This window comes from Hemitrygon akajei, chromosome 29, assembly GCF_048418815.1.
Source record: "Hemitrygon akajei chromosome 29, sHemAka1.3, whole genome shotgun sequence".
Classification (NCBI taxonomy): Eukaryota; Metazoa; Chordata; class Chondrichthyes; order Myliobatiformes; family Dasyatidae; genus Hemitrygon; species Hemitrygon akajei.
The window spans coordinates 7,270,264-7,342,352 of record NC_133152.1 but is presented as its reverse complement, the minus strand read 5'-3'; positions in this window follow the sequence as shown (position 1 = coordinate 7,342,352).

The following is a 72,089-nucleotide window of genomic DNA, read 5'->3' as shown; positions in this document are numbered from 1 at the left end:
TATTGCTTACCCGGTGTATATGATGAATAAACTCTTCTCGGGCTTCCAGCCAGATACAGGTATCGAGTATAATTGATGTTTTGATGACAAACTCTGTCATCTTCTTCAGGGATGATGCTTGGGCATTTCTAGTCTGGTGGTATTTATACTCCTGTATTCCATCCCTCCTGATTGGTTAGTCCTCCTCCAATCAGGTTTCCGCTCTCCCACCTGTTTATAATTGAATTCAAGTTCTTACTTTGAGTGAGACCTTCATTTTTAAAAAAAATTCTTTTCCGCTAGTTTTATTTCAATGGCTTTTTTTACCAGCTGGTCCCAAAAGCCATTGGCGCAGCGCAGTAGTTCTATGCCATTGAAGTCAATCCAATGGCCATTATGAATGCAGGGTTCTGCTACCGCTGGTTTTCCGGGTAACCCAAATGGTCAGCAGCCCACCTCCTGTGCTCCTTGATGTGAGTTTCCACCGTGCGTTCCATCTGGCTGACATACGCTGCTCCACATTTACAGAGGATCCTGTAACCGGCAGCCATCCTGAGTCTCAGGTTATCTCGGACCCGCGTAGGCTGTGACTTGAGCTTCCTTATGGGTTTGTGGATGGTATTGATCAGCATTCCTGGTGATCATTCCAGAAACCGTGGAAGTATAGGGAAGACAGGCGGTAGCAATGGTTTCTCCTCATTGTTAGGTTTCTTGGTTTCTTTGTCTGTCCTTTTAAGGACCCGATTGATTTCCTTCCCCTTGTAGTCATTCTGCTGGAATGTTGTGCACAATTGTCTTACGTCCTTGTGGGGACTCTCTGGGTCCGAAATAGTTTTTGGACATTACCCAGAGAAACCGGTGGTAGCAGAATTCTGTACTCACAATGGCCACAGGATTGATTTTGACAGCACAAAACTACTGCACCATGCAAATAGCTTTTGGGTTTTCCTGGTAAAGGAAGCCATTGAAATAAAGCTAGAGAAAAAGAACTTTAACAAAGACGAAGTTCTCACTCTAAGTTAGAATTTGATTGTATGCAAGGTGGAAGAGTGGAAACCTAATTGGATGGGGACCAACCAATCAGGAGGGACAGAATACAGGTGCATAAATACCACCAGACTAGACTTGCCCAGGCATTAGCCTTGAAGAAGACGGCAGAGTTTGTCATTGAAACATCGGTAAAATTGATACCTGTACCTGGCTGGAAGAAAGCCTGAGAGGAGTTTAAAATTAATGTTATTATATATTATTCCATGTGATTTTAATCCAAACTTAAACAAATGCCCACAACTGACTGATAGACTAGTTTTAATAAATTAGTCCACCTAATTAGTAATAAATCAGTAACCGAAACAAAGGTGTTACTTACTGTCAATGATTATTAGGAAAAAAGAGACTTTCTTCAAGCTTAGTAGTTTTTCGCTCTCCTTTTCAGGTGGAGGTAGACCCTGGCATGTAATCAGTTCCAAAACGTTAAAGACAGAAAGATCACAGTTCGAAGCTAAACATCTAAGAATACATTATATTGAGAAGAAAGACAAGTTGGGGTGGCTTTGTTGATTAAACATGAATTCAAATCTTTAGAAAGAAGTGACATAGAAACAAAAGAATGTAGAACTTTTGTGAGTAAAGTTAAGAAACTGCAGGGATAAAAAGACTCTGCTGGGAGTTACATACAGGCCTCTGAACAGTAGCCTGGATGTGGGAGTCAAACTACAATGGGAGATAGAAAAGGCATGTAAAGAGGGCAGTTACAATAGTCATGGGAAATTTTAATTTGCAGGTAGATTGGGAATTCGAATTAGCACTGGTATTAGAGAAGGTATTTGGGGAATGCCTATGACATGGCTTTTTAGAGAACTTGTGTTTGAGCTCATTAGGGAAAAGGCAATTCTTGATTTGGTGTTGAGCAATGAAGCAGATTTGGTTCAGGAGCTTAAACATAGAACATAGAATAGTACAGCACATTACAGGCCCTTCGGCCCACAATGTTGTGCTGACCCTCAAACCCTGCCTCACTTATAACCCCCCACCTTAAATTCCTCCATATACTTGTCTAGTAGTCTCTTAAACTTCACTAGTGTATCTGCCTCCACCACTGATTCAGGCAGTGCATTCCACGCACCAACCACTCTCTGAGTGAAAAACCTTCCTCTAATATTCCCCTTGAACTTCCCTCCCCTTAACTTAAAGCCATGTCCTCTTGTACTGAGCAGTGGTGCCCTGGGGAAGAGGCACTGGCTGTCCACTCTGTCTATTCCTCTTAATATCTTGTACACCTCTATCATGTCTCCTCTCATCCTCCTTCTCTCCAAAGAGTAAAGCCCTAGCTCCCTTAATCTCTGATCATAATCCATACTCTCTAAACCAGGCAGCATCCTGGTAGATCTCCTCTGTACCCTTTCCAATGCTTCCACATCCTTCCTATAGTGAGGTGACTAGAACTGGACACAGTACTCTAAGTGTGGCCTAACTAGAGTTTTATAGAGCTGCATCATTAAATCGCGTCTCTTAAACTCTATCCCTCGACTTATGAAAGCTAACACCCCATAAGCTTTCTTAACTACCGTAGATTCCGGATTTTAAGCCGCTACTTTTTTCCCACATTTTGAACAGCTTTGAACTTTGCGGCCTTTAATACGGAGCGGCTAATGCATTATTTTTTTTCATGCCGCCGTAAACACTTTGCCTCGTAACAGTAGACCAATAAAATTGATGAGTAGTTCACAGAGGTCCAATGAAATTGTACGATAAATCAAGCGCACTTTCACAATTAAATTATTGTAAATCAGTCATTTGTACTCACCCTTATCAACATGGAAAACACTCGAAGAAAAGCATTGTGCTGCCTTTATGGCAGTTATTTAGTTTATAATATTTTCGCTTAGTAATTCATTTTCTAGTTAAAGTTAGAAGAGTTTTAACTATATTTGTTTTCTGTACTACATCGCGGGATGCTATGACGTCACACCCGGTTTCGCCGCATCTTGTGGGAAAAATGCCGTTTGCGATAAACGGAAAGGAGGGGGTCGAGCGGCGGAGCGAAAACGCTGCTTTTAAGTTAAAGGCGATCAATAACTTTTCCTGGTAGGCTGCAGTATATATATTTTTTACCAGTCGTTAGGAGATATTGGAATGTTGTTCAGTAAAGAAGTATACGCAACGTGTATTTAAAAGTAGCCGCGTTACGGGCACGGTTCGAAAAAAAGCATTTGCAATATGTATTTGTTTTTGTTACCATATGGATTTAATTAAAAGTTAAAAAATCCTCACGTGTAATATCTTTCTGTGTAAATATCTCATATTACAACGTGGACACCTGCGGCCGAAAATCCGGTGCGGCCTAAAATCCGGTGCGGCCTAAAATCCGATGCGGCCTTTACAAGTAAAAAATTGATTTTATTTCTAAAATTAGAGCCAGCGGCTTTTAATCAGGTGCGCTCTGTAGTCCGGAATCTACGGTACCCTATCTACCTGTGAGGCAAACTTTCAGGGATCTGTGGACATGTACCCCCAGATCCCTTTGCTCCTCCACACTACCAAGTATCCTGCCATTTACTTCGTACTCTGCCTTGGAGTTTGTCCTTCCAAAGTGTACCACCTCACACTTCTCCGGGTTGAACTCCATCTGCCACTGCTCAGCCCACTTCTGCATCCTATCAATGTCTCTCTGCAATCTTTGACAATCCTCTACACTATCTACAACACCACAAACCTTTGTGTCATCTGCACACTTGCCAACCTACCCTTCTACCCCCACATCCAGGTCGTTAATAAAAATCACGAAAAGTAGAGGTCCCAGAACAGATCCTTGTGGGACACCACTAGTCACAACCCTCTAATCTGAATGTACTCCCTCCACCACGACCCTCTGCCTTCTACAGGCAAGCCAATTCTGAATCCACCTGGCCAAACTTCCCTGGATCCCATGCCTTCTGACTTTCTGAATAAGCCTACCGTGTGGAACCTTGTCAAATGCCTTACTAAAATCCGTGTAGATCACATCCACTGCACTACCCTCATCTATATGCCTGGTCACCTCCTCAAAGAACTCTTTCAGGCTTGTTAGGCATGATCTGCCCTTCACAAAGCCATGCTGACTGTCCTTGATCAGACCATGATTCTCTAAATGCCCATAGATCAAATCTCTAAGAATCTTTTCCAACAGCTTTCCCACCACAGACGTAAGGCTCACTGGTCTGTAATTACCTGGACTATCCCTACTACCTTTTTTGAACAAGGGGACAACATTTGCCTCCCTCCAATCCTCCGGTACCATTCCCGTGGACAATGAGGACATAAAGATCCTAGCCAGAGGTTCAGCAATCTCTTCCCTTGCCTCGTGGAGCAACCTGGGGAATATTCCATCAGGCCCTAGGGACTTATCCGTCCTAATGTATTTTAACAACTCCAACACCTCCTCTCCCTTAATATCAACATGCTCCAGAACAGCAACTTCACTCATATAAATAGACCGATCTGATCCTTGCTTCCTAAACCTCATGTATGCTGCCTTGTTCCACCTGACTAGATTTTCCACTTCACTTGTCACCCATGGTTCCCTCACCCTACCGTTCTTTATCTTCCTCACCGGGACAAATTTATCCCTAACATCCTGCAAGATATCCCTAAACATCGATCATATGTCCATAGTACATTTCCCTGCTAAAACTTCATCCCAATTCACACCCGCAAGTTCTAGCCTTATAGCCTCATAATTTACCCTTCCTCAATTAAAAATTTTCCTGTCCTCTCTGATTCTATCTTTTTTCATGATAATGCTAAAGGTCAGGGAGCGGTGATCACTGTCCCCCAGATGCACACCCACTGACAGATCTGTGACCTGACCCGGTTCGTTACCTAATACTAGATCTAGTATGGCATTCCCCCTAGTCGGCCTGTCAACATACTGTGACAGGAATCCATCCTGGACACATTTAACAAACTCTGCCCCATCTAAACCCTTGGAACTAATCAAGTGCCAATCAATATTAGGGAAGTTAAAGTCACCCATGATAACAACCCTGTTATTTTTGCACCTTTCCAAAATCTGCCTCCCTGTCTGCTCCTCGGTATCTCTGCTCCTACCAGGGGGCCTACAGAATATCCCCAGTAGAGTAACTGCTCCCTTCCTGTTCCTGACTTCCACCCATACTGACTCAAAAGAGGATCCTGCTACATTACCCACCCTTTCTGCAGCTGTAATAGTATCCCTGACCAGTAATGCCACCCCTCCTCCCCCCCCCACCCCCCCCCCCCCCGATCCCTCTTAAAGCACTGAAATACAGGAATATTGAGAATCCATTCCTGCCCTGGTGCCAGCCAAGTCTCCGTAATGGCCACTACATCATAATTCCATGTATGTATCCAAGCTCTCAGTTCATCACCTTTGTTCCTGATGCTTCTCGCATTGAAGTACACACACTTTAGCCCTTCTACCTTACTACCTTTATACCCTTTATTCTGCTGCTCTTTCCTCAAAGCCTCTCTATATGTTAGATCTGGCTTTACTCCATGCACTTCTTTCACTGCTCTATTGCTCCGGGTCCCATCCCCCTTGCAAATTAGTTTAAACCCTCCCGAACCATGCTAGCAAACCTACCAGCAAGGATATTGCTCCCCCTCAAGTTTAGGTGCAACCCATCCAATCTGTACAGGTCCCACCTTCCCCAGAAGAGATCCCAATGATCCAAAAATCTAAAACCCTGCCCCCTGCACCAACTCCTCAGCCACGCATTCAACTGCCATTTCCTCCAATTCTTACCATCACTATCACGTAGTACTGGCAGCAATCCTGAGAATGCCACCCTTGAGGTCCTGTTCTTCAGCCTTCTGCCTGGTTCCCTAAACTCACACTTTAGGACCTCATTTCTCTTCCTGCCTATGTCATTGGTCCCAACATGTATCCCGACTTCCGGTTGTTTTCCCTCTCATACCAGGATGTTATGCACCCGGTCAGAGACATCCTGGACTCTGGCACCCGGGAGGCAACAAACTTTTAACAAACTTTTTCTTTTAAGGTAAAGAAACTCCTAGGAGACAGAGATCATTAGATGATAGAATTCACTGTATTGTTTGAGATAGTGAAGCTAAAACCAGATGTATCGGTATGACAGTTGAGTAAAGATAACTCCAGAATGCAGCTGGCCAAAGTTGATAGGAACCAGCAGAGATGACAGTGGAGCAGAGTGGCTGGTGGCTGCACTTTCTGAGGGTAATTCAGAAGACATGTGATCAATCCATCCCAAAGAAGAAGAATCATTCTAAAGGGAGAATTAGGCAACTGTGGTTGACAAGCGCAATCAAAGAGAGCATAAAAACAAAAGAAAGGGCAAGCAATATAACAAAAACTAGTGTGAAGATAGAGGATTGTGAAGCTTTTAAAAACCAACAGAAGGGAACTAAAAGATGAAAAGATAAGGAAAGAAAAGATGAAACACTATTTGGTAAGATAGCCAATAATATAAAAGAGGATACCAAAATCTTTTTCAGATATGTAAAGAATATGAGTGGGTATTGAACCATTGGCAAATGATGCTGGATAAATAGTAATGAATAAACTGAATAAGTATTTGGCATCAATCATTACTGTGGAAATTGCCAACATCATGTCAGAAATTTGAAAGAGTCATGGGGCAGAAGTGAGTGTATTTGCTAATAATTAATTACGAGAAGGTCTTAGACAGGTTGGGGGAATGGCAAGGAAGAACAATTGGCAATTGGCCCAAAAGAATGGGCAATTGCACCTTCACTTGGGAAGCTGAAAGGTCTGACGATAGATGCGTTATCTGGACCGGATGGAATACATCCCATGATTCTGAAAGAAGTAGCTGAAGAGATTGTGGAGGCTAGATTCCAGATTAGTTTCAGAGTACTAAATAATTGCAAATGTCACTCCACTCTTTAAGAAGGGAGGGAGGAAAAACAGGATTTATGGGCCAGTTAACCTGACTTTAGTGGCTGGTAAGTTGTTTAGGATCCATTATTAAGGATAAGTTTTTGGGGTTCTTGAAGGCACATGATAAAATACGAACAAGTCAGCATAGTTTCCTTCAGAGGAAATATTACCTGACAAAACTGTTGGAACTCTTTGAGGAAATAACAGTCGGGATAGATAAAGAGGGGCCAGTGGATGTGTGTACTTGGATTTTCAGAAGGCCTTTGACAAACTGCTGCACATAAGGTTGCTAAACAAGATTGGAACCATAAGTCATAATACAAAGGAGCAGAATTAGGCCATTCGGGCCATCGAGTCTGCTTTGCCATTCCATCATGGCTAATTTACTATCTCTCTCCTGTTCTCCTGTCTTGCCCCCATTACCTGTGATACCCTGAATAATTAGGAACAAATTAACCTCTGTATTAAATATACTCAATAACATGGCCTCCACAGTCGACAATGGCAATGAATTCCACAGATTCACTACCCTCTGGCTAAAGAAATTTCTCCTCATCTGTTTTTTAATGGACGTCTGTCTATTCTGACCTGTGTCCTCTAATCAGAAACTAATGCACTATAGGAAACATCCTTTCCACACTCATTCTATCCAGGCATTTCAGTATTTAATATGTTTCAATGAGATTGTCCCTCATTCTTCAAAACTCCAGTGATTACAGACCCAGAGCCATCAAATGCTCCTTATGCATTAACCCTTTCTTTTGCACCTCTGAGTTTTTAATCTTTTTCCCATTTAGAAAACAGTCTTCACTTTATTCTTTCTATCAAAGTGTAAGATCATATGCTTCCCAACACTATATTCCATCTCCCACTTCTTTGCCCAAATCTCAATCTGTCCTTTTGCAGACACTCTGCTTATTCACACTACTTGCCTCTCCACCTGTCATCATATAGTCTTCAACCTTGTCCACACTCCATTCAAATTATTGACATGTAACATGAAATGAAGCAGTACCAACACCAACTCCTGCAGAACACCACCTGTCACTGGCAGAAAAAGCCCATTTTATTCCAAATCTTTGCCTCCTGTTAGTCAGCCAATCTTTCATCCACGCTGGTATCTTTCCTGTAATACCAAAGTTCAAAATTCAAAGTAAATATATTATCAAAGTACATATACATTACCATATGCAACACTGAGATCCAGGTTCTTGTGGGTGTACTCAATAGATCCAATAACCATAATGGAATCATTGAACGACCACACCATCTCCGAGGATAACCATCAGTTTTTATCCTGTTAAGCAATCTCATGTGCGGGACCTTGTCAAAAGGTTCTGAAAATCAAAGTAAGCAACATCCACTGATCCTCCTTTGTCTAATCTGCCTGTTATTTCCTCAAAGAATTCCAACAGATTTGTCAGGCAGGCTCTCTACTTAAGGGGACCATGCCTACTTTATGTGCCTCTGAATACTCCAAAACCACATCCTGAATGATGGACTCCAACTGAATTCAGGCTAACTGGCTTTTTTTTCTGCCTTCCTCCCTTCTTAAAGAGTGGAATGACATTTGCAGTTTTCCAGTCCTCCGGAACCATTTCAGAATCTTATGATTCTTGAAAGCTCATCACTCATGTCTCCACAATCTCTTCAACTACTTCTTTCAGAGCCCTGAGGTTAGTCCATCTGGTTCATGTGACTTATCTACTTTCAGACGTTTCACCTTCCCAAGCACTTTCTCCTTAGTAATAGCAACTGCACCCTGACACTCTTGAACTTCTGGCACACTGCTAGTGCCTTCCACAGTGAAGACTGATGCAAAATATTGAGTAAGTTTGCTTTATCCCCCACTACTACCTCTGCAGCATCATTTTCCAGTGGTCCAATATCCATGCTCATCTTTCTTTTACTCTTTATATAGTACACCTGAAGGAACTTTTAGTATCCTCATTTATAATATTGGCTAATTTACCTTCATTTTTCATCTTTTCTCTCCTTATGTCTTTTTAGTTGCCATCTGCAGGTTTTTAAAAGCTTCCCAATCCTCTAACTTCCCACTAATTGTTGCTATATTATATGCCCACTCTTTTCCTTTCCTGCTGTCTGTGACTTTATTTGTCAGCCGTGGTTGCCTCATCTACCCTTTAGAATACTTCTTCCTCTTTAGGATATATCTATCCTATGTACCTTCTGAACTGCCAAAGAAACTCCAGCCTTTGCTATTCTGATGACATAGCTGTGAATGTCCCCTTCCAATAAACATTGGCCATCTTCTCTCCCTTGCCCCCGTAATTCCCTTTTCTCCACTGTACTACTGATATATCTGATGTTATCTTTTCCATTTCGGACATTTCCATTTCCTATTATGATCACTGATCCCTAAGGGTTCCTTTACCTTAAGCTCCCTAATCAAATCTGGCTCATTACACAAAACCCATTTTAGAAATGGTTTTCTCCTTCTAGGTTCAACCACAAGATACTCCAGAGAGCTATCTCATTCAACAAAGCATGCTACAAATTCCCTCTCTTGGGATCCAGCACCAACTTGCTTTCCCCAATCTACTTTCATATTGAAATCCCCATGATAATCATAACATTGGCCTTTTCCATCTCTCATTGTAATTTTTATCTCATATCCTGGTTATTGTTTGGAGGCTTGTATTTAACTCCCATCAGGAACTTTTTACACTTGCAGTTTCTTACATCTACCTACAAGGATTTTGCATCTTCTGATCTAATGACACATCTTTCTCAAGATTTGATTTGATTTTTTACCAAAAGAGTCACTCCAACCCCTTTGCCTACCTGCCTGACCTTTCAATACAATGTGTATCCTTTGATAACACGAGTGAATCTGCAGATGCTGGAAATAAATAAAAACACAAAATGCTGGCAGAACTCAGCAGGCCAGACAGCATCTATGGGAGGAGGTAGTGACGATGTTTCGGGCCGAAACCCTTCATCAGGAGTGAAGTAACATGGGATGGTCTTTATCCCTCCCCCCTTGACCATCCCATGTTACTTCACTCCTGACGAAGTGTTTCGGCCCGAAACATCGTCACTACCTCCTCCCATAGATGCTGTCTGGCCTGCTGAGTTCTGCCAGCATTTTGTGTTTTTGTGTATCCTTTGATGATATTCTTTCAACCGTGACTCATTGATGCCCCCAGTGTTGTACCCGCAGCCAAAAATTGCAGTGCCAACGACATACATAGAAATCTCTAACTGCACTACAAAATTATTTACTTTATTCCATATACTGCATGCATTTAAATATAACACTTCCAGTCTTGTATTCATCATCTTTTACAAATTTTCCCCCATGTTACACTTCAAATCATCCCACTGGCTGCAGTTTTGCCCTCGAAATTGCCTGTGCTTCCTGACAATCTCACTACACACTGCATCCACTTGTAAATCAGTAGCAACACAAAACTCCTGCAGAGGTCATCCACTCTGTCTTGTCCTTTCAACATTTGATAGGTTTCAATGATATTCTCTCTCACTCTTCTAAACTCCAGCGAGTGCAGGCCCTGAGCATCAAATGCTTCTCACATGTTAACCCTTTCAGTCCCCGAATCATTCCCTTGAACCTCCTCTGAAACCTGACATCTTAGATAAGGGATCCAAAGCTGCTTACAATTCTCCAAACACTTTATAAAGCTTCAGCATTACACCCTTACTCAGCATTGTATTCTTTATGGAAGGGGACAAGTACAAGCTAGCAGCTGATAGTAGGTGGGTGGATGAAAGAAAGTGATGTGACACTCTAGGAGCTGATTTCTGAGAGAAGCAGCCCAAAACTGCACACAATGCTCCATGTGGTCTGACCAACGCCTTATAAAGCATCAGCATCACACCATTGCTCTTTTCTCTAGTCCTCTCAAAATGAATGCTTACATTGCATTTGCCTTCCTTACCACTGACCAAGCCTGCAAGTTAACCTTTAGGGAATTCTGCACAAGGACTCCCAAGCCCTTGTGTACCTCTGAACTTTGAATTCTTCCTGTTTAGAAAATAATCTATGCCTTTTTCCTTCTACCAAAGGGCGGCATGACCATACACTTTCCTACACTATGTTCCATCTGCCACTTCTTTGTCCATTCTCTCAATCTGTCCAAGTCTTTCTGCACATACCTGCCTCTCCATCTATCTTAATATCATCTGCAATCTTGGCCATAAGGCCATCAATTCCATCATCAAAATAACTGACATATAGCATGAAAAGGAATGGTCCCAATACTGACCCATGCAGACCACCATTTGTCACTAGCAGCCGACCAAAATAGGCCCTCTTTACTCCAACTCTTTGCATCTTGCCAGTCAAGCAATCTTCTATCCATGCTAGTACATTTACTGTAAGACCATGGGCTCTTACCTTGTTAAGTAGCCTCACATATGGCATCTTGTCAAAGGCCTTCTGAAAATACATGTAAGCAACATCCACTGCCTCTCCTTTGTCTATCCTGCTTATTATTTCCTAGAAAAACTCCAACAGTTTTGTCAGGCAAGATTTCCCCTGTAGGAAACCATGCTGTCTTTAGTCTATTTATCATGTGCCTCTAAGTACCCTAAAACGTCAGCCTTAATAATGGACTCCAACATCTTCCTAACCACTGAAGTCAGGCTAACTGGCCTTTCATTTCCTTCCTTCTGCCTCTCTCCCTTATTAAAGAATGGAGTGACATTTGCAATTGTGATTCTAGAAAGATCATTACTAATGCCTCCACAATCTCTTCAGCTAACCTTTTTAGAACCCTGGGGTGTTGACCATCTGGTCTATGTGACATCTACATCCCTTCAGACGTTTCGGCTTCCTAAGCACATTAATAATAGCAGCTACACTCATTTCTGCCCCCTGACACTCTCGAATTTCTGGCATGTTGCTAGAGCCTTCCACTGTGACAACAGATGTGAAACACTTGTTAAGTTTTTCCTCTACTACTCTCTCTACAGTAATGTTCCAATATCCACTTACAATTCTCTTTTACTCTTTATATATTTGAATAAACATTTGGTATTCTCCATGGTATTTTTAAGAAGCTTACCTTCATATTTCATCCTTTCTCTCATCACTTTTTTAGTTGCCTTCTGTTGTTTTTTAAAGGCATCACAATCGTCTAACTTCCCACTAATGTATGCTATATTATATACCTTCTCTTTTGCTTTAATGCTGTCTTTGGCTTCTCTTGTCTCCCATGGTTGCCTCATCCTCCCATTACAATACTACTTCATCTTTGTGATATGTCTATCCTGTGCCTTCTGCATTGCTTCCAGAAGCTCCAGTCACTGCTGTTCTGCTGCCATCCCTGCTAGTGTCCCCTTGCAATCAGCTTTAGCCAGCTCTTTTCTCATGCCTCCATAATTCCCTTTACTGTACTGTAACACTGATACATCAGACTTTATCTTGCCCCTCTCACGCTCTGTCACGTTATGATCACTGTCTCCCAAGGCTTTCTTTACCTTATGCTCCCAAATTGCATCTGGTTCATTATACAACACCACATCCAGAATTGCCTTTCTCCTAGTAACCTCTACTGCATGCTGCTCTAAAAAGCCATCTCATAGGTATTCTACAAATTCCTTCTCTTAGTATCCAGCATTAACCTAAATTTTCCAATCTACCTGCGTATTGAAATCCATTGTGACTAGTTAAACTTATATCTCATATCCTGGCAACTGTTTGGATGCTTCTATATAATCCCATCAGGGTGTTCTTACTCTTGAAGTTTCTTAACTCTACCCGCAAGGATTTTACATCTTGCAATCCTTGGATGCGATGATTCTGGCTATGATCTGCTTTCAGCCACATCTTAGTGATGCCCACAACATCATACTTGCCAATCTTGCTACACGACCATCCTCCCTATTCTGTATGGTGTGTGCATTCAAGTATGGCACCTTCAGTCCTGACACCTGGGAGGCAAAATACCATCTGAGTGTTTGCTATCTACAGAACTTCATGTCTGAGTCCTCTAACTAACACTACTGCACTCTCCTCATCCCCCTGTCCTTCCCTTCTAATCCACTCAGTGCCAGAGATCCAGTCACAGCAACTTCCCCCTGGTAGGTCCCCCTCCTGAGCACCATCCAAAGCAGCATACTTATTACTGAGGGGAATGGCCACAGGAGTTCTCTGTAATAGCTGCCTATTCCTTTTTCATCTCCTAGCAGTCACCCAGGTACCGGCCTTCTTCAACGTACGGATGACAACCTCCCTGAGCTCCTATCCATCACCTTCTCTGGACCGATACTCTGTGCACTAGCTATGTGCTAATAGACAAAGAAACCAAAAAGAAAACTTGCTAGTAACCTACTTAGAACCTTCGCCTGTGTTTGCCCAAACCAGGGTTGCGCCAAAGCTTCCCACTCCAACACTGGACCACTCCGACAATGCTTACACCTCCCTCATTTTACTTGCTCAAATAAAGTGTTACGTACCCCGTAACTGGGTTTACAGACCAGCAGAAATAGAAGAATCCGTTGGAGTCTGGTGGTACCGAAAACTAAAGGTGTTTATTAGTAAACTATGCAATACAGTATCAAAAATGCAAATATACATATAAAACAGGTTAGCAATAATAAACATAGAAGTGTAGGAATAATAATCAACAATAATAAACAAGCTCTATCAACGTCTAGGGGTAAATGAATTGTCGTAAGAGAATATAGAGTTCAGTTCAGTTCATGTGTGCTGAGGTAGTTGTGGTTGCTGTATTGTAGGACGTTGGAGAGAGAGAGAGAGAGAGTGAGCAAGAGATTGAGCAGCTGCAGCCAGCAAACCTTCTGTTGCTTTCTGATCCCGTCGTACCGTTGTTGTCATTCGGTTATGACCCCTCCGTCCTCGGCTAGACCGTTCTTCTGTGGTGGACTCGTCACTCTGGCATGAGTGGACACACACACAAGTCCCCACCGGCCCTACCATCCCACTGTGAGCTTTATTGACTGATCTCCTGATTCGGTCCTCGAAGCCCCCACCTTCCTGTGGGTGCACAACACTCGGTCAGTGTCCACTGGTGTGTCTGAAGGGTGTCTCCCCACACCTGTCTTTTATCCCTATTGATGGGGTATCAGCCATCCATCAACTCAAAATGAAAATGTCCATCAAATCAGGCCACTCCTGCTGTCTCCTTAGGAATATTAACGAGCAAAGTAACATCCTTGCAGTGAAAGGTAAACAATCCAGGAAAAAGCCATAATACATAAATCTAATGTCTCCCTCTCCCTCTTATCTGTAGCAGATGTTCCTGCCTCTGTGCTTCATCTCTTTCTCTCAGTAGCAGCATAGTTCATATTTCTCAAGGGGGGGGGGGGGGGAATGGTTAACTCTTCACCCGATTTCCATCAGGTCTGTTCAGCACTCATAACAAAAGCTGACACCCGATATGACTTGTTCTTTTTACATGGCTCCCACCCTGCAGCGACATCTCCCTCTCTCACTCACCACTTTAATAGCTGATGGTCACTAGTGGGGTTCTGCAGGGGTCAGTGTTGGGAACACTTCTTTTCAAGTTATATGTCAATGATTTCGATGACGTAGCTTTATGGCCAGGTTTGCGGATGGTATGAAGATAGGCTGAGGGGCAGGTAATGCTGAGGAAGCAGGGCGTCTGCAGAAGGACTTTGACAGATCATGGGAATGGGCAAGGAAGTGGCAGATGGAATATGGAGTAGCGAAGTGTATTGTCATGCACTTTGGTAGAAGGTGTAAAGGTGTAGACAAGTTCTAAATGGGGAGAAAGTTCAAAAATCAGATGTACAAAAGAACATGGATTAACAACTGACAGTCCCGGGGGCGTGCTGTGGCAGCACTCAAGTGTCGTCACACGTTCCAGTGCCAACACAGCATGCCCACAATATTGAGCAGAACAACATAGAGTACAACAAAACTGCACAGCAGTAGCAAAAGTACAACAGCAAAACAAGCACTGTTCCTCTCTCCCACCCATCCACCCATAGTCCTCCAACACCAGGACCAGCCTCCTCTGACCTCGAGCCTCCAGCATACTTGGACTCACAATCAGAAATATTTGGTCTTCGATTTTCCCAGCATATTGACAGGCAACTTTGGATCCTAATTTTCCACCGTGTCCTGAATCCCATGGGCCTTAACCTTTGAACCAGTTTCTCATGTCAAAAACTTTACTAAGGTCCATGCAAATCACACCTACAGTCCTACGTTCTTTGTTACCATTTCAAAGAATGTCATCAAATACAGGATTTGCAATTAACAAAACTACGTTGGCCATCTTTACTTAATCTGCGTCCTTCCAAGTGATTATTTATCCTCTGCTGCAGATTTTTTCTGGTATTTTCCCTACAGCTAGTCTTCACTGAACTCTAGTTACCAGGCCTTTCCCTGATGTGTGTCTTAAGGTATGGAGACCTGCATTAAACCTTTACCTACCTCTTCACTTCATGCTCCACCTAACAGGTGCATTGTGGTCTTCTCCTGAAGCTATTGGCTCCACACACAGATTGCTCCTATTGTCTTTAATACATTTTCCTGGTTATTCTTTTATCCTTAATATAGTTCTAGAATACCTTCATGTCTACTGTAATCCTGTCTGTTAGTGACTGCTCTTTACCTTCATTTTATTAAACTCCTTCCTACATGTTTTATTGTATTGCCTCACCATCATTAGTTCTTTATACCTGTCATATACTTCCTTTATTACTCATTTCCAAACCTCAATATTGCTCGACATCCAGGGTTTCCTAATACTTCCATTTTTCACTTTTACAAGAATATGCTGTCCATGAATTCTTGCTATTTCTCTTTTGCATGCTTCCTCCTGTACGGATGTAGTCTTAAACCTGCAAACCAATGCCTCAAGTCTTCTTTTGCCAGGTGCTCCCTTATGTTAATGAAATTGGCCTTGACCCAATTTCAGGTGTTAATTACTAGTCCACTCCTTTTTAAATCTACTCTAATAAGTACAGAGTTATGATCATTATCTCCAAAATGTCCCCTGAATCACACTCCCTCCATTTGACCAGCTACATTCCCAAGATAAGGTCCGGTAATGCTCCTTCCCGCATTGTTTTCCTCACATACTGTGTCAAGAATTCCTCGGAATGCATGCCATAAATACTGACCCCTTTGTGACTTTAACACTAGGACAGTCTCAGTTAGTATTTGGGACATGGAATCCCTGATCTCACTCCATTTTTATTGCATTACTTTGCTAGCTGACTGTATCTGTTACTTTGGTCACCTGTTGACCATTGGGAGCTCAGTAATTCACACATAGAAAATTGATTTCACCCATTTTTGTTTCTAATCTGTACCCCTAGGTCTCCATTTGAGGAACCTACTCTGATATCCTACCTCAATATTGAATGCAATAATTCCTCCACTTTAACTCACCCCTTTATCTCGCTTGAAAATTTCATATCCTGGGATGTTGAGCTGCCAAGTACTGCCCAACTTCAAACAAGCATATCGTAGACCACTCTGCTGATTAAACCTTTAAGTTAATCAACTTTACTACCTATACTCCCTTGCACTGAAATGGATGATGTTTAATGTTCTCTTTCTCACTCATTTCACTTCTACTCCTATCTTTTTCTCCTTAAGGTGCTGAAGGCATTGCTGTAATCATGAAGAAGGTACAACAGCAGCTCTACTTCATGAAGAGTTTGAGGAGATTTGGTAATTAACCAAAGACTAGCAAATTTCTACAGATGGTACAGCGGAGACTATTCTGACTGGTTGCATCACCATCTGTTATGGAGGCTCCAAAAAGAGGCTGCAGAGGGTCGTAGACTCAGCCAATTCCATCACGGATACAACACTCCCTACCGTCAGGGACATCTTCAAGAAATGATGCCTGAAGAAGGCAGTGTCCATAATCAAGAAGGACCTTCACCATGCAGGACGAGCTCTCTTCTCATTACTACCATCGGGGAGGAGGCACAGGGGCCTTAAGATCCATATTCAACAGTTTACAACAATGTCTTTTCCTTTGCATTTTCTGAATGGTCCATGAACCTACAAAAACGATCTCACTAATCCTTTCAGTCTATATTTACTTTTTGTAACCTACAGTAATTTTACTGTCTTGTGATGAACTGTGGCCACAATGCAACAAATTTCACAATATAATAAACCTGTGATAATAAACCTGTCAGTGATAATAAACCTCATTAGATTCTCCCTCTGAGCATCAATTCTTGCCAATTCCCCTGGCAACTCGGTTTAAATCTTTCCCAACAGCAGGAGCAAATGTCCCAGCTGGATGTTAGCCTCACACTGGTAAAGCAGCAGTTTGCATAGGTTCCACCTTCTCCAGGAAACTAAAGCCTAACTTTTCAGCCATACATTTACCTGACTTCTTCTGAGATGCTGCCTGACCTACCATGTTCACGAGCTTAAGGCACTGGAAGTACTCTGGACATTACAACATTTGAAGTCCTGCTCTGTAGACCGCCACCCAGCTTCTTAACCCATGCTGGAGGACCCCACCTCCTATCCAACTGTGTCATTGGTAACTGCACGTACCACAATTTCTGACTGTTCATTAATCCCTTTCAGAATGTCCTGGATCTGCCAAGACATCGTTGACCCTGGCACCAAGGAGGTAACCTACAGAAACTCCAACCTGACTATTTTACAACAGAATCTCCTATCACTATCACTCTCCCAGTCCTTTTACCCCCCCACCCCCCCCACCCCACTCAGCCTCTGTGCAGTAATTCACACAGAATCATGTATAATGCTGTTGCTGCTGTTCTGGGGGCTATCCCTCCAATCCCCCATCAGTATCCAAAACAGGATATGTATAAAAGAGAGAGTGACCATCTGTGTCATCTGCTCTTCGTTCCGTCACTCCTCTGATGCTGGAATATTTATCCAAGACCTTGTTACCTCAAGACTTGTACTTTCTGGTTTGCCGTCCCATATTCCAACTTTCATCAAATAGAGTAACACACACAAAATTCTGGAGGAACTCAGCAGGTCAGGCAGCATCTATGAAAATGGATGAAGGCCAAGATCATTCATCAGAACCTGGTCTGATAAAGGGTCTTGGCCTGAAACATTGACTCTATTTTTCTTCGTAGATCAAACATGAGGAAATCTGCAGATGCTGGAAATTCAAACAACACACACAAAGTGTTGGTGGAACACAGCAGGCCAGGCAGCATCTATAGGGAGAAGCACCGTCAACGTTTCAGGCCGAGTCCCTGGAGGGGGGGTGTGTGTGTGTGTGTGTGTGTGTGTGTGTGTGTGTGTGTGTGTGTGTGTGTGTGTGTGTGTGTGTGTGTGTGTGTGTGTGTGTGTGTGTGTGTGTGTGTGTGTGTGTGTGTGTGTGTGTGTGTGTGACACTCTTCCAGCATCCAGCTTACAATACATTAAGGTTCCATCTTGGCTTTAGAATAAACAATAGCAGCTTAACTACAAATAGCGTATGCTCTCTGATGGTAAATTGCAGACAATTATTCACCTCCACAAAGGAGCATCATCATAACTGAGCAGCACCTGTGGTGTTGGTGATTTATGGTTCTTTTGCACTGGTGGAGGAGCTGCTATAACTCACTGTCAATAGTGAGCTGCCCTTGGTATCTCTGTGGTGGAAAATAAACCCTCCCAGACCAGCTCATTAGTGCAGTGCCTCTGAATTTCACAATTTAGATGCAATTCTCAGCCCAAGCTCAAAGCAACAAACCATAGCTGGCCTGCTTTTATTCTGTAGTTTGGACATCTCCAATAGTGTGTGGGAGCCATCGATCTCCATAAATCCAAGCAGGTAGTGTGGTCCATTTTCTTCTTGGTGACATGCTGACAAACGACTCCAGTGAATGCAAGAGTCTGCATTTGGACTCAGGACAAGTTGCTACATGAATCTAGGTTTTATCATGAAGAATCAATTACTGCCCTGCCTAATCTTTTTCAATGAGGCTTGATCATGTCATGGGCAAACAGTGCATATGTACTCCCATAATTGTCCATAGAGATTGCTGCCTTAAACACCAGACAAATTATCATTGCTGTTTCCACCTATAGCTATCCTAATCACAAACCTTTCACAGGTAGCTGCAAAAAAGTGGCTAAATATATAAAATATATAAAAATAATATATAAAAACAGGGTTCCTCAATCAATTACTTTTTTACTATGTTTTACTATTTTTTACCGAGGAGTTGTCAATGCTTCCCAAGAGGCACCAAATGCCCTCCTCACCTACCTCCGGCTTCTTCTGTAGCACAACCCCACATGGGCCTCATCACCAGCCTCAGAACTCACAACACCAGAGTGGAATGAAGTCATCATTGATCCTGGAGGAATGTGTTAGAAGAGGAAGTAATTTCCCCACTATGCCATGGTGCACTCAGAGGGAAGATTGTCACAGGAATGTTGTACCGTTAGTGCTGTCAGGGGGCTTTCATTTTCCCTCATTTTGTTTCCTGTTGTCGTTTTCCCTCTTTGCCATGAGGTGTACTTGGTGGCTTCATGTTGATGGAACAAGAAGATGGGTGGCAATAGTGACAGGCAGTATGTGACTGAACTGCTGTAAGGAATCCAGCAAGCTAGCACATTAGGCACAGGGCCAGTGGAAACAAGAGACTGCGGATGCCAGAACCTGGAGTTCTTCCAGCAGTTTGCTTCAGACACAGGGTAGTATCTGACTACCTAAGATAGATAGATAGATAGATAGATAGATAGATAGATAGATAGATAGATACTTTATTCATCCCCATGGGGAAATTCAACATTTTTTCCAATGTCCCATACACTTGTTGTAGCAAAACTAATTACATACAATACTTAACTCAGTAAAAATATGATATGCATCTAAATCACTCTCTCAAAAAGCATTAATAATAGCTTTTAAAAAGTTCTTAAGTAGTTTACTTAAATACATTAAATACAATCCAACCCCGGCACATTAACATATCTTACTCCTGGCGGTTGAATTGTAAAGCCTAATGGCATTGGGGAGTATTGACCTCTTCATCCTGTCTGAGGAGCATTGCATCGATAGCAACCTGTCGCTGAAACTGCTTCTCTGTCTCTGGATGGTGCTATGTAGAGGATGTTCAGGGTTTTCCATAATTGACCGTAGCCTACTCAGCGCCCTTCGCCTCAGCTACCGATGTTATACTCTCCAGTACTTTGCCCATGACAGAGCCCGCCTTCCTTACCAGCTTATTAAGACGTGAGGCGTCCCTCTTCTTAATGCTGCCTCCCCAACACGCCACCACAAAGAAGAGGGCGCTCTCCACAACTGACCTACAGAACATCTTCAGCATCTCACTACAGACATTGAATGATGCCAACCTTCTAAGGAAGTACAGTCGACTCTGTGCCTTCCTGCACAAGGCATCTGTGTTGGCAGTCCAGTCTAGCTTCTTGTCTAACTGTACTCCCAGATACTTGTAGGTCTTAACCTGCTCCACACATTCTCCATTAATGATCACTGGCTCCATATGAGGCCTAGATCTCCTAAAGTCCACCACCATCTCCTTGGTCTTGGTGATATTGAGACGCAGGTAGTTTGAGTTGCACCATATCACAAAGTCCTGTATCAGTTTCCTATACTCCTCCTCCTGTCCATTCCTGACACACCCCCACTATGGCCGTGTCGTCAGCGAACTTCTGCACATGGCAGGGACTCCGAGTTATATTGGAAGTCTGATGTGTACAGGGTGAACAGGACCGGAGAGAGCACGGTCCCCTGCGGCGCTCCTGTGCTGCTGACCACCGTGTCAGACCTACAGTCTCCCAACCGCACATACTGAGGTCTATCTGTCAAGTAGTCCACTATCCAATCCACCATGTGAGAGTCTACTCCCCATCTCCGTCCCATCTCCCAACTCCATCTCCCCTCCATGCTATCTATTAACTCGAACTTCTGGCTACAGGGCACCTTTCAAAGCTCATTGACAATGCAACACTTGGAAATATGATAAGCAGTGAGAATGATCATGAAGTCTTTCACAGAACCCTAGATGTATATGGCATTATGGAAGAAATGGTTAAAACTAGTTTATGATGGGATACTTGACCATTCTGGAGCAGCAGGGCTTAAGACTGCTGATACGTGTTGAGAATAACCTTAGATGATAAACGCAGTACTAGGAACTCCAATTAATAAGATACTAGGCCCCTGGAACCAGGAGAGAGGATGTACCTGGGGATAAATTATGAGTCCTGGTAACAGGAAGCAGGAAGAATTGTTAGAGTTGCGCTGAGAGATAATTGACATGTCTTTTAAACGATTGATCATGTACTGACTGTGGGATGCCAAACAAAGTTATGTGAAGTTGTTTGTCTTGCTGTATAAATATGTTTGGTATAATCTAAAAATCAGAGTTCTGGTGGCGGTGGAAATTACTGCAGAGTCTCCATGATATCATGGTAATAAACTCTTAAAACGAAACTCGAAGTCACTCTGGTGTCCTTAGTTATTGTTTCCACGACAGGCATAAATCTTTAAAGGTGGCAGAACCAACTTTTATAAAAGCTACATAAATTAGAGGTTGTAGTGAATTTTAATAATACACTGCTCAGGCAATAATTAGGGTATTGTACCTTCTGTGTGGTTCAGACAGTGGTAAAATGAATTCATAAGGAATTCATTATATGAATTCAAATGTAATAACAACAGAGTAGATAAAGGGAAGCCAGTTGATGTGTTGGATCTAGATTTTCAAAGGCATTTGATAAAGATTCACATAGAAGGGGTTACAGATGAGTGATAACATAGTGATAGGATAGTGGATTGGTTATAAACAGACAATAGAAATGAGACTGTTTTTGATTGGTAGGCTGATAATACTGGAGTGTCACACTGGGACATTAGATTTTATGCTAATGGCAAAACTCCAGCCAGAGTGTATTCATGTCCATTTGTAATGAAAAAGTGGGTATTTTAATGTATTGTATTACTGCAAAAGTATTTAGAATTGGAATTGGAATTTGTTTATTATTGTGAAATGTACCAAAATACAGTGAAAAGTTTGTCTTGCATACTATTCACACAGAAGAAATCATTACATAGTGCACTGAGGTAGAGCAAGTGTAAAACAACAACTCTGAGGAAGTGTAGTGCAGGTAAACGTTAAGGTGCGAGATCATTTTGAGGTAGATTGTGAGGTCAAGAGTCCATTTGATCATGCCAGGAGACCACTCAATAGTCTTATTACAATAGGATAGAATGATGATTCTGAATGTACAGATGTTATCATCATTACAAATACATTTATTTGAATTTTACAGAGCTCAACAGTTGAAACATTTGCTGAACATAATTTGATTTTGGACAACCAAGAATATTTATTGGTGTCAGACATTGATACTATTAAAAAGACAAACCGAACCAAAACTAGAAGCCATAAAAATGGAAGAAATGTGGGGTTATTTATCTTGATACGAAAAATAGAAAAGAAAATGATACAAAATGAGTAAATGAGGGTGCCCTGAGGGATCTGGTTCATGAGATGCAAGAAAGGAACATGCAGATAGAGCAGCTAATTAGGACTGCAAATGCCTTCATTGTCATGGGATTTGACTAATGAAGTGAGCTACAGTTGTACAGGATTTGTTGACTTGGAGTATGTTAGAACATATTTTGAAATCATGCAATGTATCAAGTATTAATTTCAAACAGTCTTCTGATCTAAATGCAGACTATAGATTGAATTTAAAATGCAGCTCAGAACAATGTAAAGCTGCAGACTGAAGTCAATTGTAAACCAAGAAACACTCGTTGACGAGATGTCTGCATGTGTATGAATACAGCTCAGAGCTCAGTGATTAGTATTTATTTGGTGTCTGGAGTGTTGCTGTGAACATCTAGGTGTTTGAAAATTACATTTAATTCAAAGGAAGTATTGTGGATACATTGTAACTATGGAATTGTCCTGCCATTACCTTTGATCATTAGTATATAAAAATGTCATGTAACATTGCAGGTTCTTCCAAAGCTGTCTCTAGTATGATGCCTGGTTGTTAGTTGAATAAGAGCTTCTATATCTACCATCTTCAGTGTCTCTCGGTGACCTCATTCACCATCACAACAATAGTACTGATTTCAAGTTTGGCTTCAACATCTAAAAAAATGGTAAGGTAGTTGTGGAGAGAGTGCAGTTTAGTCCCAACAGAGGTTCCTGGACTAAGGAATTCCCTTTGAGGACAGAGTGTAGACAATGTTTTTGACATAAAAGGAGAACTGGTCTCACTAAGGCTTGTAAAATTTGAGACAGATTTACTGAGTGGATATGAGAGCATTTATTGCCTGACTTTACAGCCTGGATCATAGGGGCATCATATTAGGCTGGTCTGAGATGAAGGCAACTTTCTTTACCCAGGAAGCAAAGGGATTTTCTATCTGCAAGGTACTCTGGGTGCTGGGACATTGTCAGGGATAGATTTTTGGTCATGGGGAATATGGGATTGGATGGAAAAGTGGAAGTATGGTAGTAAAGCAGTTCAAACTCAACTTTTATTGCTATTCAACCATACATGAACTCCCATGAATAGAAGAAGGCAAAACAGTGTTCCTACTGGGTCAAGGTGCAAAACACAGTACGGACAGTCATTCACAGCACAAAAATACACATAGCATGTGTAAGACAGCAGCAAAGTATAGTCACACAAAAAATAGTAGACAACGTTCCTGGGTCCGTGAATGTTGCAGCAATCTGCAATCAAACACAATGCATTTTGTCTTCTGCTGAGCGAAGACTGGAGTGCAGCACTGCCTCCAGCATGGATGCTGTATCACACTGCCTCCCGCACTCCATGGATGCTGTATCACACTGCCTCCCGCACTCCACGGATCACACCTGCCTCCCGCACTCCATGGATCACACTGCCTCCCGCACTCCATGGATGCTGTATCACACTGCCTCCCCGCACTCCGTGGATGCTGTATCACACTGCCTCCCGCACTCCATGGATGCTGTATCACACTGCCTCCCCGCACTCCATGGATGCTGTATCACACTGCCTCCCGCACTCCGTGGATGCTGTATCACACTGCCTCCCGCACTCCATGGATGCTGTATCACACTGCCTCCCGCACTCCATGGATGCTGTATCACACTGCCTCCCGCACTCTATGGATGCTGTATCACACTGCCTCCCGCACTCCATGGATGCTGTATCACACTGCCTCCCGCACCTCCATGGATGCTGTATCACACTGCCTCCCGCATGGATGCTGTATCACACTGCCCTCCCGCACTCCATGGATGCTGTATCACACTGCCTCCCGCACTCTATGGATGCTGTATCACACTGCCTCCCGCACTCCATGGATCACACTGCCCCCCGCACTCTATGGATGCTGTATCACACTGCCTCCCGCACTCCATGGATGCTGTATCACACTGCCTCCCGCACTCCATGGATGCTGTATCACACTGCCTCCCGCACTCCATGGATGCTGTATCACACTGCCTCCGCACTCCATGGATGCTGTATCACACTGCCTCCCGCACTCCATGGATCACACTGCCTCCCGCACTCCATGGATGCTGTATCACAACTGCCTCCCGCACTCCATGATCACACTGCCTCCGCACTCCATGGATGCTGTATCACACTGCCTCCCGCACTCCCATGGATGCTGTATCACACTGCCTCCCGCACTCCATGGATGCTGTATCACACTGCCTCCCGCACTCCATGGATGCTGTATCACACTGCCTCCCGCACTCCATGGATGCTGTATCACACTCGCCTCCCCGCACTCCATGGATGCTGTATCACACTGCCTCCCGCACTCTATGGATGCTGTATCACACTGCCTCCCGCACTCCATGGATCACACTGCCCCCCCGCACTCTATGGATGCTGTATCACACTGCCTCCCGCACTCCCATGGATGCTGTATCACACTGCCTCCCCGCACTCCATGGATGCTGTATCACACTGCCTCCCGCACTCCATGGATGCCTGTATCACACTGCCTCCCGCACTCCATGGATCACACTGCCTCCCGCACTCCATGGATCACACTGCCTCCCGCACTCCATGGATGCTGTATCACACTGCCTCCCGCACTCCATGGATGCTGTATCACACTGCCTCCCGCACTCCATGGATCACACTGCCTCCCGCACTCCATGGATGCTGTATCACACTGCCTCCCGCACTCCATGGATCACACTGCCTCCCGCACTCCATGGATGCTGTATCACACTGCCTCCCGCACTCCATGGATGCTGTATCACACTGCCTCCCGCACTCCATGGATGCTGTATCACACTGCCTCCCGCACTCCATGGATGCTGTATCACACTGCCTCCCGCACTCCATGGATGCTGTAACGATCACACTGCCTCCCGCACTCCATGGATGCTGTATCACACTGCCTCCCGCACTCCATGGATGCTGTATCACACTGCCTCCCGCACTCCATGGATGCTGTATCACACTGCCTCCCGCACTCCATGGATGCTGTATCACACTGCCTCCCGCACTCCATGGATGCTGTATCACACTGCCTCCCGCACTCCATGGATCACACTGCCTCCCGCACTCCATGGATGCTGTATCACACTGCCTCCCGCACTCCATGGATGCTGTATCACACTGCCTCCTGCACTCCATGGATGCTGTATCACACTGCCTCCCGCACTCCATGGATCACAACTGCCTCCCGCACTCCATGGATGCTGTATCACACTGCCTCCCGCACTCCATGGATGCTGTATCACACTGCCTCCCGCACTCCATGGATGCTGTATCACCACTGCCTCCCGCACTCCATGGATGCTGTATCACACTGCCTCCCGCACTCCATGGATGCTGTATCACACTGCCTCCCGCACTCCATGGATGCTGTATCACACTGCCTCCCGCACTCCATGGATGCTGTATCACACTGCCTCCCGCACTCCCATGGATCACACTGCCTCCCGCACTCCATGGGATGCTGTATCACACTGCCTCCCGCACTCCATGGATGCTGTATCACACTGCCTCACGCACTCCATGGATGCTGTATCACACTGCCTCCCGCACTCTATGATGCTGTATCACACTGCCTCCCCGCACTCCATGGATGCTGTATCACACTGCCTCCCGCACTCCATGGATGCTGTATCACACTGCCTCCCCGCACTCCATGGATGCTGTATCACACTGCCTCCCGCACTCCTGGATGCTGTATCACACTGCCCCCCGCACTCCATGGATGCTGAATCACACTGCCTCTCCGCACTCCATGGATGCTGTATCCACACTGCCTCCCCGCACTCCATCGGATGCTGTATCACACTGCCCCCCGCACAGATCCATGGAATGGCTGTATCACACTGCCCCCCGCACTCCATGGATGCTGTATCACACTGCCTCCCGCACTCCATGGATGCTGTATCACACTGCCTCCCGCACTCCATGGATGCTGTATCACACTGCCTCCCGCACTCCATGGATGCTGTATCACACTGCCTCCCGCACTCCATGGATGCTGTATCACACTGCCCCCCGCCTCCATGGATCACACTGCCTCCCGCACTCCATGGATGCTGTATCACACTGCCCTCCCGCACTCCATGGATGCTGTATCACTCTGCCCCTCCCGGACTCCCATGGATCACACTGCCTCCCCGCACTCCATGGATGCTGTATCACACTGCCTCCCGCACTCCATGGATGCTGTATCACACTGCCTCCCCGCACTCCATGGATGCTGTATCACACTGCCTCCCGCACTCCATGGATGCTGTATCACACTGCCTCCCGCACTCCATGGATGCTGTATCACACTGCCCCCGCACTCCATGGATGCTGTATCACACTGCCTCGGTCCCGCACTCCATGATGCTTATCACACTGCCCTCCCGCACTCCATGGATGCTGTATCACACTGCCTCCCCCGCACTCCATGGATCACACTGCCTCCCGCACTCCATGGATGCTGTATCACACTGCCTCCCCACACTCCATGGATGCTGTATCACACTGCCATGCTGTATCACACTGCCCCCCGCACTCCATGGATGCTGTATCACACTGCCTCCCGCACTCCATGGATGCTGTATCACACTGCCTCCCGCACTCCATGGATGCTGTATCACACTGCCTCCCGCACTCCATGGATCACACTGCCTCCCGCACTCCATGGATGCTGTATCACACTGCCCCCCACACTCCATGGATGCTGTATCACACTGCCCCCCGCACTCCATGGATGCTGTATCACACTGCCCCCCGCACTCCATGGATGCTGTATCACACTGCCCCCCGCACTCCATGGATGCTGTATCACACTGCCTCCCGCACTCCATGGATGCTGTATCACACTGCCCCCCGCACTCCATGGATGCTGTATCACACTGCCTCCCGCACTCCATGGATGCTGTATCACACTGCCTCCCGCACTCCATGGATGCTGTATCACACTGCCCCCCGCACTCCATGGATGCTGTATCACACTGCCCCCCGCACTCCATGGATGCTGTATCACACTGCCTCCCGCACTCCATGGATGCTGTATCACACTGCCCCCCGCACTCCATGGATGCTGTATCATACTGCCCCCCGCACTCCATGGATGCTGTATCACACTGCCTCCCGCACTCCATGGATGCTGTATCACACTGCCTCCCGCACTCCATGGATGCTGTATCACACTGCCCCCCGCACTCCATGGATGCTGTATCACACTGCCCCCCGCACTCCATGGATCACACTGCCTCCCGCACTCCATGGATGCTGTATCACACTGCCCCCCGCACTCCATGGATGCTGTATCACACTGCCTCCCGCACTCCATGGATGCTGTATCACACTGCCCCCCGCACTCCATGGATCACACTGCCTCCCGCACTCCATGGATGCTGTATCACACTGCCTCCCGCACTCCATGGATGCTGTATCACACTGCCTCCCGCACTCCATGGATGCTGTATCACACTGCCTCCCGCACTCCATGGATGCTGTATCACACTGCCTCCCGCACTCCATGGATCACACTGCCTCCCGCACTCCATGGATCACACTGCCTCCCGCACTCCATGGATGCTGTATTACACTGCCTCCCACACTCCATGGATGCTGTATCACACTGCCTCCCGCACTCCATGGATGCTGTATCACACTGCCTCCCGCACTCCATGGATGCTGTATCACACTGCCTCCCGCACTCCATGGATGCTGTATCACACTGCCTCCCGCACTCCATGGATGCTGTATCACACTGCCTCCCGCACTCCATGGATCACACTGCCTCCCGCACTCCATGGATCACACTGCCTCCCGCACTCCATGGATGCTGTATCACACTGCCTCCCGCACTCCATGGATCACACTGCCCCCCGCACTCCATGGATGCTGTATCACACTGCCCCCCGCACTCCATGGATGCTGTATCACACTGCCTCCCGCACTCCATGGATGCTGTATCACACTGCCCCCCGCACTCCATGGATGCTGTATCACACTGCCCCCCGCACTCCATGGATGCTGTATCACACTGCCTCCCGCACTCCATGGATGCTGTATCACACTGCCTCCCGCACTCCATGGATGCTGTATCACACTGCCTCCCGCACTCCATGGATCACACTGCCTCCCGCACTCCATGGATGCTGTATCACACTGCCTCCCGCACTCCATGGATCACACTGCCCCCCGCACTCCATGGATGCTGTATCACACTGCCCCCCGCACTCCATGGATGCTGTATCACACTGCCTCCCGCACTCCATGGATGCTGTATCACACTGCCTCCCGCACTCCATGGATGCTGTATCACACTGCCTCCCGCACTCCATGGATCACACTGCCTCCCGCACTCCATGGATCACACTGCCTCCCGCACTCCATGGATGCTGTATCACACTGCCCCCCGCACTCCATGGATGCTGTATCACACTGCCTCCCGCACTCCATGGATGCTGTATCACACTGCCTCCCGCACTCCATGGATGCTGTATCACACTGCCTCCCGCACTCTATGGATGCTGTATCACACTGCCTCCCGCACTCCATGGATCACACTGCCCCCCGCACTCTATGGATGCTGTATCACACTGCCTCCCGCACTCCATGGATGCTGTATCACACTGCCTCCCGCACTCCATGGATGCTGTATCACACTGCCTCTCGCACTCCATGGATCACACTGCCTCCCGCACTCCATGGATGCTGTATCACACTGCCTCCCGCACTCCATGGATGCTGCATCACACTGCCTCCCGCACTCCATGGATGCTGTATCACACTGCCCCCCGCACTCCATGGATCACACTGCCTCCCGCACTCCATGGATACTGTATCACACTGCCTCCCGCACTCTATGGATGCTGTATCACACTGCCTCCCGCACTCCATGGATGCTGTATCACACTGCCCCCCGCACTCCATGGATGCTGTATCACACTGCCTCCCGCACTCCATGGATGCTGTATCACACTGCCCCCCGCACTCCATGGATGCTGTATCACACTGCCTCCCGCACTCCATGGATGCTGTATCACACTGCCCCCCGCACTCCATGGATCACACTGCCTCCCGCACTCCATGGATGCTGTATCATACTGCCCCCCGCACTCCATGGATGCTGTATCACACTGCCTCCCGCACTCCATGGATGCTGTATCACACTGCCCCCCGCACTCCATGGATGCTGTATCACACTGCCTCCCGCACTCCATGGATGCTGTATCACACTGCCCCCCGCACTCCATGGATGCTGTATCACACTGCCTCCCGCACTCCATGGATGCTGTATCACACTGCCCCCCGCACTCCATGGATCACACTGCCTCCCGCACTCCATGGATGCTGTATTACACTGCCTCCCACACTCCATGGATGCTGTATCACACTGCCTCCCGCACTCCATGGATGCTGTATCACACTGCCTCCCGCACTCCATGGATGCTGTATCACACTGCCTCCCGCACTCCATGGATGCTGTATCACACTGCCTCCCGCACTCCATGGATCACACTGCCTCCCGCACTCCATGGATCACACTGCCTCCCGCACTCCATGGATGCTGTATTACACTGCCTCCCACACTCCATGGATGCTGTATCACACTGCCTCCCGCACTCCATGGATGCTGTATCACACTGCCTCCCGCACTCCATGGATGCTGTATCACACTGCCTCCCGCACTCCATGGATGCTGTATCACACTGCCTCCCGCACTCCATGGATGCTGTATCACACTGCCTCCCGCACTCCATGGATCACACTGCCTCCCGCACTCCATGGATCACACTGCCTCCCGCACTCCATGGATGCTGTATCACACTGCCTCCCGCACTCCATGGATCACACTGCCCCCCGCACTCCATGGATGCTGTATCACACTGCCCCCCGCACTCCATGGATGCTGTATCACACTGCCCCCCGCACTCCATGGATGCTGTATCACACTGCCTCCCGCACTCCATGGATGCTGTATCACACTGCCTCCCGCACTCCATGGATGCTGTATCACACTGCCTCCCGCACTCCATGGATGCTGTATCACACTGCCTCCCGCACTCCATGGATGCTGTATCACACTGCCTCCCGCACTCCATGGATGCTGTATCACACTGCCTCCCGCACTCCATGGATGCTGCATCACACTGCCTCCCGCACTCCATGGATCACACTGCCTCCCGCACTCCATGGATGCTGGATCACACTGCCTCCCGCACTCCATGGATGCTGTATCACACTGCCTCCCGCACTCCATGGATGCTGGATCACACTGCCTCCCGCACTCCATGGATGCTGTATCACACTGCCCCCCGCACTCCATGGATGCTGTATCACACTGCCTCCCGCACTCCATGGATGCTGTATCACACTGCCTCCCGCACTCCATGGATGCTGTATCACACTGCCTCCCGCACTCCATGGATCACACTGCCTCCCGCACTCCATGGATGCTGTATCACACTGCCTCCCGCACTCCATGGATCACACTGCCCCCCGCACTCCATGGATGCTGTATCACACTGCCCCCCGCACTCCATGGATGCTGTATCACACTGCCTCCCGCACTCCATGGATGCTGTATCACACTGCCTCCCGCACTCCATGGATGCTGTATCACACTGCCTCCCGCACTCCATGGATCACACTGCCTCCCGCACTCCATGGATCACACTGCCTCCCGCACTCCATGGATGCTGTATCACACTGCCCCCCGCACTCCATGGATGCTGTATCACACTGCCTCCCGCACTCCATGGATGCTGTATCACACTGCCTCCCGCACTCCATGGATGCTGTATCACACTGCCTCCCGCACTCTATGGATGCTGTATCACACTGCCTCCCGCACTCCATGGATCACACTGCCCCCCGCACTCTATGGATGCTGTATCACACTGCCTCCCGCACTCCATGGATGCTGTATCACACTGCCTCCCGCACTCCATGGATGCTGTATCACACTGCCTCTCGCACTCCATGGATCACACTGCCTCCCGCACTCCATGGATGCTGTATCACACTGCCTCCCGCACTCCATGGATGCTGCATCACACTGCCTCCCGCACTCCATGGATGCTGTATCACACTGCCTCCCTCACTCTATGGATGCTGTATCACACTGCCTCCCGCACTCCATGGATCACACTGCCTCCCGCACTCCATGGATCACACTGCCTCCCGCACTCCATGGATACTGTATCACACTGCCTCCCTCACTCTATGGATGCTGTATCACACTGCCTCCCGCACTCCATGGATGCTGTATCACACTGCCCCCCGCACTCCATGGATGCTGCATCACACTGCCTCCCGCACTCCATGGATCACACTGCCTCCCGCACTCCATGGATCACACTGCCTCCCGCACTCCATGGATCACACTGCCTCCCGCACTCCATGGATACTGTATCACACTGCCTCCCTCACTCTATGGATGCTGTATCACACTGCCTCCCGCACTCCATGGATGCTGTATCACACTGCCCCCCGCACTCCATGGATGCTGCATCACACTGCCTCCCGCACTCCATGGATGCTGCATCACACTGCCTCCCGCACTCCATGGATGCTGTATCACACTGCCCCCCGCACTCCATGGATGCTGTATCACACTGCCTCCCGCACTCCATGGATGCTGTATCACACTGCCCCCCGCACTCCATGGATGCTGTATCACACTGCCCCCCGCACTCCATGGATGCTGTATCACACTGCCTCCCGCACTCCATGGATGCTGTATCACACTGCCCCCCCGCACTCCATGGATCACACTGCCTCCCGCACTCCATGGATGCTGTATCATACTGCCCCCCGCACTCCATGGATGCTGTATCACACTGCCTCCCGCACTCCATGGATGCTGTATCACACTGCCTCCCGCACTCCATGGATGCTGTATCACACTGCCCCCCGCACTCCATGGATGCTGTATCACACTGCCTCCCGCACTCCATGGATGCTGTATCACACTGCCCCCCGCACTCCATGGATCACACTGCCACCCGCACTCCATGGATGCTGTATTACACTGCCTCCCACACTCCATGGATGCTGTATCACACTGCCTCCCGCACTCCATGGATGCTGTATCACACTACCTCCCGCACTCCATGGATGCTGTATCACACTGCCTCCCGCACTCCATGGATGCTGTATCACACTGCCTCCCGCACTCCATGGATCACACTGCCTCCCGCACTCCATGGATCACACTGCCTCCCGCACTCCATGGATGCTGTATTACACTGCCTCCCACACTCCATGGATGCTGTATCACACTGCCTCCCGCACTCCATGGATGCTGTATCACACTGCCTCCCGCACTCCATGGATGCTGTATCACTCTGCCTCCCGCACTCCATGGATGCTGTATCACACTGCCTCCCGCACTCCATGGATGCTGTATCACACTGCCTCCCGCACTCCATGGATCACACTGCCTCCCGCACTCCATGGATCACACTGCCTCCCGCACTCCATGGATGCTGTATCACACTGCCTCCCGCACTCCATGGATCACACTGCCCCCCGCACTCCATGGATGCTGTATCACACTGCCCCCCGCACTCCATGGATGCTGTATCACACTGCCCCCCGCACTCCATGGATGCTGTATCACACTGCCTCCCGCACTCCATGGATGCTGTATCACACTGCCTCCCGCACTCCATGGATGCTGTATCACACTGCCTCCCGCACTCCATGGATGCTGTATCACACTGCCTCCCGCACTCCATGGATGCTGTATCACACTGCCTCCCGCACTCCATGGATGCTGTATCACACTGCCTCCCGCACTCCATGGATGCTGCATCACACTGCCTCCCGCACTCCATGGATCACACTGCCTCCCGCACTCCATGGATGCTGGATCACACTGCCTCCCGCACTCCATGGATGCTGTATCACACTGCCTCCCGCACTCCATGGATGCTGGATCACACTGCCTCCCGCACTCCATGGATGCTGTATCACACTGCCTCCCGCACTCCATGGATGCTGTATCACACTGCCTCCCGCACTCCATGGATCACACTGCCTCCCGCACTCCATGGATGCTGCATCACACTGCCTCCCGCACTCCATGGATCACACTGCCTCCCGCACTCCATGGATGCTGTATCACACTGCCTCCTGCACTCCATGGATCACACTGCCTCCCGCACTCCATGGATGCTGTATCACACTGCCTCCCACACTCCATGGATGCTGTATCACACTGCCTCCCGCACTCCATGGAGCACACGGACTCTGACGCTGCTCTCCTGGGTGGCTGCAAACAGGCCTCATCCTCGCTCCGACCGAGGCCACACAGCTCCCGGCTGTTCACCAATATACTAAAGGTTCAGACTCGCAGCATTCACGTCAACAATGTCCAACAGGGTCTTACGATCAGAAGTAAAGCGACTCTGATATCTCTCGCTGTCAGATTGCATTGCTCCTTTGTGCTTCCACTCTGATGCCTCTGGGACACTGGCAGCATTACGATCTGTACCGGGTCCAGCTCTTTCAGTTTCTTCACCAACAACCAGCTCATTGATGGGGTAGACCTGCAGTACTTAGTGTCCAGCAGGGACTTGCAATCATAAAAAAAGATTAAAGAAGACAATGATACATTTAATGTTTTCTAAATGGTACAGCAAACTCCAGGATGGAACTGCTGACTTCACATGTTTCCTTAAACGTCCTTACAAACAACACGTTGATAATTAGCGGAGAGACAGTTGACAGCTCAGAAAGACGGCAACCAGGGCGGGAAGGGCTAGCAACCTAATGTACGTTTTCCGAGAGGAAGGAACCCTCCAGGTTATGGACAGACATACCCCCAGGGGAGCCAAGAGAAGGGGAGGATGAGCACCACTCCAGGATGAACCTAAGAACAGATTACAAGTGAAATCTGCGTTTGCATTAGGGTCTGCAGGAACACGTGAGGCCTAAAAATACGTCAGGCCAATATGAAATACCTGGAGCAGGGGAGAGCAACGCTGCACTCAGGATTCACTGCTGGTGAGGCAGAGGAAGAGCCCGGCGCAGAATGAGCCCACCATACCCAGAATGGCCAGACAACAGAAACTCCCATTCCAGGCAGGGTAGCAGATCACTGATCATTTAAGTGGCCCCCAGCAAGCCATTGAAGGGAATTGTTGCAGTTTGAGGAGGACAGTGACCTCTGATCAAGATGGTGCCTGTGTACAATGCTCCTTCGGTCAACATCTTCGGGATAGATCATGAAACCATATATATTTCACTTCTTTTACATCTTTTATGTTTGTTATTCATCTTGAATATGATTCTGGAACTGTTGGAGCCTGTGACTTGCATTTTGGAGATGGTTTGTGTGTTTCAGTGCTCTGCGGTCTCCGAGGGGATTCCGGGAGGCTGAGGCAGCGTGCAGGAACCTCGTGGCAAGAAGGCTGCAAGCCAATGTTCAACTCCATTTCATTACGTACAAACAAGCTGGATGAACTCAGCAGGTCAGGCAGCATCCGTTGAAAGGAGCAGCCAACGTTTCGGGTCGAGACCCTTCGTGAGGGCTAAAGAAGAAGGGGGCAGGGGCCCTATAAAGAAGGTGGGGGGAGGGTGGAAAACCAATCAGAGGAAAGATCAAGGGGTAGGGAAGGGGAAGCAGGGAGGGGATAGGCAGGAGAGGTGAAGAAGGAATCTAAGGGGAAAGCACTATGGGTAGTAGAAGAAGGCAGAGTCATGAGAGGTGGTAGGCAGCTAGAAGAGGAGGCAGAGTGAAAGTGGGGAAGGGAGAGGGAGGGAATTACCGGAAGTTGGAGAATTCGATGTTCATACCAAGGGACTGAAGACTACCCAGACGGTAGATGAGATGTTGTTCCTCCAACCGAAGTTTGGCCTCATCATGGCAGTAGAGGAGGCCATGTATGGACATATCCGAACTCCACTTCATTGATTGAAGCTTCCATTGTTTACCAATTAAAGCAGTGAGAGAGATTGAAATGCTGGCTTCCTGCTGTTTTATTGCTCAGGGATTGCTCTGCCTCTGGAGAGGGGAGACTGCCTTTTTATCGCTGATGAGATCACTCTACCACGGCGATGGAAAATGTCCTGCACTTTGGATGTGGACTTTTTTCTGTCTTATGCTTCTTCTGCATTCTGCGTTTTTCGCCTGATCTTCCTCTTTTTTTTTCGTGTGCAGGGGAGGGGGATTTGGGAGCCGTTGTGCCTGTGACTGTTATTTTGTACTGGACGGAAAAGATGGGATCAAACAATATCAAAGTGAATAGTAAAAGCTTTTTCAAATATGTAAAAAACAAAAAGAGAGAAGAAAGTGGATATTGGACCACTAGAGATTAAGCAAAAAAGGCCTCGCACCTAAGTTAAAAAATGTTCCTACAACTCAAATGTCAAAGTTCAAAGTAAATTTATTATCAAAGTCCATATATGTTACCATACGCTACCTTGAGATTTACTGGGAGAAATGAAACACAATATAAAAACTATACATAAACAAGGACTGGCAAACAGCAAACATGCAAAAGACAAACTGATGAATAAAAAATAATACTGACAACATTTATGAGGAGTCTTTGAAAGTGAGTCAGTTGGTTGTAGAATCTGTTCACAGTAAAGATGATTGATGTTATGTATGGCAGTTCAGTGGTCTGGTATTTGTAGGGTAATTGTTGTATCCCGTATTGAGGGAGAGTGCAGAGTACCCACTAGGAGTCCAGCATGCAGGACCTTCAACTGAACTTCATTGATAACTCTGCTTGTACAGTATGTGAACCCCTCCCATGTGGAAGTGACTAACAGAGTGACATAGGAATAACAATATTAGCTACTACTGCATCTCCCTTTCTTGAAAAAATAAAGAAGAACTAGGTATGTACTTCTTGCCCATGGAACTGTGTTAAAATTGTAATCACTGAAATTGAGTGATTCTGTTCACTTTACCCACAGCACAAAACTTATGCTCCTTACGTAAACATAAGAATTGTGAACATTATAATTGTCTTTCTCTTTGTTTTTAATCTCGCTCTCTCTTTTTTCACCAATTTCATATTTTTAAGGACAGTCACCTTTTGTGAAATGTTTTCAATATTAGAATTCTTTTAAAAAATACTAAATCTAATGGAGGTCAGGGTAGGCTACATGAATGCTCCAGGACAGTGAAAGGATTACTCTGCCTCTTTAGTCAGTTGCCCTAGTCTATTAGGCTATGGAACATATCTATGTGGTGGAGTAGATAAATGACCTGAACAAGTGCATCCACCTCAAGTAAATTATAAGGATCAGGCCACTCTATTTCTTTCTCTACCTTTCATGGATTTTGAAGGTGCCTGTTCTACCCGATTTCACCTCGTGATGTTCTGATCAGAAATGATCGTGGTGCATATTGCTGGACTATTGTCCTTTGCGAATTGGTCTGAAACCCAAACAACTTCATAACCCCTGAACAGTGACAAAGATTTTGCTCTGTGTCTGAGATAATGCATGACCTTCATTTTCACACGCTGCGTTCTCAAAATTTCTCACTTTGCCGAAATCCAGTAAGTGAGGTTGGAAAGAGGAAGGAATAACAGGCAGGCTTTCTCTCAGTCTCAGGCCCATTGACAGTCTTCGATGGACTGTAGCCATTTGTTAAGAGGTGTGGGGCGATAAGCCAGCAGTGCTGTCTAGGGTCTTTTGACATCAGTAGGAAACTCATAACAGTTTGCACTGCTCTTTCTGCTTCCCCATTGTTCCTTTTGGAACAGCTGGTCATCCATGCTCAGAGTATTACATGACCTTGCTGCAGATTTAGCACTTTTTCAACTCAGTGTGAATTTCATCCAGTGATGCAGGAAAGCTTTCACCTACCTGATCTAAGTAGATGTTGGTATTTTCCAAGAGGGCAGAATAAGCTTCCGTCACCCACTTTTGCATGGCATCTTCAGAAGAGTGTCTGGTGCTGTGAACGATTTGCCAGGGACATGTTCAATGTCTTAATAGTATCACATAAGCCTTATTCTGAATCTTTACAGACGTGGAGGTAAGTCATCCCAGTGTTTTGAGCTGAGGAGACTCACAATCGGTTTGTGGTCTGTTTCAAGTTGGAATTTAATGCCTATCAGGTAACAGCTGAAGAGTTCACAATCTCATAAAAGAGCAAGCATCTCCTTTTCAATTTGCGGGTAACATTGTTCAGTATGAGTCAGTGCTCTTGATCCATATACTACTGGTTTCCATACACCGCTGCAGTGTTGCATGAGTATTCCCCCGAGACCAAAGGAGGAAGTGTCTGCTGAGACCTTGGTTGGTTTGTTCAGAGCAAAGAACACTAATTTTGGCAGAGAGATAAGCTCTGCTTTAAGTAATGAGAATGACTTCTCCTGTGGTGCTTCCCAGGTCCAAACATTTCTTTGCGAGAGGAGATCACATAGCGGCTTTGCCAAATCACCAATGAGTTTTCTCAGCTGGTTTACCATGCCAAGGAAAATGCAGATCTCTGATATAGTTGTAACTTTTTCTACGTTCCAAACTCCTGCCCACTTGTCTGAACCTGGTTGCACTCCCTCTGAGGGGTGGTCTGAGCACCACACCTCCAACTTTGCAAATTCTCATTTCTTTATCTAGGGTGATTCCAGCTGTGTCAGTTTCTCCACTCTTTTGTCATGTTCCTCATTTGGGTCTGGGAAGATGAGTATATCGTCCATGTGGCCGACTACTCCTTCCAGTCCCTCCAAAATTTGGTTCATCCTCATCTGAAAGAGTTCAGGGGCCGATGAGATGCCAAAAGAGACTCTTTTGAAGGTATAACATCTATATGTCTGATAAAGGTTGTGAGCTTCTGTATATCAGGAGCTAAATAGATCTGCCAGAGCCCTGAGTTTGCATTTATTTTGATGAAGAGCTTTGCTCCACTCAGCAAACCTAATGTGTGCTGATAGAGGACAGAATAAACTTCTCCCATCTCACTGCATTCTTCAATTTTGTTAGATCAATGCAGATGCTCTCTTTGCCATTTGGCTTGGGAAGAGGAACAATCCCCACACACCAGCCAATAAGTCCATTCACCTGAATTATGATGTCAAGCACCTCCATTCTCTCAAGTTCAGCTTTGACTTTGTTCCTCAATGGGACAGGTATATGCCTTGTTGTGGTCAGGGAGAAGGGCATTACCCCTGGCCTCAGTTGGATAAGGTACTCTTCTTTCAGTAACCCCAGACCTGTGAACAACTCCAGGTACTTCTCCTGCCACTGAATGTTGTTTAACAAATCCAAATTTGCAATAAGGTTCAGCATCTTGATGGCATATCGGCCTAGTAATGATGAGAAATTCTGAACAACATAGACATTTTTTTTAACTGTTTCTCATTTTTATGGATTGAAGTAATAAACATTCATTTCACACTGAGCTTATGTTTCCCTGGTCCCATGAGCACTTTCTTTGTTGGGTTGAGTGTAATGCCTGTTTTCTTCACCAGGTTTGTGAACTGATATTTGGGAATGGCTGTGACAACTGTCCAGCGTCCATTTTGAACATCACTGCCTCGTTTTGCAACTGAACCATAGTACATCAGCCACTGAAGCATATTACAACAAGGAAAGCATTCTCTTCATTTGAATCATGGTCTTCTTTGACCTTCTGAAGAACTCCATCACCTTTTTTTGCTGGACAGAACTCTTTGACATGGAATGGAGACTTGCTACATCTCCTGCATTTGGGCATTTTACCTGCTCTTTGTTTCACTTATCTGTTTTGCTTGAGCTGAACTCTACTGTCACCTCTTTCTGTAGTCTTTCTGACTGCACCTTATCTACACCCTTTATGTACAGCTTATAGCTTGACCTCAGCATTATTTTCGTGCCTGAGTTCTGCCTGTTGCTGATGAAATTCTCACTCTGCTTGACCACTTTTATAGCTTTCTCTAGTGTGAGCTTTGCCTGCAACTGAAGCCTCAGTGACAATTTTGTTTCGAGTAGCATGATGTGGGGAGGATGTTTCCTCTGGCGGGAGCATCCAGAACGAGAGGGCACAGCCTCAAATTAAGGGGCGACCCTTTAGAACAGAGGTTTGGAGGAATTTTTTTTTAGTCAGAGTGTGGTAAATCTGTTAAATGTTCTGCCACAGACAGTAGCAGAGGCCAAGTCTGTGCATATCTTTAAGGCAGAAATTGAGTGTTTTCTGATCGGTCAGGGCATCAAAGGATATGGCGAGAAGGCAGAAGTATGGGGTGAGTAGGATCTGGGATCAGTCATGATGGAATGCCAGGATAGACTCGATGGGCTGAATGGCCTAATTCTGCTCCTATGTCTTAAGTTTTTATGGACAACAATCTTGCCTCTAATGAATTTATTTCACATACCTCCACGTCCACATTTGCCTGATAGGGCATACAATGTTATGATGCTCTTGTTTACTAGAGTTGAACTTTACCCTCTTGTACATCACTCTTCCTACTCCTGTGAAATTTTTTTTGCATTTGTCCTGCACGGATTTGTACTCCTTTTTCTGATTACTTGTCAGTTCTAATCCACCCATGATATCATCTGATTTGTCGTCCGTGCAATATATCAGTGTGCTTACTTGATACTCTTCTGAAGCCTGAGTGAGATCTCTCAAAGCATTTGAGCCACATATCAAAGTCCCCTGGTTTAGAGAAATTAAATGAATCAAGGGGCTTTATGAGATAAGTAGATGTAGGTACTGCAAGTATTTCCTCCATTTTCTTGATGTTTATTTATTATTTTATCTACTTGGACAGCAATAATCTTTCTCTCTCCCAGAGAGTTTGACTGACTTCTCTGCTGTGTCTGTGTCTCTGTGCACTTGCCCAGGCTAATGGCTCACAGGTTATTACAACGTGTCCACTTCTGGTTGCAGTTCGAATTCTTTGCCTAGTAACCCTGGCCAGATCTCAGCCCAAGCTCTCTGCTGCATACAACTAGCAAATTAGTATAAGTGGTTTTGGTGGATAAGCCTTTGGCTATTTTTCATCTGTACAAACAAAAACAGTCTTACTGTAAATTCTTTCTTGTGGAGGGTCTCACGTGGTCTGTAGAATGAATTCATCAGTGATTAGTCACTTATAACACCATGTTGTGTTTGATTTTGCAGGGAGTGTGGAGCACTTCAGGAGGCTAGCATGCAAGATCTTCAACTGAACTTTATTGATAAAACTCCTTGTACAGTATGTGAACCCTTCCCATGTGGGAGTGGCTAACTGAGTGACATAGGGATAACACGATGAGCTACCACAAAAGTAATGACTGTTCCTGAACCTGGTGGTGTTGTACCTAAAGCTTCTGTATCACCTGTCCAACAGCAGCATGAGAAGAGAGCACTAACTGGGTGGTACGGGTCTTTGACGATGGATGCTGAATTACAGTAAGTATATATATAAAACAGTGCACAAAGACGGGAAATAAAAAGGTATCGAGGTAGTGTTCATGTCCATTCAGAAATTGGATGGCAGGGGGAAGAAGCTGTTCCTGAACTGATGAGTGTGTGCCTTCAGGCTTCTGCACCTCCTTACTGATGGTAGCAATGAGAATAGGGCATGTCCTGGGTGGTGGGGGTCCTTACTGATGGACACTGCCTTTCTCCTTGAAGATTTTTCCTATTGTTCTGCCTAACAAAGAGGGAAAAGCCATGAGGAAAATAGAATTTGTTTAACCAAATAAACACAGCTCTTGAAAAAGCTTTGGTGACTGCTAAGTTGCTGAAACTGCTCCCAGCACAGTTGAATTTTAGTCACTTAGTTAGCTGGACTTCACTCAGTTGGGTGAGTTTCCTGTATTAATTTAAAAATATGCCACTCAGTGTGAATAAATAATCAAAATTGCTTCCAGAAGCCCAGAGGAGTGACCTCAACTTCTACACCATATGGAGAATGTGCTTATATGAACTTCATTGGCACTTGTCAGGTTATTTAGACTCATAAGGATATGGAGAGTGTAGATATTACATCTGTAGCTAGGTTATTACAATGAATCGGAGCATGATGTTAAAACCCACTCAAAGCTCCTGTGTCTAGATTTGATAAAAGCACTATTGTGCACTGGTTTGATTATTTGGGCTTGCAATGAATATTCCAATGTGTTTTATGATCGAATGGAAGGAATTTAAATATTTAACAATAGGTTTCTGGTTGATATTCCAGATCAAAACACACAAGAGCATCACTAGGACCAAGGGCTCATGTGTCTTTAATGTTGTCTGCAGATGGTACACATTGGCAACAAATTTGAATCCTTTCTCTGGGTCAGTGGGGGCTGTTGCTTCAGTTGGAGTGTCTTGTTACCCAGTCCAATCTCTCCATGAACACAAACATAATATCAGATTTTAGTGCTTTATACCACTTGTGTACTTCTTCCCAGCTGTTGGAAAGTAGCTTAGTCAAATGTTCTATACAACATGGAATGACACAAATAGTGACCATGGTTTATTGAAAATAAGGAGAAAAGTAAGTACAGGTGATGGGTGCCTTTGATTTAATACATTTACATTTTACAGCAATATGTCATTCCAACTCACAGAGTTGGCCACCTTCCTTGTCTTAATGAACACAGCCACAGCCACTGTCAAGTGTGACCCACCTTTTCAGCTCGGTGAAAATCCTTGCAGCACCTTCTTCCGTTAGCATCTCTGTTACTCTCTGCCCTTCTGGGTGGTAACATTGCAGTGCCCTCTCTTTCTGCTCAATGTCCAATGGATGCATACAAAGAAATCACATATTTGTGGTCCAAGGAAGCAGCATCAAATGTTCAAAATTCAAAGTTCAAAGTACATTTATTATCGAACTATGTATACTTTATACTACCTTGAGATTCGTCTCCTTTCGGGTGGCCACAAAACAAAGAAACCCAATAGAACCCATTAAAACAAAAGAAGACCATTAACCACCCAGTGTGCAGAGAGAGGAAGAAACAGGTTGTGCAAACAAGAAAACTGAGCAAATAGTATTCTGAACTGAAGTTCACGAAAGTGAGTATACAGCCAGGCATCACCACAGCTGATTGAGAAGCCTGTTTGTTGCAGACCATAGCTTCAATTCAGTGCAGAGACAAGTAAACCTCGTGGAGCAGTGAGCTGAAACGACCTATCCTCACCTCTGTCCCCGGCACCCTGGCCTATTCAATCTGACCCAGTGCTTATCTTGTCCAAACCTCAGGTCGTTAGTCACTGTCAGACCTGGGCTCTGCTGTTTCAATATGCTCTGGGGCCTGGGCCCCACCACCTCCATTCAGCCCTTACCAGACCTTTTCAATTTGGTTCGGCACTTAAATTGATCAAACCTTGGCCTTTCTATGCTCTAGAACCTGGGCTCCACCTTGACCTCTGCTCACCTTGCCTCAGTCCTGCCGTATTTAATTGCTTCCAAGTCTGCTGTGAGAGTGTTATGGTAGGTAACACCATCACAGTTTTGTAACAAGGAAAGGCAGTGGAAAGTCTCACCCTTTGACCACAGTGCTTCAGCAACTACAAGTTTTTCTAAACTGGTGTTTCATTGATGAACGAAAGCCATTTGCCTGATCTTCAGTCTAAACAAGTTGACTTTTGAATCAGTTGATCTTCATGATTGAATGGAAAAAGGTATGAGATGAAATCCATTTCATCCCCTGAAGTCACAACAGGTTATTGGTATTGGAATTAGTATTGGTATTGGCTTATTATTGTCATATGTACCATGATACATTGAAAATCAAAGCATTATACCGTACATTGAGCTAGAATAAAATAAAATAATAAAGTGTAAAGGCCATTGAAAAAGTGCAGGAACCCAAGAACGAAAATGATAAAAAATAAGCTGTGAAATTCAGGAAGCTTTTGAAGTGTTTTACAAAACTCTATATTCCAAAGTTCCAGGGGGAAGCATAACCCAAATTGACACCTTCTTGAATTCTCTGGAGTTACCCACTTTAAGCGAAGAACAAAATAGAACGATGACTGCTGACGTAACTGAAGTTGAATTAAAAGCTGTAATTAGTAGGCTTAAATTAAGCAAGTCACCAGGATCAGATGGGTATACGGCAGAGTGGTACAAAGAATTTAAAAATGAGTTAATTCCTGTTTTACTCCCCACACTGACCTGGGCTCTAAAAAAGGCACAAATGCCACCCAGTTGGAAGGAAGCGATAATCTCAGCTAAACCGAAAGAAGGCAAGGATAAAATGGAATGCAGGTCATTTAGACCAATATCCTTTCTTAATGTAGATTATAGATTATTTACCTCCATCATGGCCAAACGATTAGAGGAGTTTCTACCTATACTGATATGTAACGATCAGACAGGTTTTATATGACATCGCCAGACACAAGACAATATACAAAGGACACTTCACATTATGGATCATATACAAAAAAATAAAATCGAAGCAATAGTGATAAGCGTGGGTGCTGAAAAAGCATTTGATTCGGTTAATTGGAATTTTCTTTACAGAGTTTTACATAGATTTGGTTTCCAAGACACAATTATTAAAACTATAGACACTATATGACAATCCTACTGCTAGGATTAAAATCAATGGATATTTATCAAATAGTCTTACCCTAGAAAGGGGCATGAGAGAGGGTTGTGCATGGTCACCACTACTCTTCGTGTTATATCTGGAACCATTAGCTCAATACATCAGACAAAATGAAGATATCAGGGGAATTACTATTAAAGGGACAGAGCATAAATTGGCTTGTTATGCGGATGACATTTTGATCTATCTAGGGCAACCAACATACTCTTTACCTAAATTGATGCAATCCTTTGAACAATATGGTCAATTATCAGGATACCAGATCAACATAGATAAAACCCAACTACTTTCATATAACTATAGCCCACCAAGAGAAATTGAAAGTTGATACCCCTGGGCATGGCACACAGAGTCTTTCAAATATTTGGGCATAATTATGCCAAAAGATTTGGCAAAATTATCAGAATGTAATTATCAGCCTTTATATAAAAAAATTAAGGAAAATGTGGCAAGATGGAACCTGATTCCTTTTTTCAGTCTCAGATAAAGGATTGATTCTATTAAAATGAATATACCGCCCAGACTGTTATATCTCTTTCAGACCCTACCAATAGAGATTAACCAAAGTCAATTCAATGAATGGAACAAGATGCTATCAGGGTATATTTGGCAGGGTAAAAGGCCTAGAGTTCATCTCAAAACTTTGCAATTAGCAAAGGAAAATGGGGGATGGGGTTTACCTTCTCTTAGAGATTATTATTTTGCTGCACAGTTGAGAGCTGTGATATGTTGGTGCAACCCATCATATGATGCTCAATGGAAAAACATTGAGGAGTGGGTACTTCCCATCCCCATACAAGCAATTTTGGCTGATAACAAGCTACAGAGGTACATAAATACTATTGATAACCCACAAGTGAAATTGACTCTTAAAATATGGAAAACTGCTATAAAAGAATATAATCAAGAGGGAGATATTGCAATTCTTAAATGGTGTGCATATGACTCGGATTTTACACCAAATAAATTGGATGCTAGATTTAAGGACTGAACAGCTAAAGGAATAACAGTTCTTTGCAACATAATGAAAGAAGGAACACTGTTCAGTTTTGAAATGCTTAAAGAGAAACACTTATTAGAAAAACAAGATTTTTATCGGTATTTGCAGATGCGACAATATGTTAATAAGACACTTAAAAATGTAACCAAGGCAAATACATGCTTGATAGAGCTCTTTAGAGAAGCATATAATTCAGATAATGGTAGTAGAATAATTTCAAGCATGTATAAGGGGTTGTCAAATCTTAAATCACATTCGACTTCATACATTAAAACAAAATGGGAGAAGGAAGGAGGGATAATTATATCTGAGCAAGAATGGACAACAATATGATATCAATGGAAGTGTACCAGTTCACAGAAATGGAGGGAGTTTGGATGGAAAAACTTGATAAGATATTTTATTACACCCTCTCAGAAATCCCATTATGATAGTAACCTCCCTGTTTGCTGGAGAAATTGTGGAAATCAAAATGCAAATCATTATCATATTTTTTGGGACTGCCATGTTATCAAAAACTATTGGAGGGGGATACACAATGCCCTACAAGACACGTTTAAATGTGAAATACCCTTAGAGAGTAAGACCATATATTTTGGATATATACCTCAAGAATGGTTGAAAAGAGATAAATATTTAATGAATATACTGTTGGTGGCTGGTAAAAAGACTCTTACTAGGAAATGGTTATCACAGGAGAGCCCAACTTTAAATACATGGATGGAAATTACAATGGACATTTACAAAATGGAGAAGATAACAGCATCTGTTAATCATAAGCTGGAAGAATTTGATTCATACTGGGAAAATGGTTTGACTACATAATGCCTTATAGGCCTGATTTTATTTTCACAAATCAATGAATCTGTTGTAAAAAAAAAGATCACTCCCTACTTGTACATAGTTCTTTCCTTTTGCTTGTTTTTTCTTTCCACTCTTTTCTTTAAGTATATATCCCAGATAAATACTTTGTGGAGATTTGTGATATATATGATTATATGATATATATGTACAATGTCTGAAATAAATCTTATGGAAATGTCTGTTTGATGAACTTCAATAAAAAATAAATTACAAACAAAAAAGGAAAAGTGCAGGGCAGGTAAACAACAAAGTACAAGATCACAATGAAGTAGGTTGTGAGGTCAAGAGTTCATCTCATACAAGAGCAAGAGATCCTTTCAAGCTAATTCTTTCATTCCGTCCCATTGTTATCAGATAATAGCAAGATAGAAAGAAATAAAGAATTAGATTTATTTGTCACATGTATGCAGCTCATTTCATTCTATTGTGAAAATAAATCAATTCCATGTATTTAAGGATAGAAGTTGTCTTTGAACCTGGTGCTACATACTTCCAGGCTTGAATATCCTCTGCCCAATGGAAGAGAGAGTGGTCTCCGTGGCAAGACAACACTCCATGCCTTGAGACAGGATGGTTAGGAGCTGTATCAGTTGGTATGCCTTTGCCATTTATATGTAATCGGCCAGACCTGGCAGCACATGAGCATTTCAGTGCCATCCTGTGAGCCTTTTTTTCCAGCACTCTCTACACAAATGGGTATATGTTCACAGATTCTGTCCTTCATTCAACCCTTCCTTCAGCCCAGCACTCTCAAAGCTCCCCCTTCCCCAACCCTTGATTCCTCAGTGTTTCCTCCATTTCCTCTTCTCCCTTCCATTCTCCAAATCCTTGTGCTTTCCCTTTCCATTCCATTCTCTCTTTCACACCCTGCTTCCCTTCCACTCCACCCACATCCTATGGTCTCATCCTTCTTCAGCCTCCATCTTCCATTGACCCTAAACCTCTGTCACTCTGCCTGAGCCTTTGGCTATTCACCCCCACCCTCGCACCACTTTCTCTCCCATTTCACCCTTATGCTCCCTCACCCCTTGTACTCCCACTCTGTACTCACTCTCCACTTCCCCACTCAGCCCTACTCCATCCCACAGTCCGTGGGAGGAAAGAGGAAGTAGCATTACGAGGAGAAGCTTGCAAAGCCTTCTTGAAAATTGAAATGTCAGCAATTCATGGGAATCTGTGAGGAGTACTAAAATGGTGATGAAGCATCTGGGAAAGCTTTAGGAAGCTAAAGTCTATTTGACATGAGTCCATGCGGATAGCAAATGGAGACTACCAGATCCCTAACAACTCACCCACTTTCCTATCAGCTCATCTCTGTCCCACCTGTGGCTGAGTCTGTCAGGTACAGGAGCCTGAAGACCACACTCAATGTTTTAGGAACAACTTCTTCCCCTCACACAACAGATTTCTGAATAGTCCATAAGGCCTTGCTATTTATTTACTACAGTAACTTACAGTAATCTGTATTTCCTGCATTATACTGCTGCCACAAAACAACAAATCTAATGACTTATGTCAGTGATTATAAACCTGATTCTAATTTTGATACCGTTTCTGATTTTGTGTCCCACGTTGACCTCGTCAGCCACCTCAGAAACCACAGAACTAGAATGGAAGCAAGTTATCCCCATAACCTGCTGCAAATGGAAATTTCAACGATGTGACGAGATTAACCGGGCATCTGGAACCTTAGTCATTGCCACACTGGCAGAGTAGCTAAGTAACCAATGAAATTTATGCATTGATACAGAGCAGTTCAAGTTCAAATTCAATTTATAGTTTATTGTCATGGGTGTACATATGCTGAGTATAAATGCCATGAGAATTAACAGTTTGCAACAACATACTACATTACAAGCACAATGAACATATATGGCATAAACAAATTAACATAAGTTATACATAATTGACATGACACAATAAATGAAAATAACACATAATTGCCTTAATTCAAGTTGAGAGAAAGAAAGACAAATACTATGTCAATCCATGGTCTCCTCTACTGTCGTGATGTGGCCACACTCAGGTTGGAGGAACGATACCTTATATTCCGTCTGGGTAGCCTCCAACCTGATGGCATGAACATCGATTTCTTGAACTTTCGGTAATGCTCCTCCCCCCTTCACCATTCCCCATCTCCTTTTCCCTCTCTTAACTTATCTCCTTACCTGCCCATCACCTCCATCTGGTGCTCCTCCACCCTTTTCTTTCTTCTGTGGCCTTCTGTCCTCTCCTGTCAGACTTCCCCTTCTCCAGCCCTGTATCTCTTTCACCAATCAACTTCCCAGTTCTTCCCAGTTCTTTATTTCCCCCTGGTTTCACCTAACACCTTCTATTTCTCTCTCCCCTCCCCCTCTTTTAAAATCTACTCCTCATCTCTTTTTTCTCCAGTCCTGCCGAAGGATCTCAGCCCAAAACATTGACTATACCTTTTTCCATAGATGCTGCCTGGCCTGCTGAGTTCCTCCAGCATTTTGTGTATGTTGCTTGGATTTTCTCTTGTTTGTCAAAATCTTTCAGATGAGTTCAGTGATGACAGTGGGAAAGAGTTGTTGTTGAATCTTGGCGTAAGTGCTTCGGACTCCTGTACCTCTTGCCTGATGGCAGCAATGGGAAGAGGACATGATGGAGGCACTGGATAATGCTCTGGGTAGTGATGATGGATGTTGTCTTCCCAAGAGATTAACTCCTGTAGATGTCCTCAGTGATGAGGAAAGCTGTAATCGTGATGGAGTCCACCACTATCTGTAGCCTCTTGTATTCCTGTGCACTGAAGTTTCCATACCAGGTTGCAAAGCAACTTGTTAGAATGCTTTAAACTGAACACCTGTAGAGATTTCTCTGAGCCTCCTTAAATGTCTAAGGAAGTAGAGATGTTGGTGTGCCTTCTTCATGGTTGCACCTTTGTGTTGGACATAGGAATAAGGGGTTATATAAAAGGGAACTGGAGTCAAAAATGATATAGAAAAATGAAAAATAAAGTGTGGAAAGGAAAGAAAGAAAATGAAAAGAAAGGAACATTAAGAAAACATGTTTTTAAGTCTTGGAAACAGTACCTGACTACATAATAATGCTGGTTTATCTGGGCCAGGGAAAATGCATAGCAATTGCCACAACATTGAAAGGATGCATACTTTTACTTAACAGATACGCATTCCCATAACAAGTTTGGAAACAGTTCTAACTGCAAAGTGTGATAAGCAGGAAAATGCTTACCAGATATCAACTTTAAATTCAAGATAACCATTCAGCCCTGATTATCCTGAAATCCAGACTTTGATAAGCAAAAGTCTGAAGGAAACATGGACAAGTGCAGAAATCTGTGAGTTTTCAGACAGCTGCCAGGACTTGATGGAGCAGTGGGACAGGTTCAAGATATTGATTGATGTACTGTTGAACTTCCTGAACAGTGAATCACATTGGATCAATTTTTGCAACAGTGACATCATACGGTTCAAACTCTGTGCTTAATAACAGGAAAATGTTTCAACCACAATATTATTCATAAAAGAAGGTAACACAGAAGGAAGTTGTTAGAGCTATGATGGATTCCAGCAACTGCAACCATCTGCTCTTGTTTGTAAGGTTCATCCTTGGTGCAGGAGAGATCAATGGGGCATTGCATCTGCTTTAATGGTCCACCTATCAGCTCAAAGTTCAAAGTAAAAAGTAATTTTAAAAATCAAAGTATATATAGGTCACCATATACAACCCTGAGGTCCATTTTCTTACAGGCATTCACAGTGGAATAAGTAAATACAAACACTACACACAAATGAACAGACTCCAGAATAATTGATCTTGCATTTCCTTACTTAAAAAAAATCCCTCCTCATCTCTGTTCTAAAAGGACACCCCTCTAGTCTAAGGGTATGTGTTCTGATCTTAGACTCTCCCACCATAGGAAACATCCTCTCCACATCCACCCTATCAAGGCCTTTCTTCATTTAATAGGTTTCAATGAGGTCACCTTCATTCTTCTGAATTCCAGTGAATACAGGCCAAGAGCTATCAAAACTCTCTTCATATGACAAGCCATTCAAATCTGGAATCATTTCCGTGAGCCTCCTTTGAACCCTCTCCAGTTTCAGCACATCCTTTCTAAGATAAGGTGCTCAAAACTGCTCACAATACTCCAAATGAGGCTTCACCAGTGCTTTACAAAGTCTCAACATTACATCCTTGCTTCTATATTCTAGTATTCTTGAAATAAATGCTAATATTGCATTTGCCTTCTTCACCACAAACTCAACCTGAAGTTAAATTTTACGGAATCCTGCAACAAGAACTCTCACTCTCCCTTTGCACCTTAGTTTTTTTTTCGTATTTTCTCTCCATTTAGGAAATAATCAAGCCTTTCATTTCTTCTACCAAAGTACATGATCATACACTTTCTGACACTGTATTCCATCTGCCATTTCTTTACCTGTTCTCCTAATCTGTCTAAGTCCTTCTGTAGCCTCTCTACTTCATCAAAACTACCTGTACCTCCATTTATTTTCATATTGTCTGCAATCTTCGCAGCAAAGCCATTAATTCCATCATCCAAATCATTGACGTAAAATGAACCAGTCCCAACACAGGGCTCTGTGGAACACTGCTAGTCACTGGCAACCAGCTAGAAAAGGCTCCCTTTATTTCCACTCTTTGCCAATCAGCCACTGCTTTATCCATGCTAGAATCTTTCCTGTAATACTGCGGGCCCAGCCTGTTAAGCAGCCATATGTGTGGTATCTTGTCAAAGGCTTTCTGAATATCTAAGTACACAACATCAACCTATTCTTCATTGTCTATCCTGCTTGTTATTTCAGAGAATTCCAACCGATTTGTCAGGCAAGAGCAAACACAAGGAAATCTGCAGATGCTGGAAATTCAAACAACAACACACACAAAATGCTGGTGGAACACAGCAGGCCAGGCAGCATCTATAGGGAGAAGCGCTGTTGATGTTTCGGGCTGAGTCTTGGCCCGAAATGTCAGCAGCGCTTCTCCCTATAAATGCTGCCTGGTCTGCTGTGTTCCACCAGCATTTTGTGTGTGTTGTTGTCAGGCAAGAGATTTGCTTGAGGAAACCATGCTGACAATGCTGTATTTTATCATGTGCCTCCAAGTATCCTGAGACTTCATTCTAAACAATCGATTCTAACATCTACCCAGCCACTGAGGTCAGACTAACTGGCCTATAGATTCCTTTCTTCTGTCTCTTTCCTTTCTTGTTTTATCTCAATGCACTGTGCAATGATTCAAAGATTCATAATCCAATGTACATTTATGATTGAAATGTATATACAACCCTGAGATTAGCTATCCTCACAGACAGTGACGAAACAGAACAAAGAAAACGACAAAACTTGTTCAAAGAAAAACAGCAACCCTCCTCCATGCACAAAAAAAAAACAAATTGTGCAAATGGCTAGACCAAAACAAGAGCAAATAACACAGAACATTAAACACAAAATCAAAAGAGTCCGGGCATATTCAGTTCAGCTCAGTGTTCATTATTTGCAGGCTGCCCTGATTCAAAATCGCCCAAAATAGCAACAGAAAAAGGAGTGACCAGAAACCCGAAACATCATTACCTGAACTACAGAGTCCAATCCACAAGCCTTGCCCAAGACCAGAACTCCAGCACCATCAAGGGAAAGAGAGACCATTTGAGTGCAGGGACCTTTCTTTGGGAACCATGCCAGAGAGAGACTGTTACACGCAGACACTCCCCTTCGGCACTAGTGAGTAAGAGACTGGTAAACAGTGCTGACCACCAGCTTCTCTCCCCCACTTGCTTCATTGACTTCAATCTTCCTCAGTGCTTTAATCATCGAAATCAGTGAGAAATGGAGTTGATCTTGGGCTTGTGCTCCTTCTCCAGTCTTTTTGGCCTCGAGGCTACACACTTCCCTCAAAATCTCATTGAATATCCTCAGACGTAGCAAAGCACCAGATCACTCAACTGACGCAAAAATGCATCACCAAAATGTAGATCACAGACTACATTTAGCAGAACCAGTGGTGGCATCCGTTAGGCTTGTGAGACCATGGATCTGCACCTGGAAAGTCTTGCTTCAGTCGTGCCATCGCGGTGAGGCGACGCTGGAGTGTCCTCTCCAGGGCGCAGGCCTGGGTAGGGTTGTATGGGAGACTGGCAGTTGCCCATGCTGCAAGTCTCCCCCCTCCACGACACCGATGTTGTCCAAGGGAAGGGCAAAGGCCGATACAGCTTGGCACCAGTGACGTCACAGGAGTTGCCAGAAAGAGGTTGAAGGTAACGTCGGACTGCCTTAGGGACTCCAGCTCCGGATTTTCCTCAGGGTTTACTCCCGAAGCCTTTCCCATGAGAGGTTATAGCCACAAGGCAGCAGAGGTTTGAAATCAGAGTTTTCCCTCTCTTAGATGGACTGCCTTCCCAGGCTGATGAGCTCCATCTACCCAATTAGCAGAATCATACTTGAAATAAAAAGACGATGTAAAAGGAGTTAAGGAAGTAGTTTTGTGAACCATCTGGAGGATGTCGACCTTGTTCGTGTTGTTCACTAACACCATCTTCTTCTGGAAAGATTTGATCTGTATGAACAGAATGCAAGACATATTCTCACTACATGTGACAATAATAAACCAATTTCAAACCCAATAACTGAAAACCCAAAAGTACATGCCAAGGATGAGAAGGTTGTCCTGCCTTATGTGGCTAAAGAAATTAAGTGTATGGTCTTTGGAGTTTAAAAGAATGAGGGTTAATCTTATCAAAACTTAACAAGTCCTGAGGGGACTTAGCGTGGTAGATGGTGAGATATTCCCACTAGTGAATGAGTCTTGCCTGAACCAAGGGATATCTTTACAAGATAAATGTTGAGCATTTAACACTGGGGTGTGTGGGACATCTTCTTGCAGAGGGTGCTGTGGTGAATGTTTAGAACTCTCTAACTCCAAGGGTTTTGGATATTAGATCATTAGGGGGTACTGAAAGAAGAAACAAAAATAGCTTTTTTAAGGATCAGGGAATTGAAGGCAATGGGGGATTATAAGAAATGAAGATGAGGGCTGGGGCAGATCAGACATGACCTTATTGAATGGCGGGGCTGGCTTGAGTGGGGCTGGCATGTAGCCTTCTCTTTATTGTGATAGCTTCTATACCCCTGACAGGTAGAAACCCTTCCTTTAAGACAGCAACATACCCCACTGGCTGTAGTCAGCCATCTCCTTTGACTCATGGTGAACAAACGTGTTCACAGTGGAGATGCCACTGCTTCACTGTTAGCCAAGTTCTGAACTCTGTGTGGGTTTAGGGGATCAACTCAACAGTACAGAATGTGCTTCTGACTAAAGTGAAGAAAGAAATGTGTTACAATTCCAGAGAAAGCGCAGTGCAGGTAGACAATAATGTGCAAGATCAGAATGGGATTGTTAGATTGTGATGGCATGAGTCCGACTTTCCGTATTAGGAACCATCAAATAGCTTTATTATAGTGAGGTAGAAGCTGTTCTTGAGCCAGGTGGTATATACTTCCAAGCTTTTACATTCCCTGCCCGACGGGAGAGGGGAGAAGAGAGAATGCCCCAAGTGGTGGGGTCTTTGATTATTCTGGCTGTTCTACTGAGGAAGCAAGAAGTTTAGACAGAGGCTGGTTCCCTAATGCACTGATCTGTGTCCACAGCTCTGCTGTTTCTTGCCATCAGATAAAGAATAGTTGCCTTAAAAAGCCACAATGCATCCAAAATAGGATGCTGCTATGCTGCATTGATAAAACTGGATCAAGGTGAAAGGTGATGTTTCAAATTTCTTTAGCCTCCTGAAGAAGAAGAGATACTGGCGAGCTTTCTTGTGTGGGTCCTTTAAAAGCCAAGGCGGCTGACATCCCATCAGCTTTCTTGTGTGGGTCCCTTTAAAAGCCAAGGTGGCTGACATCCCATCAGCTTGGTAACAGCTAGGGTAAATGAATACAGTCTTTTTCATCAAGAACTGGAGGTCATAAGTTTAAGGTGAGAGGTTTAAAGGGAACTTGAGGGGGCAACATTTTTATACAGAGGGTGGTATATAAATGGAATGATCTGCCAAAGAAAATATAGAGGCAGGTGCAATAACAACCTGTTAAAGACCATAGGGCATACACATAGATAGGAAATTTTAGAGGAATATGGGTTAAACACAGGGAAATAAAATTGGACAAGTATAAATCATGGATACGATGGGCCAAAAGAACCCATTTCTTTGATACAAGAAACTGAGCAGGTACGGGAAATCTTGGGCAATGCACACAAGATGCAGAAGGAACTCAGCTAGTCAGGCACTTTAGGCTGAAACACTTTATGAGGACTGGAAAGGAAAGGGGCAGAAGCCAAAAGCCAGTGAAGATATAAGACCATAAGACATAGGAGCATAATTAGACCATTTTGGCTCATCAAGTCTGCTCAGCCATTCCATCATGGCTGATTTATTATCCCTCTCAACCTCAGTCATCTGCCTTTTCCCCGTAAGCTTTGATACACTGATTAATTTAGAACCTATCACCCACCGCTTTAAATACATCCAATAACTTGGCCATTACAGCCATCTGTGACAATGAACTCCACATGATCATCAACCTCTGGCTAAAGAAACGCCTCCTCAACTCTGTTCTAAATAGGTGTCCCTCTATTCTGAGGCTGTGCCCTCTGGTTCTAGACTCCCTACTGTAGGAAGAATCTTCTCCACAGCCATTCTACCTAGGTCTTTCAATATTCAATAGGTTTCAATGAGATCTTTCCTCCCTACACCTTCCTAAACTTCAGGGAGTACGAGCTCAGAACCTCATATGTCAACCCTTTCATTCTGAAATAATTCTTGTGAAGCTCTTCTAGAGCCTCTCCAATGCCGACACATCTTAGATAGAGACCCAAACTGCTCACAAGACTCTAAATGCTGTCTGACTAATGCCCTATAAAGCCTCAGCATCACATCCTTACTCAGTATATGGAAGGAGATGAGTGCAAGCTAGTAGGTGGGTCAATGAAAGGGAGTGATGTGAGAATCTAGGAGGTGAAGATGAAGAAGATGTGAAGTGCTGCAGATGAAAGAATCTGATTAGGAGAGTGTAAAGAGAAGGAGGTGTGGAATGAAGAGAAATGATAGGCAGGTCTTGAAGGCAGAGGAGGAGAAGAGAGGGATGAGATGGCTACTAGAATGGGGGATGAACAAAAAAATAAAAAGGAGGAGTGTTTGAGAATTTAGAGGGAAGTGGTTACCGGAAGTTGGAGAAATAGACATTGATGCCATCAGGTTGGAGGCTACCCAAGCAGAAAATGAGGTGTTGCTGCTCCAACCTGCATTTGGCCTCATTATGGCAGTAGAGGAGGCCATGGACAGACATGTCAGTGTGGGAATGAGAAGTCTATATGACTTCCATGGTTACACTCCAGGTCAAGGTTATCCAAATGTCAGTTAAGCTGCGTATGCAGACGATGCTTGTGTACCTTTGTGCTTGGAGGGTGCTGATGACTATACACAGCTATACATAACTATACACAGCTGGTTCTCAACAGGAGCCTTGTGGTGGTGACCACACAGTTAATGGAAGGAAGAAGAGTGTAGGAAAAATATCAGCATTCTTCTTTAAAATAGGATCACATGTTTTTATTTTACATCACTGATATTTTTCTCCTTGGGTCATGGTATCCTCTTTATCAAAGCTCATCCTAAATTCTTCAATCCTCTCTAATTCTTTTACAATCTCCAATAATCCCCTTACCCGTACGTGCAATAAACACTTCCCTCACAACTCTGCTCACATGAGAGCTGGTTACCCAGAACACGGCTCTTTGATGGGTGTGCCCCTTCCTCAGTCCCTGTCTGACATATGTCATGAAAGTTGCTGTTTTGTGGGAGCAGTGAAGTGAAATACATTAAAAAAAACTATTCGATACCAATAGTAAGTATAAAAACTCTAATTTATTTATTCATGTACTTATTGGGGTAATCAGTGCCTGGGTCCCTGGAGTAAAATTAAATTGAAGAAAAACAAGTAGATATTTTAAAAGTAAAGTCCTGGGAAGTTTTATAAGTATTTTTAAAGCTAATAATCTAATGACTTTCATATTACTGCTTTCCTCCGGAAAATGCTCTGGTTATTCCCTCTACTTGAATAGCAGGGAGTAGACACTTGAGGTGGTGTAGGTTTCCACTTTGTGTGTGAATTAGGGCATGCAGGCCAAGTTTCCTGAGCTCTTAATAGTCCAAACCTAAAAGTTCAAATTTCAAAGTAAATTTATTCTCAAAGTACATCTATGTCACCGTATACAACCCCGAGATTCATTTTCACAGTAAATACAAAGAAACTCGATGGAAGACTGCACATAACAAGACAGATGAGCAATAAATATCGAGAAAATGGGATGGTGTCCTTGAAAGTGAGTCCATAGGTTGTGGGAACAGTTCAGTGTTGGTGTTAGTGAAGTTGAGTGCAGTTATCCCTTCTGGTTCTAGAGCCTGATGGATGAGGGGTAATCACTGTTCCTGAGACTGGTGGCGTGCGTGCTGAGGCTCCTGTCCCTGCTTCTTGATAGCAGCAGTTCCTTGGTCTTGCTGACATTGAGTAAGATGTTATTGTTGTGGCACCACTCAGCTAGATTTTCAGTCTCTCTCCTGTATTCTAATTCGTTACTACCTTTGGTTTGGCCAATGACAATGGTGTCAGCAGCAAACTTAAATACAGCATTTGAACTGGCTTTGCCTCACAGTCTAAGTATACAGTGAATAGAACAGGGACAAAGCACAGGGCCTTGTCGTACAGCTGTGCATACGGCAGTTGTGGAGGAGATGTTGTTGCCAATCTAAACTGTCTGGGATATGCAAATGAGGAAATTGAGGATCCTGTTGCACAAGAAGGAATTGAGGCCTAGGTCTTGGAGCTTATTGATCAGTTTCGAGGGGGTGATAGTATTGAATGCTGGGCTGTAGTCGATGAAGAGTATCCTGATATATGGATCTTCATTGTTCAGATGTTCCAGGGTTGAGTGAAGAGACAATGAAATGGCATCTGTTGTTGACCTGTTGTGCCTGTCAGCAAGTTAGAGTGATCCAAGTCACTTCTCAGGCAGGAGTTGACATGCCTCATCACCAGCCTCTCAAAGCACTCCATTATAGTAGATGCAAGTGCAACTGGACAATAGTCATTGAGACAGGTTATAATGTTCTTCTTAGGCACTGGTATAACTGAGGCCTGTTTGAAGCAGGTGGGTCTCTCAGACTGCCAAAGTGAGAGGTTAAAGATATCAGCGAACACCAGCCGGTTGATCAGTACTCAGACAAGTACCCTGTCTGGAGCAGATGCTTTCTGTGGGGTTACCCTCCTAAAGGATGCCGTCATGTTGGCCTCAGTGACTGAAATCACAGGGCTGTCAAAGCAAACATAAACAGCATTGAGCTCACCTGGGGACAAAATCTTGCTGTCACCCATTTCGCTTGGTTTCACTTTGCATGAGGTGATATAGCATTCAAGCCCTGCCACAACTGTTGAGCAACTTTCAGAGATTGAAGCTTGGTCCAGCATTGCCAATTCACACTTGAGAGATCATACCTGAACCTATAGTATTTTACCTGGTCAGCAGACCTGAATGCCACTGAACTGGCCCTCAGCAGATTGCGGCTCTCCTGGTTCATCCAGGGCTTCTGGTTAGGGAACGCTTGATGATTTTGTGAGGATACGTTCATTCATGACTGTTTTTATAAAACCTGTGACAACTGTGGCTTAGTCGTTCATTCCTTGAACACGGCCCATTCCACTGACTTAAGCTAACCCTGTAGCAGCTCCTCTACCTCTTTGCTGTCTCTTTCTCTAGAGTCTTGCTCTGTAGCTCCTGCTGGTATGCAGGTAGAAGGCAAATAGCCAGATGGTCAGATTTCCAGAACTGCTGTCTAGGGATGGAATGGTAGGCATTCCTAACCATAGTTTAACAGTGGCCAAGCGTGTTTGCACCCCTTCTGTTGTCCAGGGTTGGAGTGCAGTCTGCTGTGGAATGATGAATACTGAGATTTCCTTCTTTATTTATTCACATCCATTAATCCTGGCTGTCATTAATTACAGCAGAAGACAGCAACAAATGCGACTATTTAACCTTAATTATCCCACAAGATTCAGACAAATCTAGACCAGATGGACTACACCCCAGGAATCTGAAAGACGTAACTGAAGAGACTGTGACAGTATTAGTGATGATCTTTTAAGAACCAGCAGCTTCTGGAATGGTTCTGGAGGACTGAAAATTGCAAATGTCACTCCACTCTTCAAGAGAGGATGGTGGCAGAAGAAAGGGAACTTTTGGCCGGTTAGTCTGACCTCAGTGGTTGGGAAGATGCTGCAGTTGTTTGTAGTTCTGGGGTACTTGGAAGCACATGATAAAATAGGCCAATGTCATTGTAGTTTCCTTAAGGGAGCGGTTCCCCGTCTGGGATCCATGGACCCCTTGATTTAGGGTATTGTTTCATGGCATTAAAAAGTTGGGAAACCCTCCCTTAAGGGAAAATCTTGCCTGAAAAATCTGTTGGAGCTCTTTGAGAAAATAACAAGCAGGACAGACAAAAGAGAATTGATGGTTGTTGTGTACTCGGATTTTCAGAAGGCCTTTGTTAAGCTGCCACTCATGAGGCTACTTTTAGAGCTCATGGTATTACAAGAAAGATACTAGCATGGATGGGGAATTGGCTGATTTTGCAGGAGGCAAAGAGTGAGAATAAAGGCATCTGTCGGTGTCTAGTGGTGTTCTGCAGTGGTCAGTGTTTGGACCATTTATTTTTACCTTGTGTGTCAAGGATTCGGATGACAGAACTGATGGCTTTGTGGCAAGGTTTGCACGATACGAAAATAGGTGAGGGGCAGGTGGCGTGGAGGAAGAAGGGAGGCTGCAGAAGGATTTGGACAGATTAGGAGAATGGCAAAGAAGTGGCAGATGAAATACAGTGTCAGGAAGTTCATGGTCATTCACCTTGGTAGAAGGAATAAAAGCATAGACTCTTTTCTAACTGGGGAGAAAAATCAAAAAATCTGAGGTGCAAAGGGACTTGAGAATTCTTGCGCAGGGTTTCCTAAAGACTAATTTGCAAGTTGAGTTGATGGGGAGGAAAGCAAATGCAATGTTAGCATTAACTTTGAGAGGAATAAAATATAAAAGCAAGGATGTAATGATAAGGATCTATAAGGCACTTCTGAAGCCTCACTTGGAGCAGTTATGGGCCTCTTATTTAGGAAAGGATGTGCTGACAATGGAGAGAGTTCATAGGAGGTTCACAGGAATGGTTCTGGGAAAGAAAGGTTTATCATGTGAGAAGAGATTGATGGCTTTGTGCCTTTACTCACTGGAATTTAGAATAATGACAGGGATTTCAGTGAAACCTATCAAATGTTGAGAGACCTAGATAGAGTGGATGGTGAGAGGATGCTTCCTGTGGTGGGGGAGTCTAGGACCAAAGGGCATAGCCTCATAATAGGGATATGTCTTTAGAATGGAGACGAGAAGGAATTTATTTAGCCAGAGGGTGGTGAATATATGCAGGCAGCTGTGGAAGCCAGGGCATTGGGTGCATTTAAGGCTGAGGTTGATTGGTTCTTGATTAGTCAGGGCATGAAAGGTTATGTGGAGAAGGTAGGAGAATGGACTTGAAAGGGAAATGCAGCAGCTGTTATGTGCTGGATCACTTAATTGTGTAACTATGTATTATAGTCTAAATATCATTTTGAAAAGCAGCATTTAGTCAGACTGTTCAAAATGAGCAAGTCTTGAGGTTGACAGCAAGTGAAGAATTTCATAGCTTGTCCTGACAGACAGTTCCAGGTGATTTACAGGACATGAACCAAATCTTAACAATGTCTACACAAGTTTATTTGCTGGATATGCCTCACAGTGAAACAAGTTCCCTTCACACTTAAGGCAGCACCTGTGGAAATGTACCCTACATAAGACCTGAAATATTAACTTCTGTTTCTCTGTCTGCAGATGCTGCCTGACCTGTTGAGCATTTCTAACATTTGGCGTTTTTTCAGCAGCTGCTGACTTTAAATTTTTATATCTACATGTATTTGTCCACCCTGAATATTTGAGAAAATTCTTATCAACTCAGCCTGCAGTTGGTCCTGTGAAAAAACTCTTGTTCAAGTTCTTAAAAAAAATCAATTCAATTCCTAAAAGAGAACTTCTATTGGTTGTGTCACAGTTCACTATTGCTTTTAGTCATTTGCCTGGAACACAGCCAGTTCCCAGCAACAGTTCATAAACTACCAGTATCTTATGCACGAGGAATTCAGCCATGCTTTCGGTTCCCTGGCATTGAGCTTACATCATAAATAAAGGGAATGGAGTAGAGAGAGAGAGAGATAAATTCTTCAGGTGGCACAGATAGTGGCCAAGCAACCAGGGTTCAATCCTGATCTCCAGCCATGTGGAGATTGCACCTTCTCCCTGTGAATGTGTGGGTTTACCCTGGGTAAGTTAGCCCAAACACATAGGTGGGCGTTAGGATCTTGGAGGGGAAAAGTGGTTGGTTGATGGGAATGGAAAGGGAATGAAATGTTTTAATGTAGAATTAGTGTCAAATAGGTGCATAAGTTCCCTGTGAGTCTGTGGGACCAAAGGGGTGGTTTTTACGTGGTGTCACTCAGCAGCTTTGACTCAGTACAATGTTGGTCCAGGCTCTGTGCCCAGGTCTTCAGAGCAGTGATGGAACTCAACCCTTGAGATTGTAAATCCTTCCCACATCCCAAGGAGCTGCAGGCTGGCAGCATAATTCATCACTTGAAATTGCCCTTAGTGTAGTCTGTTGTACAATCTTGAATTACCATGAGTATCTGTGAAGAGTTGTTTAGGAGAAATTAGCGAGGGAATGGGATTTCTCTAAGAATTCATGAAGACTCAAAGGGCCAAATGGCCTCTTTCTAGGCACTGCTGAAATAATGAAATGGGACCGAATGATCAGTTGTGCTGGGATAAAGCTAAATTGTTGATTAAATGAGTGAGAATTGAGGCAGGAACACAGTGAAGAAAAAGTTCAACTGAGGAGTAGCAGGTGCAACAAACAATTTGCTGAGGGCTCTAGTAGGTGAAACAATATCTGCGAGAGGAAAGGAATTGTTGATATTTGGGGTCAAAACACTGTTATCAGCACCAAGGATGGAGAAGGGTAGATGACCAAGTATAAAGAAGGGAAGACAGGTCTGAGGTGATCGGTGGACTGAGGAGGGGTGAGTGACGGGGAAAGGAGGTGAGATAGGGTAGGGAGACAGGTGTAGGTAAATGATAGATGGAGCAGACAGAGTAGAAGTGAGAGAGAGATAGAAAAAAAGAGAGAAGAATAGCAGGCAATTACTTCCATAAATGCAAACATAAGGACTGTTTGATGTGGTGTCTATAGATACCAGGAGCATAGACAGCTCCTTATGTGGCAGAAGCCAAAGTAAATGATGTTAGAGCCGACAATATGGAAAGAAAAAAGTTCAGGATTAGAAGTTTGATAGTTTCCAATTACAGGCGGAGATGAGCAAAATTAGTGATTATCTAGGAGGGGGTGGATCTGATTTCTCAAGCAATGGAAGCAGTTACTGTTCGTTGATAAACAGCCAGCAGGTGACAATGAACGCTCAGAGGGAGGTCTGAACAGATGTAGTGGAAGGATGAGAATATAACAGAGGCAGAAACTTTGGCAAATTAAAGGAAGTTAACATTAAATGAACAAAGAGATGAATTTACTGGAGAAGGTTTAGCTGGGATAGTCATGGAATGTTAAATTTTATTTGGGGTTTGAGGAGATTTGGTCATCACCAAAGACTCTAGCGTTTCTACGGAGCTACTTATTTATTTATTGATTGAGACACAATGCGGAATAGGTGCTTCAGGCCCTTTGAGATGTGCCACCCAGCATCTTCCTATTTATCCCTAGCCTAATCATGGGACAATTTACAATAACCAATTAACATACCAACCTGTACGTCTTTGGATCGTAGGAGGAAACCAGAGCACCTGGAGAAAACCCATGCTGTCCGAACAGGTAGAACGTACAGACTCCTGACAAACAGTGGCGGTATGGTGGAGAGCACTCTGCATTAGCTCCTGGTATGGGGGCTCCAATGCATAGGATCAAAAGAGGCTGCAGAGGAACATTGATCCATTAGGCACCATCACAGGGACTATCAAAGACATCTTCAAAGACAATGCCTCGAGAAGACAGCGTGCATCATTGAGCACTCTCACCGTTTGGGGCATTCCCACTTCTCATTACTTCTCCAAGAGGACCAAATCTTGTCATGTTTTGGAGACTTGCGTGCCTCAGTGACCCAGAGAGCTATGTTGGCTGGAGTTAGGGCCTTGTGCATTGTCTCTTTGTAAGACCATCCATGCCAAACGGTTCAAAGTATAGGTACCAGTCTAAGAGTGGTCCACTAGTCCTCTAGGTTCGGGGGTTTAGCTCAGGGCTAACAACCCTGAATGGTTAAAAAAAATTGTTATGAAACAGCAATGAAGAATCGATGGTATTCCTGAGTTTCCACCCAGGATTTGCATGACTGACAGTAGTGAAAACCAAGAGGAAGCTACTGGCACAATGAAGGAAGCCCTGAACACCGAGGACCTTCGTTGCCTCCCTAAACACCAGTGGTGTTACAGGCAGTATCTACTTTTCCCATTGTGACCATTGAGGAGGAGGTGGAAGAGCCTGAAGACACACACTCAGAACTTTAGGAACAGCTTCTTCCCCTCTACCATTAGATTACTGGACAGTCTATGAACCTAAAGCAGTACCTCACTATTCTTTTTTTGAACAATTTATTTACTTTTCCTTTTTATTGTAATATAGCAACGTTAATGTCTTACACTGTACTGCTCCCACAAAACAACGCATTTTATGGCATATAAGTCAATGACAATGAACGTGATTTTGACTCTGATTCCAATTCTGATTAAGCTGGAGAAGTGAACAACTGAGAAATCAAGAGACTGCAGCAAAATTAGAATCACATGACAACAATTCTGCTTAGGTTTGGGCACATTAAACTGAAACTGCATGGCGACAGATAGTTTCCAAATGCTGGTCTGATCATGTTCTGCTAATCCATCTCTCATTGCTGTGCAGCAGCAAGTTCAGGTCTCAGTTCTTAAAGGGACAGGCACAATACCAACCTCCATAGCTGCACTGAGCATTACTCTGCAGAAAATGCAGCAAAGGAGTCCACCCCAAGGCTTAATGACGGCTCCTGGAATAGGTAACCCCGGGAAAGGTACTCAGTGATAAGGGAGGAAAAATCCCAGATAACTTGGCAGAGGTCCACTGAGAGTGAATCTCGGATGCCTCCCTACAATCTCTGAGTGCAGGTACCTTGAGGAAGCCCAACCACCTTAGCACAGCCTTTCGCTCAATCTACTTATCCTCTGAGGTGAAGGAAATGTCCATGAAGTCTATTGTGGTCGACTGTGACTTTAATGCAGCAGCAAGCTGCAAATGGGTGGGTGTGACAAAGATCATCAGTAACAACCTGGAATGACCCTCAGGCCTGGAAGCTGGGACTGCCAGTGACCTTGACTGTGAGAAGTCTATGAGAACGTCCGAACTCAGCTTGTTTCTGGAATTGGAATTGGAATTAGGTTATTGTTGTCGCGTGTATTGAGATACAGTGAAAATATGCACAATACATTGAGGTAGAACAAGGTAAAACAATTGCAATGCAGAATAACGTGTAGCCACTACAAAAGTGTAGTGCAGATTAACAAAGTGTAAAATCATGATGAGTTAGATTGTGACATCAAGAGTCCATCTTATCATACTGGACTGATAACAGCAGCATAGAAGCTGAGCATGGTGGTTCAGGTTCATGCTTTCAGGCTTCTGTATCTTTTTGTAGCTCAGGTCACAGATTTCAGTGAGGGCTATCATAGTCCACTGTGGCTCACACAGACATATTCCTCAGAGATGTCTAACTACAAACATGGCTGCCTGTGAACTCTGGATGTATAAGATTTTGGGTGATGGGCTTGTTCCCCCTGGTTGTCCATGGTGCCTCTGTTGCCAATGTTTTTATACCCAGGACAGAAGTATCAGGTGTAGGTAAGTTCCATCGAGTCAGTTCTGAGTGACATGAAAGGAAGGCTCAGCGTTAAGCAAAGTGCGGACCAGCAGCCAGGACATACTGTGCTAAGGAGCCGTCAGGGTCATGGAGTCACCCAGCACAGAAACAGGCCATCTGGCCACCCTGTCTATGATGACTATCTCTTTATGTTGAGCAAAAACATTTGTTGCTGGAGGAACTCAAAGGATCAAGCAGCATCTGGAGAGGGAAGTGTACGGGTGACATTTTGGATCAATTGATGTTTGAGAGAACTAGATGATAAACACAGGGATGAACGCTTAAGGTTAAACAAAGCCTTGGTTAGATTGAAGTTGGAACATTGTGAGCAATTTTGTATGCTTTGGCCCGGAGAGGGTCCAAAGTATGTTCCCAAGAATCATCCTCGGAATGAAAGGTTTCAAAGTCATGTCAGTGAAATGTATACATTATACATCCTGACACGCTTTTCTTCTCAACCATCCGCAAAAACAGAGGAGTGTTCCCAAAGAATGAATGACAGTTAAATGTTAGAACCCCCAAGTCCCCCCACCCCTCCAGCAAGCAACAATCCCTCCTCCCACCACCGGAAAAAGACAGCGTTGGCACCCGCCACCGAGCACTCAGGCATGAGCAAAGCAACAGCAGAGACATAGACTTGCAGTCCTCCACAGACTACCTGTTCACCCGGTGAATGACATACCATAGGCTCTCTCTCTCTCTCCCTAAAAAGGGAGAAAGAGATATCTCCATTTCACAGTGAGAGAGGAGACATGACAAACAGCTCATTGGTTTATGATGTTAAAAGTCCACAGTGTTGCTTTTTCCGGCTCTGTGTCTAAAGATCTCGGGCTTCTGGGGACACAGCCTTAGATCTTCCATCTTCCATGACACACCGATCTCCTTCCCAGACACCGACCAGTCCCCAGAGCCACAAGATCTCGACCCTCTGAAAGTGAGCTGAACTCTTCGGCCAAGCCCTTGGCTTAACCTATGAGGACAATTTGATGTCTCTGTTTCAATATTCAATATGGTTCAGAAGGATGAATGTGGTGGGGGAGAGGGAGGAGGGATTGCGTTGAAACCTACCAGATACTGAAAAGCCTGTATAGTGTGGATATGGAGAGGCAGCTTCCATTAGTAGGAGAGTCCAGGATCTAAAGGCACAGCCTCAGAACAAAGGGATGTCCTTTAAAAATTGAGGTGAGGAGTTCATTGCCACAAATACCTGTGGAGGCCATGTCATTGGGTGTATTTACAGCAGAGATCAATAGATTCACGATTGGTCAGGGGCAGAGAGGTTAAGGTTTATGGGAAGAAGGCAGGAGAATGAAGCTGAGAGAAAAAAAGAATCAACCACGATTGAGAGGGGAGCAGACTCGATGAGCTGAAAGGCTGAATTCTGCTGTTATATTTGATGGTGTTTTGGTCTCTTGAGTCAAGATGCTTCATCCGGACTGGATGAAGAGTCTCAGCTTGAAATGTCAGCTCTCCATTTCCCTTGGCAGGTGCTGCCTGACTCCTTGAGATCCTCCAGCAGCTCCTTCTCCCTCGAAATATTATCTGTCTATGTGGCCTGTTTTCAAGGAACGTAGTGCTAGTAAAAAACAGTATTTCCAAGTGTAAACGAGCAACATCGTATTCTGGATCGATGAGCTGAACACACTGCAGGGCTAAGATCAGGCATTGCCCTAACACCTGTGTCATTGTGAAATCTGTGCCAGAACTGACATCTTTCGGTAAACAAATTCCTGGCAGAAGATCAGATTTCCTGAGTCTTACTCTGCTTTTGGTTAAAACAAATTCAGCTGAACAGCAGATATTTCTGTGTTGGGAGTATGAACTTGTAGCCTGCAGACAGGAAACCACAAACAGGAATATCGGAGTTGTTAAAGGACACAGTGATGATGCAGCAAAAGCAGGCTGCAGCTGAGGCAAGGCAGACAGCTCTACACACCCGGGAGTATGAACCTTCCAGGAGCAAAAAGGAGATCAAAGTCAGAGCTGAGGTTATTGTCATATGCACAAGTACGTGTGTGCAATGAAAAACTTCAATACCACAGCACCAGAATGTAAGGATTTAAACAGAGAATAGTCAAAATGATATCCCTTTAGATAGAGCTGAGGGGAAGACAGTGGGTATTCAACACAAACCACTGAAGAGTGGATAGTAATTGAGGGTGTGATTTAATAACGAGCTTTATGTTGTGCCTGAAAAGAAGAACATAATTGCGGCAAACTCAATTATCTAAGAATAGAGTGAGATTTGGAAAAAAAGTAGATGAGATGTGGGCAGCTGTGGTGAAGCAATACATCCATGATTGGTTTTCCAATAACTACATAGCTGCTCCAGCAACAAAACAACTTGACCTGTCTCTGGCTAATGAAGTGAAGCAAGCAGGCAATGTGAAAATAGAAGATTTGGGGAACAGGTTCACTCATGGATGTAACCTCAAGTTTATATCCATGGGTGACCCTGTTTCCTAAATCTTTAATTACTCTTGACTAAGGAAAAAAGAACAGCACAACAAGATAAAAAGAAGCAATTGTCCAAGGGTACTGATGAAAAATTGATGCCTATCAACAGTGCCAAAATTTAAAATCATATTTCTCTCTTCTCTCTATTCTTTCCATAGAATCATAGAGAGAAACAACAGGGAACCAGGCTTTTCAGCTTATTGAGTATGTACTAGCTATCAACCGCCCATTTACAGTACATTACTTCATTAATCTTACATCACAATTTTTATTCTCCCCACATTCTCATTAAATCCATTGCAGATTCTACCACACACCTACACTCTAGAGGCAGTTTACAGGACACAATAAACCTACCAACCTGCACGTCTTTGTGCTGTGGGAAGAAACTAATGCCCGGTCCATAGTGCTTGTATATTTCCTACAATAAACTTGATAGCTTCATTGGATAAATGATTACTAACAAGTAACACATGAAAAAAGATAAATATTAGCGTGCTTGTTTGTTAATAACATCCAGTCATTTAGAAAATCTACTAGTCTGGCAAAGGTAAAGTCCTGAGGGTGCCAGATTTTTGGTGGACTTCTGTATTAAGAGAGCTAGCAAACAAGCTCTTTTTCATCAACAGTACAAAAGAGCGAGTGTTGACCTAAGGAAGAACAGTGGAGGAAGGTGTTATCACAACCCTGGCCTCATCAATGGAGCTGCTGTAGAGATGGTTAGATGGTGTACAGTTTTCAATTCCTTAGTATCTATATCACAAACATCCTGTCCTGATCCCTCCACACTGATCGGCACTTGCACTTTTTAAAACTTATTTGAAGATTCAGCTTGGCTATGAGGATTCTCTTGAGTTTCTACAAATGCGCCATAGAGAGTATCCTGATAGTTTTCATCTCAGAATCTCAGGATGTTATTAACAACACTGCTGTGGACAGACAGAACCAGCCAGAAGTAGTATATACTGCCCAGTCCATCACAGGCTTAGCATTTCCTTCCATCCAGCTTGTCTTCACGGTGTATTGCATGAAGAAGGCTAGCAATATCATCAAAGGTGCTTGCCACCCTGATCATGCCCTTTTGTCTCCTCTACCTTCCAGGAGAAGAAACAGGAGCTTGAAAGACCAAAAGTCCTGACTTAAAAAACAGCTTCTTCTGTATTGTTGTTAGACCACAAAATCAATTAACTTTTGTACATCTCCTTCCCAGCGGTGGTGCCACTTTCTCAAACCCTTTAATTCAAAATCTTACATTCTTGGTATTTTAGCATCTCCTTGAGCACTCCTTCAGTTTGCAACACTGTACTTTGCACAATTTTGTTGCTCTGTGCTCATGGCCATATTTATTTGGTATTTATCATTACCATCATTACTGATTACACTGTGAGCATTTCAATGCACCCTGGTGGATATGACAATAAACTAACCTAAACCTGGATCTGAATCTTCAACCGAACACTGAGTGGATCAGCTGAGTGCACATTTTTATTTATTTCTGGGATCTGAGCATTGTTGCCAACACTGATGTTTATGTACATCAACAGATGTACATGGGGAGATGAGGGGGAGCCATTGCCTTAAACTGGGTGATCCTTGCTTCCTCATTGGGTGGGAGCTCCAAAGGTTAAACACAGTGAAGATGACAGAATTGCAACAGTACAGAGGTTTCACACAGTGTGATTGGCCCCTAGGTGGGGGGGGGGGGGGGATAGATGAAGGATTGGAGGGAGCCATGCGCTTGACATATTTTAACATTGGAACACCCCGGAGGAGCTCTGGATATTGGAACACCAATCTTTGAGCCAGGACAACATTCCCTTCTCTTCCTTGTTGTTGCCTCAGTGGTTTGCACTGATCAGGACAGGGTGGTGAAAGTGGGACAGCATTGCCCATGATGGAAACTGGTGCTGCTCAGGGGAGGGGTGGGGGAGAGAGAGAGAGAGAGAGATGAAGAGGGAGGGAAAAAGAATGACTCCTAGCCCTGAATCTCACAAAAATCTCCTGTCCCTTCTTTCTCTCCTCTCTTTTTTCTTCTTCCCTCACTTAACTTCATTTCTTCCTGCTCTCACTCACACGTTTCCTCTCTCATTCTCCCTTCTCCTCATTTCCTCTCTTCTCTCTACCGTCCTCTCACTTTTAGCCTCCTTTATGCCCTGATGCCTTGACACACTGCTTGTCTTATTCATTCCTTTTGTCTTGCAATATCCAAAAATAAACTTTTATAAATTGGGGATACCGATTTAGAAAACTGATGAAGAGCTCTTTGAGTATGCCATCTATTGAGGCTATTAAGAAAATGGAATTAAGGCTATCAAGTGTTGTGGAGCCAATCAAGATCCATTTGATTTCTTTCAGAACTAGTTTAAGTAACTATTTTCCTGAGGGAATTGCACTCCAAAATGACTAAATTATCCAGCCTTTAGGAGCTGGAGGAACCAGTTTTACACCTTTCACAGTACACAGTAGGAGATGCTGAGTGAAAATCAGAGTGAGAACACCCAGGAAATTGATTAAAATAAACTCCTTGGGAGAGTTTTAGATGAAAATTGTCTCAGGATACCTAGCCTTGTCAACATGTATGCTCAGCGCTCTTTGACCCTCTCTGTTTTTTCTGTAAGAGATATATTATCATTCAGTGATGTCCACAGAGAGCAATTTCTGTGTGCTTCTTCATAACCTGCTCATAAATTTATTGACTGTTCAGATACACAATTTTTAAAAAATAACTTTGACTTTTTCAGAACTGTGGGGCAGTACATGTGTACTTTGAATTTACAAGTGCAATTTGAAGTTCTGTAACAGTGATGATATACAGTTTTGCTCGTTATGGTTTTGTATAGTTGGTGAAGAGAGTAGTTGTTGGTGAGGTTGGCTAGGGGACTGAGTGCTGGATGATGGGTGGTAGAAGGTTTGGGGGCAACATTTATTGCACAGAACAATGGCGTAACCTTTGTTGCTTGCTGGGATAATCTGTGATTTGGGATTGAGAGTGTTAAAAATAATGACATTCCTATCTGCCTGCAGCCATTATCCATGTAGTTGCTGGAGACTGTGGCTTTGGAAGATGCTGTTGAAGAGGTTTTACTGGGTAGCCACTGTGCACTTTGAAGGTTGTTGGGGGTGAAGGAATGGATGATGTGGTTTAAGATAATTGACAAGGTATTAATCAACTGAACTGCTTTGTTGGGATGACACTGCACTCACTGAATGGTGAAGCTGCACTCATCCTGCCACAAGGATGGAGGAAGACCAGTGACCCAGGAGGGCAGTCTCGCATTTTCCATATTCACATCTGAGGGGGCAGAACGTGTCTGCACACAACATTCCTCTTATGACCAGAGATGTCACAGTCAGCTCTGAGCTCTCTGTTTGCAATAGGCGGAGAAGGGTTCATTACCTCTTGATTTTGTAAGTGGACTTTGATGAGAACCAATATGCATAGAAGCTGGTCTTCACCCAGATAGTCCTTACTGAAATCTGCAACTGCCGTCATGTTAAATTTAGCTTCACGTATCTGTCCATGGAAGTCAATGTTCGGATCACTCTCAGCCTCTAGACTACCGTGAGCTGCTGCTTCTAAACTCCTCCCCATCTTACAGTTTACTCCTCACTTTGGCAGTTGGGAGATCACTCAGACTGAACACTGAATGTTAAGAGATTTTGACTCCTTTTCCTTCAGCTTTCACAAAGGGACATGCCATTTGCCTGCTTTGGAGATATTTGGAGATGTAGCTCGATATAAACTGAACCAAAATCACTTTCTTGGCATGTGCACAAGTATGGTGAGGTACAGGTACAATGAAAGACATGTTTGTAGCAGTGTCACAGGAACGTAGGCACAGACAACATGTCGAAAAGAAGTTAAACAAGCCGAGGGTCAGGCTGGTTCTGCTTGTTGCAATGCAACGTTTGTCCACTCTCCATGATGCTGAGACTGTGAGACATCTCTGGGCCACGAGCTCCCAGGCGATTTTCCCAGCTTTGTGATGAACTGGGGCTGAGGCTGTGGGCCTGCTCTGGCTGCTTTTCGCTTCATGTCTATGGAGTCACTTTCACTCTGAAAGCTGTTGCTTGCTTTTATATATGTGCTTTCAACATGTGTTTTCTCTCTCTGCGCATTTGGTGCTTGTTGTTTTTTTTAATGGGTTCTTTCGGGTTTCCTGCTCTGTGGCTGCTTGTAAGCAGACAAATCTCAAGCTTACATAATTTATACATACTTTCATAATAAATGTACTTTGAACTTGAACCGAGAAGTGAAAAAAAAAACTGTGCAAAGCAAGCTGTTAGTGCAAAAAAATTTGCAATTTGAGACAAGTCCATGGTAGTGCAAGAGGTAGTCTGTAGTGTCCAGTTGCTGAGAGAGGACTAGGGTTGAGGAGGTCAGTTCAAGAGCCTGATGGTTGTATTCCTGAGCCTGGTGGTGTGGGACTTCGGGCTTCTGTACTGCTTGACTGATAGTAGAAGCAAGAAGAGGCCATGCCCCTTGGCGATACTGCAGATGCTACCTCGTTGAGGCAGCACCTCCTGGAGATGCTCTCAGTGATGGGAGGGCAATATTTTTTATAGATTGTGTTAGATTTGTTCCTGATAAAATATAAATTTAGCTTGGGTAAAGCAGACACATACTTATTTACAGAATGGCTCTAGCTCATCACGATCGTGTGTGACCAGTTCCCCAACATCATTGCTGGTTGTGAGTGAGCCACCTGCACTGCCCACTGGGAAATGAAGTTCTTTATTATGTACACACAGAATAACAGATTGTTCTGTAGCATTTCATAATAAGAACATTTCCTGTCCTGTCCAGGTCTCCTACTCACTCCGAGTGTACCCTGACTCCCTTTGGTCATAACTGCATTGTCTGCTCCTGAAGCAGTGTCACCCTGCAGTACCTGAAGGATGCTACTTCAGAATCGGGTTTGTTATCCCTGATAGACGGCATGCAATTGGTGGTTTTGTGGCAGCAGTGCAGTGCATGACTTAAAAATTACTCTGTTATCAACGAACGATTAACAAACAAATAAATAAATTATGAAAAAGAGGGACAGCGAGATACTGTCCTTGGGGTTCATGGGCCGTTTCGAAGTCCGATGGTGGAGGGGAAGAAGCTGTTCCTAAACGTTGAATGTGCCTCTTTAAGGGCTGGTTGTCATGGTTATTGTTACTGGGTTAATTGCTGGCATAATGGATCAACAAAATAGCAGAGTGTGCTAGATCTGATACAACGCTGCATTATACAAAGAAATGTGCTCCGGGAACTTCCAAACTGCAGACTGTGAGTTCCAAACCAACAATATGGTGACACACAGACTCTTCAAATGCCAGTAAAAAGTATTAAAGCTATTTGGTCTCAGATCTGCCATGACATCTTCCCAGGTTTGATTCCTCCAGGAAAAGCCATGTTACTGTGACTTGCTGTGGCCACTCTGTTTCCTTGGAATCAACAGACCATGGGCTCAAATGCCATGTAAGGAGAAAATGTAGACCTTCACCTCACTGTTGTACCAAAGTGGACAGTGGAGTCAGAAATGTTGGCCAAAACTCTATCTGTGTTTTCATGTGGATACTAAAGACTGCACAGTACCTCTGTGTAGGGTATGGGTGTCATCTCTGCTGTCTGGACAAATGTTTACTTTCTCACAGACTTCATGCAATACAGATTAGCTGATCCTTATCTCATTGCTATTAGTGGGACCTTGCTAACACAAATGATCTCTACAACGGTTTAAAGGGGTTTAAAATTGTGAAAGAGGCTGGTAGTTCAGCCTGATATGAAGGACCTAAAGACATGAGAAAACTCCCCCTTTGTGTGAAAATGTAAACTGTTCTCTATAATGGACAATAAATCAAATTTCTAAGTGTCACTCGAAAGTTAAACACCTCCGAGGCAAACATCAAAATGATTGATGCAATTGCCATGAATCTGATTATTAATTG